The 72,089-nt window shown below is 34.2% G+C and overlaps 1 long non-coding RNA gene across 1 annotated transcript; it reads right to left on the reverse strand.

Annotated features, from left to right (window-relative positions):
- Positions 1-1,744: 1,744 nt before the first annotated feature.
- Positions 1,745-29,060, reverse strand: LOC139364104 (uncharacterized). The gene is made up of 6 exons (XR_011625381.1): positions 28,971-29,060; positions 28,157-28,232; positions 21,821-21,871; positions 7,243-7,343; positions 2,228-5,192; positions 1,745-1,983 (listed from the first exon to the last, which is right to left on the reverse strand). It is a non-coding gene; the product is annotated as an uncharacterized lncRNA (long non-coding RNA).
- Between the last annotated feature and the right edge of the window lie 43,029 nt (positions 29,061-72,089).

Here is a 72,089-nt window from a genome sequence, read left to right on the forward strand (position 1 = left end):
TGTGAAAAATCACATTTTTTCATATGCTATTTTTTAAAAAAGAGATAATAAAATAAGTGGAAAACATACCAGAAACATTAAAATGTGCACAGTAAAAGGAAGAACACAGTAAGAAAGCATTAGCAAACTAACACAAGAACAGAAAACCAAAACACCACATGTTCTCACTCATAAGTTGGAGTTGAACAATGAGAACACATGGACATAGGGAGGGGAACATCACATACCGAGGCCTGTCAGGTGTGGGGGTCTAGGGGAGGGATAGCATTAGGAGAAATACCTAATGTAGGTGATGGGTTGATGGGTGCAGCAAACCACCATGGCACGTGTATGCCTATGTAGTAGAAATACCTAATGTGTATACTATGTAACAAAACTGCACATTCTGCACATGTACCCCAGAACTTAAAGTATAATAAATAAATAAATAAGATAATTAAAACCAAAGTTAGCCTCATAACGATAAATGTAAATGGTTTAAATTATTTCAAAAGTAAATGACACTCAAAATTTTTGTGTGTGATGTGTTAAATAACCATATGCGATTAAGATGAGGAAAATCTAAACTAAGCACATAAAATGCCTTATTGTCATCTACATCTAGATTTTCCAGATCAATATTCTTTGGTCCTTTGTAAGATATAGTTTCCCTTTTTCGTGTTAAAAACAAAACTATTGGTAGAATAAGCTGTATATTATCTTTTCAGAAAAAAGCCTAAATTTCATATGCTCACCGAATTCAGCCATAATTTTGTGTTAATATAATGAGGCCATTATTATTTTTCCTGTTAATTTTTTATGGTACCACTCTTAAACATTTTTGAAAATTGTTGAAAAATAAAATGAGCACAGCCAACCAAAAGTACAGTATGAAATGTTTTTTAGTTTGCACTCTAAAGCAATTTCAAGTAAATTAAACTGAATTGAAATAGTAAGGAGAAAAATCACATAATGAAAATTCAAAATTTCCATATTTATTCTTGATGGGTGCAAACATATAACTATAGTGTGAAATCAATAAAAGAAAATATAGCAATAACATCACCTTGGTATAATACAATAATAAAGTCTTAACATCTGATATAAAAAGTTAGCTCCTCATGGCAATATCCACAGAGACATTAGGGAGCATAACTTAAAATTATATTTCTTGGGTATCAAATGCTTGAGGTCCCAGAATATGCCAATTTTCTGTCAATATCTGCAACCCAAAGATCTATTACTTACTTGGGAGAGCATCTCATCTTTCTACAGATCTCACTGTCACCCAGGCTGGAGTGCAGTGGCAAGAATTTGGCTCACTGGAGCCTCAACCCATCTGGGCGCAAGTGATGTTCTCTTCTCCATTCAGCCTCTGAGTAGCTGGGACCACAGGCACATGCCACCACATCCAACTAATATTTTTTTTTTTTGTATCTTTTGTAAAGATGAGTTCTATTTTGTCTAGGCTGAGAGAATTGCCTTTTTAAAAATGATAAATATTTTCGTATAGGAGAATTGGAGCAAAATTCACCCCTAGTTATCTAAAAGATTATATCTTATAATCTAGTTATCAACTAGATTATAAAAATAAATTAAACGAATGTGTCTCTTAAGAAAGGTTAAGTATATGGACATCACAGGCAATTGTACTTTTTAGATTGCATAGTGTGTGTATAAAATTAAAATAATGTTTATATAAAATAAAATATAGTAGAGGAAAATGAATTGGCGTTATAGAAAATACAGAAAAAATGTGCCCTTGTTCAACTGTTTATTACTTCGATATTTGTCAAAGTATATCACATATTTTAATTATTTCAAATTAGAAATTAGATTAATCTGAATAGAATACGATGTAGCTTGAGTAAAAAAGTCACCCATCATTCATCCTGAGTGAAAAACAAGACAGTTATATAGGCCAGTCAAGTGAGTTTATTTTATACACAAGCCCACACATGCACACATACCTCAATTGCTTATCACAAAATGTCTGTAAAATGCCTATTATATCGAGACCATCCTGGCTAACACGGTGAAACCCCGTCTCTACTAAAAAATACAAAAAACTAGCCGGGCGCGGTGGCGGGCGCCTGTAGTCCCAGCTACTCGGGAGGCTGAGGCAGGAGAATGGCGTAAACCCGGGAGGCGGAGCTTGCAGTGAGCTGAGATCCGGCCACTGCACTCTAGCCTGGGCGGCAGAGCGAGACTCCGTCTCAAAAAAAAAAAAAAAAAAAAAAAAAAATGCCTATTATACTTCAGTGTTTTGAGAAAATATTTCTCAGAATTGTTAAGTAACCTGCTCCATTTTAAACGACTAACTGATGACAGTCTGAGATCCAAAACTAATTCTGTCTGATTCAGATATCTGTCTTTTGTTTATTTTGTTTTTGCTTGTAATTTTTTGGTTTGTTTTCAAAATACTTGAAGGTATGTACAGTTCCATTACCAGATGGATTTTAGTGGGAAGCAGAGATGGGGAGAGAATGTCAGTTTTGGAATGACCTTAACAGCTGCTACTAGATGCATAACCATAAGTTATAAAGGAATATAAAGGAGAATGCCTACAATCATATCCATGTCCAAATAAGGCCTTCATTCCCAAACTCAGGCCATTTTGAAAATAGTTGGGGGTGGGGATGTGAGACCATATGATATTTTAGAGACCATATGACATTAGAGAGACAATATAACATTTATTTTTGTTTCCTAAAACACAGAAAGCATCTCATGAATAACTCAATTTAAAAACAGGTAAAATGAGGGTTTACATGGGTAGCCTGGGAGACACCTAATAATTCCCACAAAAATTAACTATTTCTTTTAAAAACAGGAAAATGGTTAAGGCTTATTGTTTTGATGTCTGTAACTTGAAAAGAAAGCAGAGGGGAAAAGAGGCACCATCATAAACACTCTCAAATTTATGTCTTGGCATAATGTAGAGAAAAAAGAAAATCCATAAAACTTTGAGTAAATACATTGTTTCAGTACACAAGATAAGACACCATATACTCCTTTACAGCCAAATATTGATTCCACACTCAGTCTTAGAGTGAGGAATAGAGGGAGAAAGTGCCAGGAAAAGACTGGTGAAATGGAGGATGAAGATACATGAGATAGCTCACTGATACCAGCAAAGCCTTGGTGGCTCCGTGCTGAGTTAAGGAAGAGATTTGAAAGCAAGGATATTTCCCTGGAGGCAGTAAAACTGCCTCCTGGAAAGAGAGCAAGCTATGGGGTTAGACGTTTAATAAAATTTTAGGTGAGAGAAAGAGTCCAGGACTTTCACCTAAATTGCACACCAGTTGAGTTCATCTGCTTGTTGTCCACATACTCAGGCTAGGGAAAAAGTGGGCATATTTCAAAACTCAACCCTTAAATTGTAGCTTGATGGGAAAAAGTAGAGACAAATTCGCCCATGCTACATCAAAGTGTAAGAAGTGTCCATCTTAAGCTGGGAAACCTGAAAGTCATGGCAAGTATAAAATCACTTTTTAGTAATAAGACAAGGAAAAAAATAGCATAAAAGAACATGCAAACAAAGTATTAGGAATCCATCCTATGAAATGCAAGTTTTAAAAATGACACAGTGTCCAAGAATAATTATACAGAAGGATGCAATTAAAACAAAAATTCAAAGAATCCATCAAGGACAGATACACAAAATTAACATGAAATGAGAAATTCAGAGCCAAAAAATACATATGTGGCTAAAATAACAGTTTACAAAATAACATAATTAGAAATAGCAAAGAAAAGAAAAGTATCTGTAATGTAAATAATTTTAAACCATTTTATAGAGTCAATGTTTGGCAAGGTTGTCCACAAGTAAATACTTTTTACTTTTGTTTGTGGCAACCCTACATTAAGGAAGTCTGTTAACATCATTTTACCAACAACATGTGCTCACTTTGAGTCTCCTAGTCATATTTTGTTAGTTGTCATTGTATTCAAACTTTTAAAAATTAGTATTATATCTGGCATAGTGCTCTGTGATTACTTATCTTTGTTATTAACATTGTAATTGTTTTAGGGTACCATGAAACACATCTATACAATATGGCATTGTAAATTGGTGTCACTTTTGCACAGGAATGTGGTAATATGGAGCAAAATTTAAAGTGTTTGTATGATTTGACTCCACCATAATCTCAAAATTTAATCTAGAATATACTAACAAAAACACGTCAAGTTATGAATAAGAAGGCTTCTCATAACACTACTTGTTTAGCATCAGATTTCCAATTTATAACAAATTGGAAACAACCAGGATGTCTCTAGCTAGTAACCTAGAAAAATATGTAACCGATTAAAAATTTAGATAAAACTATATCTTTTGTGTGTATTGGGGATATATGAATAATAGTCACACTTCTGAAGAAATAGATACAGATACCATAAATATGAACAGCTTTCTTATTGACAAAGATGACGCTAACAATGTGGCATAATCACTAGTCAGTTTAACTACTTTATTCCCAGAATTAAACATATCCATGTATCATTAAGGATCTCCACAGGGTAATAGTGAACCTGCTTTAGTAAACTCATTAAATTGTGAAACAGAATTAAAATAAATTGAGAACAGAGTGCTCCCAAAAGAGGTAGCGACTTGAGACACAGGTTCAGACCTTTATTTCCTCTCTCTCACCGATCTGATAACTCTCTGCTTCCTGAGGGAGAAGGACACAGATGATAATGAAAAAAAAAGTTATCCTCTTGTTAACTGTACTGTCTGAAGGAATGAGTGGAAGTTTTTTTTCCTTGAGCCATGGCCAGAAACAACTAGAGGAATAAAATATTTCCTCTAATGATGTGAATAAAGCAAAGTGTGGAGCAATGTTATCTTACAAGCATCTTTAGGCAAATTAATGCATTTTTTTGTTGTTATTTGACATCTCACTTCATAAATGAGATTCAACCTGCATGTAGGAAATGAAAAAGATGATCTTGACTTAAAGAAAACTAACATTTCATCCATAAAAGTAATTTTTGATTTATGGGCTGAACTTGCCCATAAAAACATTGTGAAAAAGAAAGTTTATCTTCAACTTTCTTCACCTTCCTGTTTCCTTTTCTATGTTTCCTTTTTGCTTCCAGATCCCACTATTTTTTTCTAACAATATTCTTTAGGCTATATGTGTCCATACATTTCCTGGATCTTCATCTCTTATCACAGAATGTGGAGTTAGTATCTTAAGTCATTACGTATCCTTAAAAAAACCAGGTAGATCCATATTAAACAGGGTTTCATAGAAAGGTATGGATTTGAATTCTGTTTCTTTCCTTAGTGTTCTAGATGTAATTTATTGAGCAAGTTACTTTAGGTCCATTAGCGCCATTGTTTTTGTTTTTTCCCATACTTAAAATACAAATATCTATAATTAACTACAGTTTTTCTTATTAAGAAATTCCTAGATGAGTGGACATTTAATTAGATTTTAATTATTAAGCAAAAGCAGGAAATACCATGACATTTTTCCAATGGTGGCTATCAGGATTTAGAAATAGTCCATTAAAAGGCTTATTTTTAAGTGAATTTTTCTTCCTGGAATCCATGGGCTATGTATCTTGATATATATATATATCACAGTTGTATGACTATAGACCTGACCACGTCATAATCAGGAGACCACAAGGTGAATTGGAGACATACTCAGTTAACATGTGCAGTTCTAAAGTATTTTTAAATATCCGTATGATCATTTGGTTTATTTGCCTAAAAACAACCATTAACACATGAAAGAATTTTGTGAAAAATCCCTTGTCAATGTGAATTAATTATTCTTGACCATTTAAGAGAAATACCTATATAATAGCTACCAAAATTGTTAGACTAAACCAATTAGTTGGAGTAAGGATGCTACATAAAAAGATTAATTCAGTTATAAATTAATTGGCCTAATACCAGTTAATATGGAATTTCCTTTATATAGACACAGCCTAGCATTCCACACGAAAATGCACTATACTGTGCCAGAAAGAAAATAAAATGAATGCATAAAGTATTAGCAAAAATTGTTTTAAAATATGTAGTAACAGTTTATGACAGACTATCAGTAAGAGAATTGTAAATTTGGAAACAAAATCTCATTCTTCTCCACTTAATCTCTTCTTTTTCTTCTATTTTTTATTAAAATATTTCAAACATCTGGAACTTTACCATTTAGGAACTTTGTGGTTAATTTACCTGGTAGAGCATATTGACATGTAACTCTCAAAATTATTTGTTGTGAACTATGTCTGAAACCGTGCATTGCTGTTCTTGTATCTATCTACTTTATAATCCTTTCACTCTCTCTCCCCTAAAATGTGCTGATAAAGCTAGCATTATGTAAATGTTACTAGTTGCTATAATCAAAGAAATGCTTCTACGCAGGCATTTTCCCTTTCCATTCTATGAACACCCACATACAGTATGTGTGTATATGAACACACATATACATATGTGCACACACACATATTATTTATTTTTAGAAATGAGCCTAATCATATATAATATATATATTATATATATGCAAGAGACACAGCTTTAAATTATACAGAATGACTAAGTTGTCATAAAGCCTGCTATCTGAGTGGAAGACTATATATTGGATTCTTTTTATAGCCAACCAAAAAAATAAAAAACAAAAAACAGAAGCCCCTCCCTCCAATGTTTGTCATTTAAGTCCCAACTGTGCTGTAGCCTTTAACTGTGTAAGACAGCAAGACAGCACATTTTGTAGATTAAACCAATAAACTCACAAACATAAAAGAAACAAATCTCATAATTGCGGATTTCAATTAAAGGAAGGGGGATCAAAGCAAACATTCTGCTGGAAATTACACAGCTGCTATCTATACAAAATGAGAAAAACGTCTAGAGCCAGCCATAATTTTACAGAGGCAAAAAAAAAAAAAAAAAAAAAAAAAAAAAACCATGCAGCAAACCCTGCAGTAGGACAGATTGTCTATGCTCCTCACGTCCCAATCAGTAATACAGAAATATTGAGTAATAAATTCCTTGCCTCTCTCCATCTGAAAAGCTCCCACCATCTGTGAAAGACAATTTGTAACAGCCTCAATATTAAGATTCAGTAAACAGACAATCACTCCCCTCGTGCCAAGCCGTGGCTACATTTGGAGAAAAGCATAAAGCAAAACAATTAGTAACACCGAGACCCCTCTATTACAAATTATCCAGCCACCAAAACAACTAGTTTCAATTGCGGTTTCCCTTCAACTGGAGAGGAATGCAGGAGATCCTGCATATTTGGCTACCTCCGTGGCCCATGCGTAGGCCTCATTCTAATGCGTTGAATTATTATTGATGGCTGAGGCAGTTCTGCTCTGCTGGTGAACCAATAATGTCAAGGCACTACCTGCAAGATTAATTATAGGAGAGAATAGGCTGAGGTTTCTTGGGACTGAGACATTAATATAGACTGAGCATCAGTTTCAGGGGATTCAACAGACAGCTGAACTAACGCCTCAAACAACGTGACTCTCACTAAATCCCGGTAGCTGTATCTTAGCAGCATGTGGAAGCTTAGAACAATTGTTTTTAACTATGAGGTACAGCGCATTCTGTATTTAAAACAAAAACAAACAAAAAAAACCCCTAAAATACAAAATCAACGGTTCTACCTGAGTTACAAATTCAACCTGAGCTTTGCAGAGAGCATAGATGATACTATTTATTTCACCACAAAGAAAAGGTGACACCACTTTCCTCATGCGTTTGTCCTTGGAACATGTAAAATATGTTCTTATTTACTGCATTTTCTAGGGTTTTGAGTAGGGTGACAAATCTTCCTGGTTTCCTTGGAAAAAATCTCAATTCCCACTTGGTATCCTGGAGTGATTATTAAAAACACACACATTTTATTCTTAAACTCTCGTGGTTTGGATGATAAGTTATACAGTCACTTTAGTTCTAAGGCATATGGAGCCTGAAGCATTTTCTCACTGTGGCTATAGCCATCTTTTATGTAAATATTTTATTTGCTTGTCATATGCAGGTATTTGTACACTTTCTTGGAAATAAAAATTTTAAAGAAGCTGAAGTGTGAAGTTAAATTGAAGGATATGCTACATTTGTAATCTTAGTGAAATTTAACTTGGGGCTTCTGCTTCATTTTGACAAATTCAAAGTTGTATGATATAAAATTATATTATATATGTGTGTGTGTGTACATAAATGTATATACAAATATTTAAATATATGTATATACCCATATGATATCAGGTAACATTCATTTGATTCTTAATTCTTAATCTGTACTAGACACTCATCAAATGATTTTACATATTCTAATTCTTGCTTTATAGATAAATAGATATGTGTGTGTAAATATTTATGCATATATATATAGATGTATGGAATCTGTACATATCTATATGTATGTGTATATAAATATTCCATAAATCTATATATGTATGTGTATATATGTGTGTATACATATACAACATATATGTGTATATATACACATATACATATACACATATGTGTATATATACACGAACATATATACACGTGTGTGTATACATATATGTATGTATACATATATACACATATAAAATATGTATGGAATCTCTATATACTCTCTATATTCTCTCTATATATTTTATTAATATTTTCAACTGAAAAAAGTGAGGCACGGATGGATGAATGATCATGTTCATGGTTACATAGTGAGCAAATAGTAATGTCCAGATTCAAATTAAAGAACTCTGTCCTTAGTGTACAGTCTGTAACCAGTTAACAAGCTCTTATAATTCGTATGTGTATGCATTTAATACATGCATTGCGGAGGTTTATGTATCAGTCTCACTAAATCATCTGGAGTATACCAGAGAAAACAAACCATGGTGGCAAAACTAGTAAGGCTAAAGAATTACAACCATGCACTGCTGAATTTGTTATTGTAACTAGGAGGCCATTTTGTATTCTAACATGGAATAGTTATCTCGAAATAATTTATTTTACTTTGCAAGTTAATGCTATTCTCGACTATCTCTCTATTTTCCTCCCAGCAGCAATCAAAAGGAAATTGAAAAAAAAAATCCACGATAGATTTGATCTATTGTCTTAAAATGTCATGACTGTGGAGCGTATGATAGTTAGAAATAAGTTATCAGGCATCTCCACACGAGTAAAGACAAATGTCTTTGTCAGTTTTAAATAGACAGTGAGGAACACTCCGCTTGCGAAGGAAACTAAATTCCAAGTAACTGGAAGGACTGCCTTTATATATATGTATACGTCACCTATCACCTGCACTTCTGTTTAGAGTGTTTCAATAGAAAATTTATAATTAAAAAGTCTTGTAATCTGAATATACTATATACAGTTATGCATGTTAAGAGTCTGTCTAGTTTTATTGGTGTTATTATTTCACATGAGGAAAACACAAGAATAGAGACAACACATTTTGCTAACCAGAGAGGATGAGAAGCAAGGGTCAACCTGTCTGTAAGATTCTTTCCATAGTGCCTCAGATCACATTTAAAAGACTAAGTTAAACAAAGTTTAGAAAGATTCTGTAGCTTTTCTAGCATTCCATAGTTGTACCTGCCTCCAGGAGATTTTCATGCTAGTTGATAAAATGGTCCTCTTTCTATGGCTGTCCATCCTAAATATACTCTTTAGTTATTAAATAAACATTATGTTTCAGGCACAGTTCAACACTGGGGTAGATGCTTGAGCAGTGAGGTGAATGAGACACACAAGGAATCTGCCCTCATAATGTGTAAAACCTTGTGGACAAGGTAAGTAATGAATATAGAAATGAAAAGACAACTGGAATATTTGCTCACTCTTCTTTTTGCTGATATAACCTTTAACACTTTTCTTCCTTTAATTCAGTGTCACCTCTGACTTGTCTTATTTCTGTTATCAGTACCTCGCCAAATTCTTGTGATTTGATATTTCAGGGAATTTCCTTCTTGTTCCTCTTTTCCTTTCCATTCTTATGAGATCTTCAACCACAAAAGGCATGTTTAAAATTTATGATAGCAGCTATGAAGTCTTTAGTATTATTTCCTTGGGTTTATTGATTTTCTGTAATTATCTTTCTAAAATGAACTGCATCTTCTTTTCTTATATATTGTTTGGCTTGCTTGTCTTTATGTGTTTATATTTGTGACTGTCATAAATTTATTTAAAGTTTTTAGCTCAGAATTCTCCGTTTGAATTTTATTATTAAAATATGATTTATTATTAATTCATTATTAAAATGTGGAATTTGGGTACCGTGTGTTGAATTCATAAAACTCCGTAGTTAATGGCACATCATCGTCACTGATCTGTGTCACAAAACTCTTGAAAAATGTTATTTACTTTATTCTGTATTCTTTATTCCTATTTTCCTCTCCCTTATACCACATAGAAAGACATTTTATAATATTTAACATGGGAAAAATTTTGGTATACTTTTTTTTAAAGTAGGCATTTATATTCAGTGCTTCAATTTTAAGTTGCATAATAAAACTATTGGATATTTGATTTTAGAGATTCGTCCATGTTGTTGTTTTCATATCTAGTCTTTTAACAGCTGGCCAGGGTTTCATGGTGCATGCTCATCAAAGCAAACTGCACACTTGCCTGCTGATGTACAACTTGCCACAACAAATCTCACTGTAATACCATACTTGAATATATTCCCTTATACTTACCTATGAAATAAGGTCTTTGGTTGTATACCAAGTCGATTTTCTGCGTCATAGCTTATGAAAGGAAAGAGTTAACAGCAGGCCTGTGATCTGTTTTTTCCACCTCTTCTTTAGGAATGGGACAGGATGAAAGACTTTCCCGTCAAACCATCGTTTAAACATATGAATGTCAAGACTTCTACAAAACATATGTTGATATTTTCTAGTGGGTGAGTCCTTATCTTTGAAATATTGTGGCCAACTCTATGAGTTTGCCAGAACCACCACAACAGAATACCATAGACTGAGTGGCTTCAACAATAGAAATTTATTTTTTCACAGTTCTAGGGGGAAGAATTACAATATTGAGGTACCAACAGGTTTGATTTTCTCTGGTGTCTCTCTCCTTGGCTTGTGGATGTCCGCTTTCATGCTGTGTGTTCACATGGTTTTTCCTCTGTGTAGGCACATCACTGGTGTTTCTTTGTATGTCAAAATTTCCTCTTATGAGTACACAAATCCAATTGAATGAAGGTCCACTTTAACAGTCTCTTTTTAACTTAATTATCTCTTTAAAGGCCCTGTCTTCAAATACAGATACATTCTGGGATACTGGGGATTACAGCTTTGACATATGAATTTTGGGAGAACATGATTCAGCCTATGTACCTGGTTGGTCTATGTTGCTTATTGTAAATTCACCTAGAATATCATTCCCTTAGAAAATGTCTTATAGACCAGATAATTTTCAGATCATAACATAAAAATATTTCATGACTTGCATAGCTCCCTTTTGTGTAAGTTATATCCTTCTAGCATAGGTGAGACCTATATGTTAAATCTGTGTCTGACACACTGTAAAATAAAAACTTAGGACTCAAGAACAGTCCTGGATTTCTCCATGCCTCTTCTAGGCTTCGCAATTCCCCAAGAGTTCTGTAAAAGGGCCGTATATGCAAAGTGGCCTCCAAGTGCCAAAGGAGCAAAGAAGCTGCAGAAGGAGGCAGACAAATCCAGTTTGTTGGTTTTGAGTGATTTATTAAGGGAACTTGCAGAAAGAATAGTGGCCTTGGGCAACCACAACACAGGTAGATTTTTACACTGTGAACTCTCAGACCCACGGCTTATACCTTGGGGAAAAAGCCTATGTACGCTGGAGGAATGTGTAAGTCGTTGCAGACATTTCAGCCTATAATTTCCGGGACTATAAGGGTTGTTTTGGAGGAAACTTGCTGTGAATAGGTGTTCTTACATAGGAGCAATAATACATCAACTAGACATTTTGGCGGCATTCCTGAACTGGGGTTAGTCACATGTTATATGGCAGATTAGCATTTAATAAAGTCACTCTTGTCCCTATACCATGGTCCTGAAATTATTAGTACATTTTGATATTTAATAAGATCTCAGATTCATGTGTGTCTTACTGAACAACTAACACTTTTTGTTGTGATATGCAGCTTTAGAAACTGATAGGGTTTTTTGTTCTTATGTCTACACATTATCAGTTCTTCTATCACTCTATTCATAAGGACTTTAGAATCATAACACTTAATTCACATTTTTAATTTTAAAACATATTGAGGATCTATTGACCATATTTTTTCTACCATGTTATTAAATAACTCATTACTATGTATTTTTTTGTATTAAAAAATGTTGAAAGGTATTCAAAAAGAGAAGCCAAAATACCTTGTAGTATAAGAAGGAATAAAAAAAATACAAAAAATGTATGATGACATGTATCTACCATTTTATTATCATCTTGAGTAAATTTATTGCCCCCAAAATTTTGTGTTCTGTTTATCCTTCCCTCTTGCAACTCCTGTCAACCACTGATCTCACTATTTCCACAGTTTTGCCTTTCCTACATGTCATATAGTTGAAATTATACAGTATACAGTCTTTCTAAATTGACCTCTTTCACTTAATAATATATGTTTAAGGCTCCTCCATGTCTTTTTGTAGCTTTATAGCTCTTTCTTTTTAGGAGTGAATGATATTCTATTGTTTTAACACAGTTTATTTATCTATTCATATACTGAAAAACATCTTGATGGCTTCCAAGTTTTTGACAGTTATGAATAAAGTTGCTATAAACATGTGTGTGTAAGTTTTTATAGACATAAGTTTTTAACTCCTTTGGGTGAATACCAAGAAATGTGATTACTGAATAGTATGAAAGGAGTATGTTTAGTTTTGCAAGAAACTGCCAAATTTTGTTCCAAAGAAACTGCACAATTTGCATTTTCAGTAGCAATAAATGAGATTTCCTATTGCTCCACATCCTTGTCAGCATTTGATGTTGTCAATGTTTTAGACTGTGGCCAATTCTAATATGTATGTAGTAGTTTTTTATTATTGTTTTAATTTTCATTTTCCTGATGACATATAATGTGAAACATGTTTTCATGTGCTTATTTGCCATCTGTATGTTTTCTCTGGTGAGGTTCTGTTTAGGTCTTTCACTGATTTAAAACTCTAGTGTCTTTTTATTGTTGAGTTTTAAGGGTTCTTTGAATATTTTACCTAATAGGTTTTTTTTTTTTTTTTAATCAAATGTGTGTCCTGAAAATATCTTCTCTCATGCTTGTGTTTTCATTCTCTTGACAGTGTCTTTTTCAGGACAGACATTTTTAATTTGAATAACATCTATTTTATTAATTTTTTCTTTCATCAATCATGCCTTTGGTGTTGTATCTAAAATGTCATCACCAAATCAAAGGTCATCTATTTTTCCTTATGTAATCTCTAAGTGTTTTATGGTTTTTCAATTTAACATTTAGGTCTGTAATTCATTTTCAGTTAATTTTTGTGAATGGAATGATCTGTGTCTAGAGTCATCTTTTTGAATGTGGATGTCCAAGTGTACAAGGACTGTTTGCTGAAAAGACTACAAAGGATCTTCAAACAGTTCACAAAAATTTTCTAAATTTTCCATGAATTTCAACTTTTCTCACAAAAATAAACTTGCATTGTCTTGTTGTAACATGTCTAAACAGGACCTAGTTTGAGGTACTAAGAAGAATATCACACCAGTTTGAAAATAACACCTATCAGAGCAACATGAATTCTGATAAAATGAAGCAAGAACAAGCATCAAATTTATGGTAAGGCTTGAGCAGAAACATAGAGAAATAATTGACCAAAAGCCTATGGGGACAATATCCAAAATAAATCGGCAGTTTACAAATTATAACTGATGTTAAGAAGGGATGAGATAATGTTGAAGCTGAAAGCTCAAAAGAGCAGACCATCCACATCAGTTTATGAGAAAAGAAAACAACAATAACAACAACAACAAAAAACTTATTTGTGCCCTAATTGAAGAGCACCAAAAATTAACAGCACAAATAGGTAACAACCTGGATACGTCAATTGGTCCAGTCTACAAAATTCTGATTGTAAAATCAAAGGTGAGCAAACTTTCAACTTTATGGGTGCCAAAACCATTGCACAGAGATGAGCTACAGATAAGAGTAGAGCTTTCAATTGAAATTTTAAACAAGTGGAGTCAATATCATGAAACATTTCTTTGAAGAATTGTAACAAAAGATGGAACACGGCTTTAACAGCATGATCTTGAAGACAAAGAAGAATCAAAGCAATGGTACCAATATGTGGAAGTGGACTAGTCAAAGTAAAAGCAGATCAGTCAAGAGCAAATATTATAGCAACAGTTTTTTAAGGATGCTCAAAGGAATTTCGATTGTTGACTTTCTGGAGGGCCAAATAATGATAACATCTGCTTATTATAAGAGTGTTTTGAGAAAGTTAGCCACAGCTTTAGCGGAAAACACCTGAGAAAGCTTCACTAGAGTCTTTTCTCCACCATGACAAGGTTCCTGCTCATGCCTCTCAAACAAGAGCAATTTTGCAAGAGTTTCAATGGGAAATCATTAGGCATCCCCCTTGCAGTTTTAGTTTGGTTTCTTTTGATTTCTTTTTCTTCCTGATGTTAAAAAAATCTAAAAAGGGTGGCCAATTTTCTTCAGTTGATTATGTAAAAAAGCATTGACATCATTAAATTCCCAAGACTCTCAGTTCTTTAGGGATTGACTCAATAATTGGCACCATCTCTTACATAATTGTGTTGAACTTGGTGGAGTTAATGTTAAAAGTTTTTATCTTTAATTTTTATCTTTAAATTCCAGTTTTCTACATATTTTAAAAATTTCCCTCATATCTTTCCTACATCGTGTTGCCTTTGTCCTTTGTGAAAGATCAATTGGCTATATTTATATGGGTTTATTCCTTCACTCTCTATTATTTTCCATTGACCTATTTGTGTATTTCTTTGTCAATACAACCCTGAATTGATTACCCTAGCTTTATAGAAAGTCTCAAAACGGGGTAGTGTCAGTCCTCCAACGTTATTCTTTTTCTTTAATATTGTGTTTGCTATTCTGCATCTTTTGCCTATTCATATCAATATTAAAATCAATTTGTCATTATCCATAAGATAACTTGTTGGGATTTTATATTGGAGATTATATTGAACCTGTAGATTAAGTTGGAAAGAATAATATCTTTACAGTATTGAATCTTCCTGTTTATGAACATGAAATGTCTCTCCAAGTTTTTAGCTCTTCTTTAATTTCTTTCATCAGAGTTTTGTACTTCATATAAATCTTGAACACAGTTTGTTAGATTTATACATGAATATTTCTTTTCTGGGTGCTAATTAATGTAAAGGTTATTGCATTTTTTAATATGCAAAAGTTACCAATGTAAAACACAACAAAAAAGTGCTTGCATCATAAATACATTAGTTGCAAATAACAAAAAGCCTAAATATCAATGGCTTTAACATAAAATAGATTTACTGTTTCCTTATACTTACAAGATGCTCCTTCATGTAACAGACTGTATTCCAGGTACACAGAAGAAGGAATAAAAACCAAAGAAATTTATGAGACTTTTTTTTAAATCAGGAAGATACTAAAACTCTCACTGAAGCCTTTTATCAAATTCCTCTTACATATTATTGGCTAGAATTTTATCTCGTGATCAAACTTTGCTGCAAGAGAATATAAAAAGGTGTGTATTTTGAGCATTACATGTTGAAACTTCAATATGGATATTTTTACAGTGGGGAAAAAAGAGTACAACAGATATTGAATAGACAACTAAGAGTTAGGGCTAAATTAATACTTCAGAAACGTACGTGTAGAACAGCTGAATATTTGAAAGAACAGGCCAGCAAACATATTAGACTTGAGTTCTCTAATTTATGTATTTATTTTAAATTAATATAAAAATAACCATCTGTTTCTGTAAAGCATATGGTTGCTAAATAGATATTCAATAATAAAGTTTGCTTTGTTTATGAAAGAAATAGTTGCTTGGAATTTTTTACAAGAGACATTAGCAAATGATGCTAGGAATAAAAATTTATTCATAATGTATCTATTTTGCAATACTATGAACAAATAATCACCATTAGAAAATGTAAAAGGGACCTGGGGTTTTAGTAAATCTCTGACATATCCCTTGCCATGATCACAGAATCTGTATGTATATCATCTTGTATAATCTGGCCAATCACTACTCTTTGAAGTAATCATTCCTTTGATTGAAATTGTAGCTTCTTTTGTTGCATGAAACTATTTTTAACAGATTGTATATTTACTTGAGAAGTTGTATTTTTTATATGACTACACTATACATATCAGAAATATGACTTATTCATTTGTATATCCTTGTATTATCTAACCAATTTTTAGCAAAGTGGGTTCCTCACTCACACTTGTAGAACAAACATTAATAAATCGAACGAATACTGATGGCCTCATGATTCCACAAATTTGTTGTGTTTAGCAAATTTGTCTGAAACATAATTTCAACCCTAAACAACATACGAACTAAACTTTATGCTCCTGAGGGGTGTGTGTGTGTGTGTGTGTGTGATTTTCACATTTTAGTAACAATCTATAAGCTAGGGATGCTGTGCAAAGTTCAGTAGATGTTTTTATGGGTTTCTGTTGTTGCTATTGCTGTATTTTATACCTTCATAATGTCATGAGAAAATTTATGAATTCACACATGTTGGTTGATATGATTTGGATGTGTCCCCACCCAAGTCTCACCTTGAATTGTAGCTCCCATAATTCCCATGTGTCATAGGAGAAACCTGCTGGGATGGAATTGAATCATGGGAATGGGTCTTTCATGTGCTATTGTCATGATAGTGAGTTAATTTTCACAAGATCTGATGGTTTTATAAGTGGCTTTTCCCCCTTTTGCACTGGAATTCTCTATTGCATGCTGTCATTTAAGACACGACTCTGCTCCTCATTTGCCTATTGCCATAATTGTGAGGCCTCCCCAGCCATGTGGAACTGTGAGTGAATTAAACCTCTTTCCTTTGTAAATTATGCTGTCTTGGGTATGTCTTTATTAGCAGTGTGAGAATTAATAATACAATAAATTGTTACTGGGAGTGGGGTGCTGTTGTATAGATACCCAAAAATGTGAAAATGACTTTGGAACTGTGTCACAGTCAGAGGTTGGAAGAGTTTGGAGGACTCAGAAGAAGATAGGGAAATGTGGGAAAGTTTGGAACTTCTGAGAGACTTCTTGATTGGCTTTGACCAAAAGGCTGATAGTGATATGGACAATAAAATCCAGGCTGAAATGGTCTCAGATGGAGATGAAGAACTTGTTGAGAACTAGAGTAAAGGTCACTGTTGCTATACAAAGAAACTGGTGGCATTTTGCCCCTGCCCTGGAGATCTGTGGAACTTTGAACTTGAGAGAGATGATTTGGGGTATCTTGTAGAAGAAATTTATAAGCAGCAAAGCATTCAAGAGGTGACAGAGCATAAAAGTTTGAAAAATTTGCAGCGTGATTCAGTAGAAAATAAAAAACTATTTTTCTGCAAAGATATGCAAGCCAGCTGCAGAAATTCATGTAAGTAACAAGGAGCCAGATGCTAATTTCCAAAGCAATGGGGAAAATGTCTCCAGGGCATGTCAGAGACCTTCATGGCAGCCCCTGACATCACAGGCCTGAGGCCTAAGAGGAAAAAATGGTTTTGTGGGCCGGGCCCAGAGTCCCCTTCACTGCTCTGTGTAGTCTCCAAACATGGTGTTCTGCATCCCAGCTGTTTCAGCTCCAGTTGTGACTAAAAGGGGCCATCACACAGCTCAGTTTGTTCCTTCAGAGGATGCAAACTCCAAGCCTTGACAGCTTACATGTGATGTCGGGCCTGTGGGTGCACAGAAGTCAAGAATTGAGGTTTTGGAACCTGCATCTAGATTTCAGAGGATGTATGGAAATGCCTGGGTGTCCAAGCAGAAGTTTACTGCAGGGGTGGGGCCCTCATAAACAACCTCTGCTAGGGCAGTTCAGAAGGGAAATGTGGAGTTTGAGCCACCACACAGAGTCCCCACTGGAGCACTGCCTAGTAGAGCTGTGAGAAGAGGGCCACTGTCCCCTAGACCCCAGATGGTAGATCCATTCACAGCTTGCTCCACGTGCCTGGAAAAGCCACAGGACCGGAACTTCCCATGCTGTGGGAGCACACCTTTTGCTTTAGCATGAACCGAATGTGAGACATGGAGTAAAAAGGAGATTATTTTGGAACTTTAAAGTTTAATGACTGCCCTATTGAATTTCAGACTTGCATGGGGCCTATAGCCCCTTTGTTTCTTTCATCGGATATTTACCCAATGCCTGTACCCCCATCGTATCTGGGAAATAACTTGCTTTTGATTTTATATGCTCATAGGTGGAAGGGATTTGCTTTGTCTCAGATGAGAATTTTGACTGTGGACTTTTGAGTTAATACTGAAGTAAGTTAAGACTTTGGACTGTTTAGAAGGCTTATTTGGTTTTGAAATGTGAGGAAATGAGATTTGGGAGAGGCCAGGGGTAGAATGATATGGTTTGGCTCTGTCCCCACCCAAAAGTCTCATCTTGAATTGGGAGGAATCTGGTTGGAGGGAATTGAGTCATGGGGGTAGGTCTTTCCTGTGCTGTTCTCATGATAGTGAGTTAGTTCTCATGAGATCTGATAGTTTTATAAGGGGAATTTTCCCTCTTTTGCACTGCACTTCTCTTCTGCCTGTTGCCATGTAAGACATTACTGCTCCTCATTTGCTTCTTTCATAATTGTGAGGCCTCCCCAGTCATATGGTACTGTGAGTCCATTAAGCATCTTTTTCTTTATAAATTACCCAGTCTTGGGTACATCTTTATTAGGAGCATGAGAATAGACCAACATGTAGTTTCTCTATTTTATAAGATTTGTCTCATTTTTGCCTATTTTTAATAAGAAATTGTATTTTGTATATATTTAATTTGTTCCAACTTCAACACTTGTGGGAACCATTATAAGGTTCTTCCCTCAAAGTTGCTCATGTTTCATGCTGAGAACCTGTGAATATGTCAAGAGGGACTTTACAGATGCAGGTATGATTAAATTAAACATCTTGAGATGGAGGGATTATCCTGTATTATTTAATGGAACTAATGTAATCACAAGGATGCTTATAAGACAGAGGCAGGACAGCCAACCTCTGAGAGAGAGAGAGAGAGAGAGACTTCAAGATGTTACACTGTTGGCTTTGAAAATGGAACAAAGAGCCAGGAGCAAAGAAATGAAGGTGGCATCAGGAAGCTTGAAACACAGAGAGAGATTCTCCTCTAGAGCCTTCAGACTCTTTAGCCCAGTCAGACTCATCCTGGACTTCTCTCCTCCCCAAATTATGCTATTTTAAGCTACTATATTTTAGGTAACTGTAACAGCAGTAATAGGACACTAATACAACTCCCTACCACAATTAATGAAAACAGTCTCTTTTGGATGACACTTAAGAGTCTCTTTAAGTAAAATGTTCAATCCCTACGAGTCCTGCTTAATCCCTCTTACGTACTCAAAATATAGGCAGTGACTTACAGTGTTTTTATATTACAGAGTTAAAGAGGACCCCAAAACTATGCAGAGACCATGGCTCCTATGTCTTCAGTCAACTTTGTTCTTTTCTGATTATGCTGCAAGTATTGACTTATCGGTCAGTCTTTTACCATTAAGTATAATGTTAGATGTAGGGTTTTTTGTAGATTATCTTTACCAAGCTGAAGGAGGATACCTCTCTATTCCTGTTTTCCTGAGAGATTTTATAATAAATGATGTTGATATGTTTCACATTTTTTTCTGCATAGATTGTAATAATCAAGTGATTTTCATCTTCTAGGCTAAAATAATGTGTAGTGGAATTAATTAATTTGTGACCCTTGAACTAGTCGTATGTTCCTAGTGTAACCTTTATTGGTCATGGTGTATGACTGCTGTTACTAAATTAGACTTGCTAACATTTAAAAAATGATTTTGTGTTTATATTCACAAGTGATAGACTCCATAATTTTTGTGCTTTCTTTTTTTGATATCAGATATCAGCACAATAGTAGTCTTATAAAATAAATTAAAGATTGTTGCTTCCTCTTTACTTATCTGAAAGAGTTTGTAAACTCATATTAATACTTCAAAAGTTTGATATAATTCTTGATGAAAACCATTTGGGCATATAACTTTCTTTTTCAGGAGGTTTATAATTTAAAAATCCACTTGCTTAATAGCTATAAGATTATTCGAATTACCTATTTCATCTTGGATGAGTTGTGAAAATATTTTCAAGACTTGGTCCAGGTTGTCTAAGTTGTCAAATTTATGTGTTTTAGAGTTGTATATAGTATTCTTTTTTGCCTTTTTTAATCTATAGGATTTATAATTGTATCCTATTTTTATTCCTGATATTTATACTAATAATTTGGTTATTCTTTTTTCCTTACTCTTACTAGATACATGTTAATATTATTGATTTTGCCAAAGAATAAACTCGGTTGTTTTCCAATATTTATGTTTTTATTTTTTATTTTATTCACTTATAGTCTTATTATTTTCTTTCTTATGCTTACTTTGCATTCATTTTACAGCTTTTTATATATGTTCTTTAAGTGGGAGAGTAGATGATTTATTTGATTCTTTTAATTTTTTTGAAAGTCTTTATTTATAGCTTTACATTTCTTTCTAAAAACCGATTTAGCTGTCTCCTACAAATTTTGGTAGGTTGTCTATTCCATTTTTTTATTTCAATATATTTTCACAAATTCCTTTGAGACTCTTTTGACCCATAGATTATTCACAAGTGTCTAGATAATTTTCAAGGGTTTGAATATTTTTCTGTTATCTTTTTGTTATTGATTTTTAGTTTGATACCTTTGTGATTAGAGAACATACTCTGTATGGTTTCTAGGGTTTTACATTTTTGAATTTTTTTTTAATGTTCCAGAACATTATCTTTCTTTGGTTATGTTCTGTGGGCATTTAAAATTAATGTGTATTCTCCTGTTGTTGCTTGGCATGTTCTAGAAATGTTGATTATATCTTGGTGGTTGATGGTGTTGCTGAGTTTTACTGAAATTCTGTTTAGTTGCTCTACTAATTCTTCAGAGAAGGGTGTTGAAGTCTCTGATCTTTATTGTGGACTTGTCTATTTCTTCTTCAGTTTTTTCAGTTTTCACTTCACATATTTTATGGCTCTGGTGTTCAGTGCATGAGCTTTAAAATTGCTATGTCTTTTTGGTAGATTGCACTTTCTATAATTATATAATGTCCCTCTCTGTCTCTAGTAATTGTCTTTGCTCTGAAGTCTACTTTATCTAATCTTTTATTCAGGCTGTTTTCAAGTTAATATGATTCACATTTTCATGATTTGTCTTTATCCATCCTTTTACTGTCAACTTGCCTATAACATTATACTTGAAGTGAATTTCTTGTTGACCAAAAATAATAGTCATGTTATTTAATCCACTCTGCCAGTATTTTTATTGGACAATTCAGATTATTTCCATTTAATATAAATATTGATGTTAGGTTTAAAGCCTATCATTTTATTTTTATTTTAGTTTATCTCTTTTTTATTTTTTTATTTTTTCTGCTTTTATAATGAGTAGTTTGTTTTTTGACTTGCATTTCTCTCTGTGTGTGTTTTTATATATGTATCTATTTCCTTTTTTTAATAAGCTTTGTTGGTGGTTGTGCCAAGTATTTTTATATATATATATATATATATATATATATATATACACACACACACACACACACACATACATACATACACACATACACACACACATAATTTATCATGGTATACTAGTGTTATCATTTTTATCAGTTCAAGTGAAATATAGAAATCTTACCTCTGTTTACATTGTTACTGCTCCCTGCTATAACTGTCTTAAATACTTCCTCTACATATAATAAGAACAAAATAAATCAGTGATATAATTTTTGACTCAATGTCAATAATAATTTAGATAACTCAAGAGAAGAAGAGTGTTTCATATTAGCTGATTTTTTTTTCATTTATTTCTTCATTTTTTGCTTTATTTTTAAAGAATTTTTTCCCTTTTATTTATTTTTTAATTTTCAATTTTTATAGATACATAACAGCTGTACATATTTATGGGGTAAAAGTGAAATTTTGATCCAAGCATACAATGTGTAATAATCAAATCATGGTAATTGGGATATCCATTACTTAAAGGACTTTTTTTTTGTTGTTAGAAACATTCCAGTTTCTTACTCTTACTAGATATATGTTAATATTAACAGTTTCACTTGTTTAGTTATTTTGAAATATACTGTAAGTTCTTATTAACTATAGTCATTCTGTTGTGCTACTAAACACTAGATCTTATTCCTTCTAACTATATTTTTTATACCAATTAAGAATTCCCACTTATTCTGCCCCTACTCACCCTTACGATAGATTTACTGGCAACAAATTATCTTAATTCTCACTCCTGTGAGATCATCTTGATTTTCCTTTATTCTTGAAGGCTATTTTCACTGTTTATAGGATTCTGAGCTTTCCTGGCCTCCATTGTTTGTGAAGAAAAATTTCTGTCATTATAATAGTTTTTTTTTTTTTCCTATACTTTCAAAAGTATAATGAAGATATATCTTAGTGACATCGATTTATTTAGTCTTATTTTGTTTGGTGTTCATTCAACTTCTTGAATTTGTATCTTTTATGTTTTTTGCCAAATTTGGGAAAGCATTCCCCTATTATTACTTCAGGTAATTTTTTACCCCAGTCTTTTGTCTTATTCCAGTGCTTTGATGACAGAAAATGTAGATATTTCACTATATGATAGTTTGCTACGTAATGATATTTTGGTCAATGATGGGTCATATACGTTATGGCAGTCCCATAAGATCATAATAGCATGATTTAACTGTACCATTTCTATGTTTAGATAAGTTTAGATAAACAAAGACTTACCGTTTTGTTACAGTTGCCTACAGTATTACGTGTTGTACCAGTTTAGCCCAGGAGCAATAGGCTTTGTAGTATAGTAGGTTATACCACTGAGATGTGTGTAAATATACTCTATGATGTTTGCACAATGACAAAATCACCCGAGGATGTATTTCTCAGAATATATCCTCTTTGTTAAGTGATACATGGCTATATTTTCACACGTTGCTGGAGAATTTGTGTGTAATTTTCTCAGTTTTGCAGATTGTTTAATTTCTGCCTGCAGCCTCTCATTCGTTTTTTGGTTTTTTTTGTTTTTTTTTTTCTCCCCTCTATTCTACCCATTCACTGAACTTTATATTTTGGTAATTGAATGTTTTAATTCTAAAATTTAATTTGGCTCCTGTTGATATGTTCTATTTCTCTGCTAAGATGTTTCAACTCTTTGTTGACATATCCTTTTGTTTTTTAAGGACATTTGTTTGTAATTGCTTACTGAAGCATAATTATTATAACTGTTTAAAATATTTTTAGATGATATGAACATCTCTGTCATCTCATTGTTGGCATCTATTGCTCACCTTTTTAATCAAGTCTGGTATCTTCCTACTTCTTGGTATGATAAGTGATTTATTATTGAAGACTAGACATTTTTGTGTTATTTTGTGAGACACTAAATTTTCTTTAAACTTTCTGTTTTAACTGGCTTTCTGTGACACTGCTCCAGCCGAAGAAGAAAAGCAGCTGGTTATAAATACAAGTCCGGGTTCCTTACTCATCCTTCATTGAAACCCAAGGGGAGTGGTCTTTTGATGCACTAGGTGAGTGCTGATGTGTTGGTGTCTCACATGAAATCTACTGACATTATGGTGAGAGTGGGTTTGTTATCACTGGGTAATGGTGAAATCCCTGATTCTCCAGTAAGCTTTCTCTGATGCCACCTAGGCATCGAGGAGGACGGGCACTACATTGCTGATGAGTGGGGTGAAAGTCCATGTTCTTCATGTGGTTTTCACTGACATTGCTGGACAGAGGACTTGTTACAGGCTGATGGTGATGTATTGGTTTCCTATTTGACTTTCTCTACCATCAAGACAGCAGTTATTTTTTAACAGACTTGTGATTGTGAAAATCAAGATTTCTAATTCAGTCTTTGCTGACTCAATTTGGAATGGGGCCACCATTTTTGTTGATGTTGTTTTCTTGATTTGTTTCTTGGTGTTTGCCTGGAGTAGAGTGGTTATTAGGTAAAAGTTTTCTCTCTAGCTAGGCTGCTTTTCTCCTAATCCTTTGACTAGAGAAAACAGTCATTTTCTGGAGATTTTTTTGTCTGTGCCCATTGGCATTTTCAAGCAGACAGCTTTTTCAGCTCCAAGTCTAGTATACATGAAACAAAAACCAAACCCAGGAAACTATCATTGTGTTGTTTTTTATTCCTGAGGTCCCTTGCTGGTCTGCTGTCTTCTTTATACCTATATAGATCTTTTTACACTTATTTTATATATAATGTACAAGGTTTTAGCTATGATTAGTGAGAGGAATAGGAAAAAGTATTTCTCCTCCATCTTCCCAAAAGTGGAAGTCACTCCTAAAAATGTGGTTTCAAGTTTCTAATGTTAGGAATTTTATAGATGTCTGTTTTTCTTATTTCTGACTATATTCCATAGCCAGATTATTTTATTCCTTTTAAACCAATTAAATCATACACACATCTTAATGAATATTCCATTTTCATCTGGAAAGAATGCATGCTCTTCTGTTTTGAAGTAGAATGTTCTATAAATGTAATTTAGAAAAAACTGGTTAACAATGTAAACCTTCTATATTCATATTTGTTTTCCCTATAAATGTTATATAAATGAATAGCATATGTGTGTTGAAATCTCAATCTTATAGTGTAACTTTATCTATTTCTGCTTTCAATTATTTTGATTTTTACTTCATATATTTCAAAGTTCTGTTATTAAGCATGTATACATTTGAGATTATTATGTCATCTTGGTGAACTAGTCTCTTTATCATTAAAAAACATCCCTCTTTGTCCCAGGGAATATAAATTGTTTTGAAGTCTCTTTTTAACATTAATATAGGCACATAATATTTTTATAGATAACAATGTCAAGGTATGGTCTTTTCTACTTCTTAACTTGAAAAACAAAACACAATGAAACTATCTTTTAACTTTTGACCTGTTTACAAGTAAAATTGCTTTCTTGAAGTCAGCACATAGATTGACTTTGGTTCTGTATTAATTCTATCAATGGCTCTCTTTTATTTGGAGCTTGTAGCACATTTACAATTAACTTACTTTTCTATAATGTTGAGGTTGAATCTATCATTTTGCTCTTCATTTTCTTTTGTTCTCAAGGTTCTTTTCTTCTTTTTTTGTCTTTTCTTGGCTTCGAAGATATTAATTATTTTTTAAAATTATTTTATTTTCCATATTAGCACATTATACCCACTGGTCCTTTATTGCATAGAAGAATGAGCACCAGACAAATAGAAAAATGAGTTGAGTTGTGCTGTGTGCTTTGTTTTGTTTGTCATTAATTGATATTAAATTGACCAAGCTAGATGGGCATAGTGGCTCACATCTCTAATTCCAGCACTTTGGGAGGCCAAGGCTGAAGGATCACTTAAGCCTAGGAGTTCAAGACCAGCCCTGACAAGAAAGCAAGACACCATCTATACAAAAAAATTAAAAATTAGCAGGCATGGTGACATGTACTTATAGTCCCAGCCACTCAGAAGACTGAGGTGGGAGAATCAGTTGAGCCCAGAAGTTCTAGATTGCAGTGAGCTATGTTCACACTCCTGCAGTCTAGCCTAGGTGACAGAGTGGGACCTTATCTCAAATAAATAAATGAATTTTTTAAAAAAGCACATTTATCTTTTTTGACCTCTTTAACCAACTGTAGTATTAGACGGTTTTAGCGGCTTAATTCTGTTTTATTACCTGTATGTAAACCATCTTAATATACTTGCACAGCAAGCTTATAAATAGAGCTTCTAAATTTTTAATTAAATGATTAATTAATCTTAACCAAATAAATCAGATAAAACATCAAATATGCTTTGAGGCATAAACCAACATTATCTGCTCCAAATAATATTATTACATATATAGAAATATTTTACATGGAATCTTCACTACTTAAAAAATTTAAAAGCAGATTTTAGCAACATTTTTCTTATTTCGATTAGTGTGTTAATCATGTACAAGCTATTGCAATTCATGTTTACAATTCTACAAAAACTTAAGTAGTTACAAATTCGTATAAAATGATATAGTCATAAATAAAATTCTGAAGTTGAAAATATTTGTTTTTATTGTCTTCTAATTTTTATTCTCTTCCTTATGAAGTGTAATAACCCGTGAAGGTGAGACAAGCACTTAAATTGCAAAAAAAAAAAAAAAAAAAAAAAAAAAAAAAGAAGAAGAAGAAGAAAAACAATTAACTAATTCAATCAACTGGATGAGTTCTTGAATACACTAGGGAAGAATATCAAGCTTTAAGTAGTAAAATATTTTAAGTAGTAAAAGTTTCAAATAAGGAGTGCAATAGAAAATTTTGTTGCAACAAGATAACTTCAAAGAAACCTTAATTACATATTGGTTATACTTTTCAAAACTTTTTTATAAGCTATAAAGGAATGCCTTCATATCATAATATCTGATATAGTAGTCAATTTTTTATAAAAGGACCCTGAAAATTTTATTTTTATTATTATTATTACTCCCTGTACTTAGTAAAGGTAATGGTAAGTGTTTATGCCTCATTATGAAATATTAAACACAGTATTACAACAAGCAGATATTATTTTAAGGTTCTCTTTTTTCCCAACATAACATGTTTCTCAAATATTTTTGAGATACAATTACCAATATCCTTTAAAATTCTGTTTATTCTTGTTTAAGCATTTGGATTTCAGAAAAACATTATGTCACTTGAATTTTTTTTTAAAATTTTTATTCAAACTGTGAACCCAAAAGTATTTGAGGCAGGTATCAATCAATTTAGAAAGTTTCTTTTGCCAAGGATAAGGATTCACATGTAATAAAGCCATTCATATGGTTGGGGGACCTTAGAATTTTATTTTGGTTTACATTCTCCCCCTTCTGGCCAAGGTTTGCCGGAGATAGCATCAATGTCCATCAAATGTTTATTTTGTTTCATAGCATTGCCAGGGCTACAGGATTGTCTGCCCCAGGTCCATCCTGTCCCTTAGTGGGACACTCTGTGGCAAAGGGACTTAGAGTCAAGAGACTTATAGTCAATTAAATATTCTAGGCCAGATAGGAATGAACATGAACAAGGCATTCATTATCTCTTAATTTTTTTGTTGTTTTAAAGAACCAACAATCAAAAAGCCAAAGGCTTATATTTAACTTCTGTGTGTTGAGCTACTGCAATCTTGTTTTTAGTTACAGACATATAACAATTCACTATATAAAGCATAACATTGTTCTGAAAAATAAATTTTAGATATATATATTTATCTGCACAACTCATAACTGGGAGTATTATACTAAGGAGGCTTGGTCACAAAGTATCATCATCCTCCTAGTAATTATTTTCTCTTAATTCTGTGGGAAGCAGGAGATTCCTTATGGTTGAGGTGGATGAAAAGGTGCCACGTAATAGCTCAGAAAACAAAGTCCTTTGTTTTACTAGCCATTTAGGCGTATTTGTACCCATCTTTGATTTGGAGTGTCTGACCTTGATCTACTTCTATACCTCAAAACCAGCCCTTACAATCTTATGTGACAACCTCTTCCATGATAGTCTCTGGGCCTAGAGGGAGGGGGCTTCTGTAGCCTTAAACAGCAGGGCATTTGCAGTGAAAAACAGATCAGGCCCAGTGGAATGCCAAATGAGGCAAATTTACATCTTTCATGATTCAATCTGCACTCAAAAACAAAAGTCAGGGCTGAAATATAGTAAAAAGTGTTATAGTTTTACTTTGAAACAATTTCTTCCTCTCTCTAGCCCTCCTTTCCCATTGAAGAGATATTATAGTAAGACTAATTTATGTGCAAAATAAGTTTTAGGCTTATTGTACTTTGCGTGATTATTTGCATAGATTGCAGCAAGAATTGATTGCCATATAGGCTCCTTTTAAGTTGGCTTTCTGAAACTTTACGTAAAAATATGTTATTCTAGTCAAACTTTGGTAAAATAACCAGTGTCTCAAATTGTCCTGTTTTAAAAGAAAAGACTTTACTAAACTTATGGAAATAACTATATTTTCATAAAATCAGAATACTCACAGTTTCTGAATTTTGGAGAATTCAGAGAGAAAGGTAAATTTGCTCACAAAAACATACTTCATCCAATTGCTCTAAACTGTACAAAAACAGAAAAGAAAAAGATTTTCTAGAATTTTCCTTGGAGCAGCACAGTTCCAAACAAGATGTTGTTTGTTCACCTTGGAACTGCTATTCACATGCTAAGTAGCTCTTCTTAGATGAGAGCTGTTTATTAGGTACTGTAGAATCTAGCAGCTCCTTACATAAAGTTACTTCTAGGGAAAATGGAGGCTCTCTGCTCATGAGAATTTCCTTCTGCCATCTCTAGGTAGTAAGATTCTATTTAAACCATTTTTATTTTATTATAGAACTCTTTGGGGCACCATTACTTCCATTAGCATAGGGGTAGCTTCAGTTAACATTTCATAGCAAGGTGGTAAATGCCCCTCAGGTGGAAATTCTCTAGTCCAGTAGTTGTCATTGGGAAGTGCTTACAGTCTTTTGTCATAAGCTCCAGTAAATGTTCCACAAAGGACTATGAAGTGGAGGATTTTTCCTGACTAGCACTCCAGCTTTTGCCCTATATTCTGTGGGCTCAGGCAATCTTATTAGTTCCTATGTGTTTAGCATGTCCATGTTCTGTGCGGGAAACGCATGAGGGGAGAAGAAAAGACACACACACAATACCTTTAAGAGTAAACAAACTTTATCTCATGTAAATGGCAATGCAGATGTAATAAGCAAATGATATAATAAGCAAATAATATAATAAGCAGACTGACATAATAAGCAAATTGAATAGGAAGGGGAGAAGGGAAAAGATTTTTACACTCACTAGACTATGGAGGATTCACCACCAGACTGGATAGCAACAGCCTGGGCTCCAGAGTCAGCTACTTGTCCATCCACAGAGGAGGAGAAGTCTCATGACTTCAGCGCAGTCCGGGACCCTAGCTCTTTTTGTAACAAGTTATTTGGCATGAGGCCCGGTCACGAGGGCCCTTATGACTGGGCTCAACAAACACAAAAATGTCAATTTGTTTTCCCGATTGTCTATTGTTTTTCAATAACTAACATATAGGAATAGATCGAAATAGAGATTTCTCTGAGATAGCACTGGAGAAACACCTCAAGGGGTTCACACAACCTGTTCCGGGACTTGGTGACCATTGTTTGTGTCTATGTTCAATTGAGTTCAAATTCAATATTTAACTTTTTCTCCACAGTCCAATGAACACGTCTCATAGAATAGACTTACATGCCTTCGGTTTTATGGTACTAGATAGGGAAACCTTCCCCCGTCAGATACAATATCTATTTTCATAGCCGTTTATGTAAAGGAGTCACAACTACCTTTTATGAAATCTGTTTAAACATCTCAAATTTTATAACTCTAGTAATTTATACATTTTTATGCTTTGGTCCCAGAACCTTTTTTTTTTTTTTTTCCTACCCACAGTCTATTTTACCTTTTCCCTTGAAAGAGGATCTGGGTCCCCAGCCATGGGTTGAGCCAAGGAACTCAGTCTCTTTTGTCAATCTTTATCATAATTTGCCTTAGCCTTGCTTCACGAAATATTAGCTTCTTATTATAACCTTTGCCTTTTGATATTTCTTAAATTTCCCCAATTTGGGGTAAATGCAGAAAATGGATGCGGGGCCTTTTAATGTTAGAGAATGAACAGGATGGGTCATCATAAAGCCAGTCCCACCGGGCTTTCAAATATGAAGCATATTAACTGCTTCATCTGGGGTGCTCTACTTGACATTTTTAGGGAGAGTTAGGCAATTTCCTTCTTAGGGTAAACAGACCTTACAGTGGCATTTATCTGGTCACTGGGCAGGTTGTTTTCTCAGGAATAACCTCCTGTGCATTTGTTTTACATGTACTCATCAGCAAATGTTTAATAGTAAGCTATGGGCCTTGCGTAAACTTAAACAAGCCCTTTCATTCTGTAGCATTTAAATTAAAGATTCTGTCCTTAAAGTAGTTATTTGTACAATTCACTATAGCAAAGATTTCTCAGGAAACTGATGATACCAATCTACAAAATGGAACAATTCCTTTACATTATACACTCTTTTTAATGGTTGCTTGGTCTTGCCATTCTCCTGCATTGACTAACTTCTTGGTAACCACAGGTCTAAGAGGTAAGTTTTATTGCCCTGGCTTAATTTTTCATTTTGTGTGTAGCTTTCAGGCTGGTGGCCTGACCTGAGACAGACCCACATCTAAGCTTGGCCCATCCTTAAGGCCAAACCCGGCACTCTTTTACTTTCAGTTAGCTGTTACAGATAACAATAACCAAGAGATTGAATATTTTGCTTTTTTCTTATTAATTTGCATTTCTGTAATTAATTAGTTCGGTGAACTAATTCCGTGAGACTGAGTATGATCCATCTCTAAATTCCACTGTAGCTTTTACCTTTAGTAATTGAATGCAGCCCAGCTGCAGCTCTTTAAGATGGGTAACCACGTGGCCACTCAATAATCAAGTTTTCCTGTCACCTGCCTTTTCATTTTTGTCTTTACTCATTTAGTTTTATTTATACGATCTTTTTCTTTATTTTAAAGCAACTCTGAAACAGTCTCCAAACTAGGAAAAAGAATTACATTTTCCTTAGCAAAAACCACATCATTGTGTTTTTACAAACTTCACCAAAAACACCTTTTATTGGCTATTATTTTAACTCTTAATAATCCAAAGTGCCAGTGAAAAAAACTGAAGTTATGTAATGTAGCATAATATAACTTTAAATTTTAAACTACTAGAGATAATTTTGAGATTAAATTTACCAAATTAAGCTTACCAAAGATTACCAAGGTCATGTGAACTAAAAAGGATCTGAACTAGCTTCTATCAGTCTGATAGGCACTTTCTTTTCTTTAAACGAATTGATTAGAGCACTTTCATATAGTTTCGTAGTGAAATATCACTTCCACATGACACATACAAACATATAGATATAGCAGACATGCCACAAGAGAAGATCCAAAAGATTTTTCTTTTGCTTATTTTCAAAAATTCTCTCCCTTACTTTAGATAATTAATTTAAAAAGTTACAGGAACCAACAAAAGGTGAAAGAGAGAGTTACCATCCCAGGCCTTGCAAAAGAGAGAAAGAACTGAAGCAACAGGTTGCAGTTTCTGAGATATTAATCTGAATAATTTCAAAAAGAAACATTATAGAATTTAAAAATTAAAAACTTCTCACCATAAGAGTAACTCAATATTTTTAATAAAATCTTCTAATCGGTTTTTTAGTTTTATATTTAACCGTTTTATATCAAATTTCAATTTTTGGAAAAACAATTATAATTTTAATTATAGTCAACTTAATCATATAACATTTTTATAATTTCCTTTTTTATTAGTATCATTATGACTTACACAGACCATTCACAACATTTTTGGACTTTCTGGTTTGTCTCAAATAGCCCTCTTTTTCAGACAATGAATCATTTCATTTTAGGACAAAAATTCGTCATGCAAGATTTTTTCTCATATGATATTGCTTTCAAGATTTCATAGCAAAAATATCTCTTCATATCTGTAACTTTCTTTACATCTCTCTTATTTCTTGGTTTATTTCATCTTGTTTTATATATAACCTTTAACCTTTGGATTAGACAAAATTTTACCTTTTAATAAAAATATATTTTAAATATGTTTTTTTCTATAATTTTTAATTTGGTAATTGCCCACTTAACTAATTAAAAATATTAATTAAAAGTAACATCAGATATAAACCTGGCAGAAAAATATCTATTATTTAATATAAACTTAGATTCTAAATTATATGACAAGTTTGTTAACAAGCATTTTTTCTAGTACAAGCATTTTTCCGGTTATTTAATAGTTTACCTAGATTATTTATAAAACTCTGAATACTATCATTTGAAATTATTTTTCTGTTAACCATGTTTAAACCTACGAATTTCAGTTGTTCACCTAAGTAAAACCTTAAGGTTAAAAATACAGGTATTTTACCCATAACTCAGAATTTATCTGTTTTCATTAAACCAAAAAATAAATGTTTTATTTATTAAACATTACACAAGGAAAGACCATTCTGTTTTGGGATGGGATTATAATTTTATAAGTGTTTTGGCAAATTTTGAAACCTTATAATAGTATTCTGCACCCGTAAGTATAAAATAACTTGATTAATTAATGAAAATAAAAATGCTAACAATTCTTAAGACATTTCTAATACTACTTAACCAATATTTTTAAAGTCACCTTATTTATTAAAGATTTTACTTAAGTCACATGAACTTGAAAAGCATTTGGGGTTCTTATTTATGTGTACTCTTTAACTTTAAGCCAATTTGGTATCTAGTGGCCAAAAACACATAATAAAATATGTGTATGTACACATAAAACACACATACACACTTATACAAACAGAGATCCTATAGCTTTTGCTTCAGAACCATAGCTATGAGATATTCATAGAAACACACCAGTTTGGGGGTGGGGGGGAAAAGGTTGTATCTAAACTGGTTTTTATCTCAATAGAAAAGTAACATCAGATGTAAAGCAGGCAGAAAAGAAATAAATAGAGAACTTAAGAACTTTATAGTTGCAGGTAGACTTTGGGGCTCTGAATTTTTTCTTGATGTAATTTGTCCATCAGTTTTAAATGTGCACAAAGATTATAATATATAGACCAGCTGGAGTACTAGAAAAACATGACATGCCTTTGAAATTTCTCATTTTACACAAACACTTGCAAGTATAGGTGCCGTAAAACTAACGGGGTACCCAAAAGGAAGCCATTCTCTTTTGACTTTTCTCATTCTTAGACTATTTGTCTCTTCCTCTTCCTCTTCCTCTTCCTCCTCCTCCTCCTCCTCCTCCTCCTCCTCCTCCTCCTCCTCCTCCTCCTCCTCCTCCCCTTCTTCTTCTTCTTCTTCTTCTTCTTCTTCTTCTTCTTCTTCTTCTTCTTCTTCTTCTTCTTCTTCTTCTTCTTCTTCTTCTTCTTTCTTCTTCTTCTTCTTCTTCTTCTTCTTCTTCTTCTTCTTCTCTGCTTCTTCTCCTGTGTCTGCTTCTGCTTCTGCTTCTGCTTCATTTTTCCAGCTGGGACCTAGGGTTTAGTATAGTAGATTGAAATGTGCTGGTTGTAGGTGGGACTCCACATTGTGTCACCATTGAGTTGCTTCTGTCCTCTTACACGTCTCAGTTATTCTCTATAGAGGTATTGCACTTTCAAAAAACCTCAAAATATTGAGCACCCAGCTCCTATATGCATTACTTGACTGATTCCTTTTAAACTAATGTTGTTTAGGGCTCCCTGTAGGACTGCTGTATATCATGGGGTGTCAAACCCCCAGACATTTCCAGTTGGCCTTTGATCACCCAGGGACACCTTTTGGCTGAGAAGTGCAAAATGCCTTGCCTCTTTGGAGCTGAGGAAACTCAGTCTCTCATTTAACTATAAAAATGACAGTTCAGTTTCTCACGCAAATGCAAATACAAGCCAAACAAGATTAATTTGGAGAGAAAAAGTGATGGAGAAAATCCTATAGAATGCACCTCCAAATTGGAATTAAGATCCTAAATGACAACTTCTTAGTGGGGAGGGGGGAACCCACAGCTAAGACCACTTTATCTAGACTGTCCTCAGCCACCCCTAACTATCTTTTGCCAAAGTCAAATCTTACATTACAAGGTGATCTCTGGTACCCAAAAACCAAAGAGGTCAGGTAATGTGATACAAGAAAGCAGGGCTGTAGACCCAAGAGGAATCTGTCCATGACTCTTGAAACTTAACAAACTAAAAAGAACACCCCCAAAAGGAGTGAGCAGTGCCTTTGTTCTGTGTTCTTTAAGGGGTTTGAGTCATTAGAAGCCTTCTCTAGATTTTCCTTGGTACCAAAGATGGCAAAAGGGGAAGGCGGAATAAAGTGGAGGAAAAGGAAACAGAACAATGTTTTTAAGACAAGAAGCAAACACAAAAACCAAATGCATGTCTTCGTTGTTGTCACTGCTGTTGTTGTTGCAGCTGTGAGGAATTTTAGCCAATTCAGAGGTCTTGTTCCCTACAATTCGAAATTCTTACTCGGATTAGATCAAGTCAGGTAACGTTGGTCAAATTTGATGAGAGAAAGACTGGAACAACAACAAAAAACCCAACAATATGATTAATGAGCACTCTAAATTAAGACCCGTTGGTTGTCAATTTTAACTTTTAGTCATTGAGGACAATTTCTAAGACAAAAATCCCCAATTCAGCTACTTACCTAGGAATGGGGCCCCGGCTCAAGACTGCTCTTTACCATCTTAGAAGCAAGAAGTAGAAAACCTCTCAAAATCACCTTCCCTATTGGAAATTAGCTGAAACTCCAGAAAGGAGTTATTTGCTTTCCATTGTCATTTAAGCAGAAAAACTCGCCGTCCTTGTTGGTAGCAAGTAAAACTTCAGAAAAGGAGTTGTACAGCAAAATAAACCACTCATCTCAACCAAATTTGGAAAGACCACGAATTCTCTGGAGGTGGGGGAGCTCCCAGACCTCAGCAAATTGTCCTATTGGTTTGAGCTGTAAGGATAACTCAAGCTGGTACCAAGTACCAGTAGGAAATTTGTTAAAAGTCAGGGACACCTCTACTCAGAATTCTGTGGTTACCAATTTGGAAACCCAAAATTACCTGAGACAGGTCTCAATCAATTTAAAAAGTTTATTTTTCCAAGGTTAAGGGTGTGCCCATCACACAGCTTCAGGAGGTCTTGATGGTATGTGTCCAAGGTGGTCAGAGAACAGCTTGCTTTTATGCATTTTAGGGAGACACAATGCATCAATTAATACATGTAAGATTTACATTGGTTGTATCTGAAAGGGTGGAACAAATAGAAAGGGAGGGGGCTTCCACGTCATAGGTGGATTTAAAAATTGTCTGATTGGCAATTGGTTAAAAGAGTTATTATCAATAGAAATAAATGTCTGGGTAATAATAAGGGGTAGTGGAGGCCAAGGTTTCATCATGCAGATGAGACCTCCAGGTAGCAAGCTTCAGAGAGAACAGATTGCAAATATTTCTTATCAGATTTAAAGTCTATGTTGATACTAATGCTGGTTGGCTTTTCCTGAATTCCAAAAGGGAGAAGGGGTCCATTCATATATTTGGGGAAACCTAACTTTTATTTTGGTTTAAAAACTGACATTCCATTTTGTATATTTATGATGTTTTAAGAAAGTAATTTTAAAATTTGAATGGGTTAAGACTAATAGGGAGTCAAAACACAATAAGTAATTTGAACATCACAGAGAAACTAATATATGAATTCATAGCTATAATTTGAGATTAGAGTAATGAAGAATTAGCAAAGGTAACACAAAAAGAATAGACAAAAGAGGCAGTAGATGAAGCACGTAAATAAGACTCCTCTTGGGGCTGAGTTCCAGACCCTGTTGCAGATGGCTTGACTGTTGATCAATAAGTGGCAAGGAAATTGCTGTAATCTTGTGCCAGTGGAATTTATTTTTGTTCCAATGCTGCATATCATTTATTAGCATCTATGATAATAGATAAGTACTTGGGTATTATCTTGCACCTACTCCAACTAACATACAAATAATAATTTTCCTCCCCATTGTTCAAATATAGTTATAAATAAATTTTTGATTCTCATAATTTGATGTTTATATTATACATCGACATAAAAGTTAGGCCAAGCCTTGTAGTACACGATTAATATTTCTTATTTCTTTGGAAAATTTTACTTTTTTAAGAGTTAATCATTAATGTTTTCATTTGCTTTGTTTTCTATAAGCTCAATGGATCAATTTTCTAAAACATCTTTTAACTGTTTTCATACAACATAATTTTTTTATATTAATTATTTGTTCCTGGAAGATATCAGTGCTGGATCATTATGAACTTGGCATCACCACCAACCCTTCAACATTTTCTTCTGCAGTTTAGAAGAGAATGTAGCACCTACAATTCTCAACATATATTTACTGTTATAGTTTTAAATTAGAGTTAACTGGTGAGAGACACTGCTGAAGATTTAAAAGGCAGATGAAAAGGTGAAGATTTTAACTGGAGAAGGTTGTTGTAGCCAGATGCTTGGGTCTGTTTGAAAAAAACAGTAGTGTCCATAAAACCAGCATTCCTGCAGCTGTAGCTGAAACTGGAAAGAACTTCCTTGAGTTTCTAGAAAATTTCAGTTGTTTCCTGTTTAGGCAGTATTTCAAAACCACTTGCTCTGGTGCCTCAGGCTAACACTTTAAGTGGTAATTTCCCTGACTGGAATTCCTTCCTTCTCGTCTTGGGAAATCCCCTTTCCATCTCTAAATATTTGAGTCCCCTTTTCCTTGCTTTACACATTTAAGTACTTTCCTGTATACTCAATCTGTTTTATTGCAGTACATTCACCAGTATCGTTCTGGAAATTAGTGAACGGGAACTTTTTTTGGTCTTTGTTGTTGTTGTTGTTTGTTTTTGCCCTTTGCAAGCCAGGAAGCACATATAGTTTGTATTTATATTGATAAATCATTCAGTTACTAAATTCAATGTAGAAAACGTATTGCTGCACAGCATTCTAAATTTTTGTTTATGCAATGCCTTGTATGGCTCCCTTTTACTTTGTTTTTCGTTCCGGAAGTTTTTTGGCATTTTCTCTTTGTTCCTAGAATTCTAAGATTGCACAGTGACATGTCTTGGTGCATATTCACTTTTTTGAGGTGAAATGTATATTTAGTAAAATTCTCTACTTTTAATTAAATAATTGATGACATTAGGGAAATGTGTAAATTAATGTAACTACCCCTGCAATCAACAGCTAGAATATTTCAATCATCCTGTTACATAGTTTAGACTTCTCTAGAATTTCATATAAGCACACAGTCTTTAGTGTCTTTTTTCTTTAACTTAGCATACTACTTTTGAGATTCATCCGTACTGTTGTTTTGTCAGTACTTTATTTCTTGTTGTTGATGAGTAGTATTACATTTTATGAAGATACCATGATTTGCTTATATATTTTAGTTGATGTATCTTTGGGTGTGTTTGGAGAAAACACTTAGACTATGTTTTTTCTCTGCTCTCACACCACCACAACAATAATCAACACAGAAGACTTCTGTGACCAGATGTGGGTGGTGGTTCTCTCCACCACTAAGCAAGCAGTCTGTGCTGCAATGGACACGAACAGGTGTCCTTCAATACAATTGTGACATTGTCTACCCAGAGATAGTGTCAGATCCTGCACATTTGTTAGAGGCGTTAGAACCAGAGCAACTCCATTTTGAATAGGAGCTGGGTGAAATGAGGCTGAGACCTACAGGGCTGCATTCACAGGCGGTTAAGGCATTCTAAGTCACAACATGAGATAGGAGGTTGGCACAAGACACAGGTCCTAAAGACCTTGCTGATAAAAACAGGTTGCAGTAAAGAAGCCAGCCAAAACCAAGATGGCAATGAGACTGACCTCTGGTCGTCCTCACTGCTACACTCCCACCAGTGCAATGGTAGTTTACAAATGCCATGGCAATGTCAGGAAGTTGATGTTTAGCTCTATCTGGTAAAAAAAAATGAGAGGCATGAATAATCCACCTCTTGTTTAGCATAGTATCAAGAAATAACCATAAAAATGGGCAACCAGCAGTCCTTGGTTCATCTCTGTCTATGGAGTAGCCATTCTTTTATTCCTTTACTTTCCTAATAAACTTGCCTTCACTTTATGGACTCACCCTGAATTGTTTCTTGTCCAAGATCCAAGAATTCTCTTGGGGTCTGGACTCCAGACACAACACATTGAGGGCTCAGTCTTACCAAATTGTTCCTCTTTTCCACCAGTTGCAAATCCAGGTCCCTGGAACTTCTCACTACTAACTTCAAGTTCAGATTCCCATGATCCTCTCTTCAGGTTTGACTAATTTGCTGGAGTGGTTCACAGAACTTGGGGTTGCACTTAACATTTACTGATTTATTACAAAAGATAACAGATGAAGCGATGCATAGGGAAAGTCATCCGAGAAGGGGAATAGAGCTTCCATCTTCCCCTCTCCCCACCACCAGGCTCATCACTCTCCAGGAACTCCCACTGACTCAACTATTCTGAGCTTCTCAGAACCCTGCTCTCTTGGGTTTTTATGGAGACTTCATTAAGTAGACATGATTAACTAAACTACTTGCCATTGGTGAACAACTTGGCTTTAGGCCCCATCTGAGAGTTGTAACCCTCTAATCCTACCTTTGTCTTTCTCCTGAGAAGCTCCATTCTGAATCTATCAGTCAACATTTGGATACGAAAAGACAGCACTTTGGAGATTCCAAGGATTTTAGGAATTGTATGCCAGGAAACAGGAAAGAACACTAAATATATATTTCACAATATCACATGGTGGTTTGGGATATTTGTCATTTTGAATACAGTTGCCATGAACATTTACAAACATGTCTCTGTGCAGACATATATTTCCCTTTCTATTGCATAGTTACCCAGGAGTGGATGGATTACCTAGGAGTGGACTTAATAAGATTCTGCCATTCAGTTTTCTAATGTTGTGGTATAATTTTTATTCCCACCATTGTGCTGGTAACCGATGGTGGAAACCCATGCCATTTTAGTTTTGGGAGTTTTGTTATAGCATGTCTTTGATAATTTCTTTCTCTTTTTGCCAAAATCATTAATTACGTTTAAGATATTCTGTGTAGAGATTTTAATTTTATAAATTTTATGATAAAGCAGAAATCCATAATATTTTTCCTGCTTTGGGGCCAAAAAGAGTGAGACTAACGTGTGTCAAATCTAAATTTTTCCTTTTTTGGAAAGACGACATTAAGTCTCCAGAGCACAAAAATTCTACAAAAGGAAAGAAAACAAAATATACTATTTTGATATTTGTAGTGACATGAATATGTTAGTATTGAGCGATACACAAACATACATTTGCAAGTAACATCTTTATTATATATTATTGGATCTTCAACATTCTAATTGTTATTCTATAATGGTATTTGCTTTTCTGGATGTTTTTCTTTAAAGACATTTGCTTAAAATGTGAATAGAATGGCTATGCTCTGCTTCTTCAGAATGAATAAAAACAACTTAGTAGCAAAGTCATTTTCAAAGAAGAAATATCAAACTTCAAAAACAATTAAATAGATTAAAGCATTTTCTTAAAAGATGTACTTATTGAGAGCTTGGGGAGTTAAACACAGAATTTTCATTAGAATGACTGAGAAATTGTGCATGAATTTTCTTACTTGCTTTGATGAGCATTCTGCTTTACCTATTGAATTTGAAGAAAGCAAGTAATTCCATAGTTTAAAGGGTACCTGGCAATCTTCTCAACACAGACATTCTCTCATTTTAAGTGTAAAGTATTTATGAGTGTTTTTGAAGTTCAAGCTGAATAACAGGTATACCTGTTTTACATTTCACTCCTATATGCCTTCTTACTCTAGTGCAAAATATTACATCTATTTCTATTTTTTAAATATAATTCTGACCATTCTATTATAATAAAACTTAACCCTAAGAATTTTTAAATTAAATTAAAAAAAATTCAGTTGAGATATTCAACATTGAGTTTTTGACTTCCTTCGTGAAAAGAGTCAAGGTTTTCTAACACAAAGATGATTTCTGGCAAATGATGTGCTAGACACTTATAACACAAAAAGAATTAGGGACAAACATTTACTTGTATTCAACTTTTTCTTTAGCTTTTTTGTAAGAACATTTACAAGTTTCTGGCACCCCAGTCTCACAGAGCAGCATTTACTGGATCCACAAATTTATCCAAGACTACTCTGTATACCTTGCATTTCCAGGTCTGTTGTAATATCTGGTCAGATTATTTTTGACTTTTTGCCCACACAGTGATGAAAAAAAAATCCATACACTTAGTCAATTTATCACAGGTTTTATAGATGACATAATTAAATTAAACTATTTACATGAAGAAGCAAGATAGAGTATTTCTGACACTTGGTGACACTACATAGATCTAAAAGGCAAATTCAAAATCATCAATTGCAGCAGATCCTGTTGATGCCCTGTCTGATATTCCTTTGGTCCATTTGCATAACCTGAAGTTGTTACAGATCATTTCAGTATATTGGTGGCTTCCTATTCAAATGCTCGAATGGCTCAGCTTCTCTGCTAGAAATCTGGGCAGGGGCTTTCTCAGGTACTGCGTGAGATTATTGAAGCCTAGAAGAATGAAGAAGTAACTGTCCCTGGAGCAAACCTCACCACATACTCATCCATCCTTTTGTAGGACAATTCAGAGGTATGTTACAGATAGTCACTTAGGCTCCCAGTGTGTTTCTTCCCTGTTTCTCACAAGGACGTTCCACTCATTAATACATGTTCCTGGCTTTTCTACATTACCTGTCTCATATTTACTACTCTTTAACTGTACACCCTTAAATTACATTATAGATAAACTTCTTGTACCCAGTCCTTGTTTCAGTATTTGCTTTAGGAGTAACCAAATTTAGAGCAACAGATAATTATTTCACGTTATTATCCCCAACTACTAAAACAGAAAAAAATCTTCCTAATAGAAATAATGTGATTTTTTTGAGTAGAGGAAATTTGAAATATCTGGATAGTCATTTCAATCTTTTAGTTATTTTTACATGATAATATCATAGATTATTAATTTTAATGACATTATCCATACATTTCGTGTTTTGTGGAAGACAGTATCGAAGAATCTGTGTAAAAATGTCCTAAACATCATTTTTTTCTAGATCCACACATTTATCCAAGGCTATTCTGTATATCTTGCATTTCCAGGTCTGTTGTTATTTTCTTCTTCTTAATTATGTTCAATCCATATGTTCTAAATTAATTTTCTCAGCTGTTTTACATTTAATTCTACTACCAAACCTTACATTTTCGTATATAAAACTTCTTAAGGCTAGATTGCATTCTATAAACTGGTTTTTAGTATGTGTCTGATATATCACTGTTTCCAGTAAATAGATGAAGCAACATGTATTCTCAATTGAAATCCAGGCCTTCAAAAGCATATTGTTAAATTTGCATGCAATAAAATGTTTATGAATGTATTTCCTTTTATTTATTTATTTATTTATTTATTTATTTATTTATTTTTTGAGAGGGAATCTCACTCTGTTGCCTAGGCTGGAGTGCAGTGGCCAGATCTTGGCTCACTGCCACCTCCATCCTCCCAGTTCAAGTGATTCTCTTGCCTCAGCCTCCCAAGTAGCTGGGACTATAGGCACCTGCCACTGTGCCCGGCTAATTTTTGTATTTTTAATAGAGACAGGGTTTCACAATCTTGGCCAGGCTGGGCTTGAACTCCTGACCTCGTAATCCACCCACCTTGGCTTCCCAAAGTGCTGGGATTACAGGCGTGAGCCACTGCACCTGGACATGAATGTATTTCTTTTGGTAACATTCTAAACTTGTTTGTAAATGTTACATTGGTAACCAATATCTTATAACTACTCCCTCCCACAAAGTTCATTTATTTAATAATAAACATCATGATGGAAAATATTGTAAAGTTTAACTTGGTCTGTGTAGGGTCCTGTAGTGCATTACCAATTAGACAATAAAAACAAGCAGAAGAGAAGTTGACAACTTTTAAAGGGTTTCAGTTTCCACGTAGATGGCATTTATATCTTTTATTCTTTAGGTATTAAAAAAAGTAATATCACAGTTTTGGTGGAAGTAATCATGAGATACGTGACATCTTGGTGCGTAGGTGCTGCTGTAAGAAAATACCACAGACTGGAAAATTTGTAAACAATAGAATTGACTTCTCACACTTCTGGATGTGGGAAAGTCTAGTACACCAATCACAGGTTAATTGTGAATTTACATGTTAAAGGCAAGTTATATAGACATTTAAGAGTTTAAGATCAATACTTAGTAGAGAGTATATTGGGGAACATCAAGAACCTACACTATGTTTTAAGTATAATATTTTAGAAAAATTTTAGCATTCTTTGTAAAATAAATTTTTGTTATAAGGAAATATCTTTAGCTATGTTCTCAAGTTTTAAAAAAAATACAATTTTCTATAGCAATTGAGCTTACTAAAGTTACAGCAACCAAAGCCTTGAAGTTATTTTCCTTATAGAATCAAAGAGAAGAAAGTCAAAGTTCTTGTAAGTATAGATTACATCGTTGAGTCCAAATAATGTCTGTAACACCCTCATTAATTAGTCTGTATAAAAATGTTTAATATCTGAGTCATAAGTTCAAAATCCTTGTATATATTAGGGTTTGTTGTTTCAAATCAACTGTGCAATGTGCCAAAAATATCCTTTGTTTATAGGGATCTTCTTTATCAAATGGAAGCTGTTATTTATAGCCTAAAACCTCTATTACCTTTCTATTCAGTGCCAAATAGATGTGCAATTTATAATTTTATGTTTCTATAAGTATAAATTCCAGATATATTGACAATAAATAATACATAAATACAATGTCTAAATGCAAACTATTAATAAGTGAATCTTAACTTCATTTTACATATTCAATGTTTTAAAAATTTTTGGTGAAATTTATAAGTATTATTACACTGTATATCTATTACAATATGTGAAGAGAAAAGAATAGTAGCTCAATTTTATGGAAACGTTAATTTATTTATCATGTTAGATTGCAAACTAGCTTTATCTTTATATGGCTTAACATCTTGCATTGTTTCTTAGAATTTTTCTTCCACTGTCACATAGCAATAAGTTATTATTTGGGAAATAAAACAAATTTCATTAGATCTCATAATTTAGTTTTCATAAGATACACCTAATGAACTATTAAAATATAGAATTTGAGTTCTGGGTACCAGAAATAAAAGTTTTAATAGAGACCTAAATTGATATTAATATAAGTTATTTATTAGTTCTTGCTCTCTTTTTGTTTCTCTTGTCAAACCTCTAGAGACACATTTCACAAACTGTAGTACAGTACAGTTGTGTACAGTTTTTACTATTGTTTGTGAAATGTGTTCCTAGAGGGTTGAGGTGAGAAAATAAAAAGAGAGCAGGGACTCCTACAGATCAGAAAAATACACAAACTGGCAAAGTGGAATGGAATATGTCAATAAATATGCACAGGCATAAACCTAAAAGCAGAAGAAAATGTAAAGAGAAAGTCAAATTCATTATGGGATAGAGACATAATAAATCAAGTAACAATGAGTTATCACATTATAGCAGACATAAAAAGGAAATGCTGCACTTTAGGAGGCCGAGGCGGGAGGATCACGAGGTCAGGAGATAGAGACCATCCTGGCTAATAGGGTGAAACCCTATCTCTACTAAAAATACAAAAACTTGGCTAGGCATGGTGGTGGGCACCTGTAGTCCCAGCTACTTGGGAGGATGAGGCAGGAGAATGGCATGAACCCGGGCAGTGGAGCTTGCAGTGAGCTGAGATAGTGCCACTGCACTCCAGCCTAAGCAACAGAGCGAGACTCCACCTCAAATAAATAAATAAATAAATAAATAAATGGTGGATAATGTCCATATTAAAAGAGATATGTGGATGTACAACACAGTGTCCTGATAGTTGCATGGTAGACTGGTATACTTGCTTCGAAGAGGAACTGGAAGCTCTTAGTTAAATTACATATACACATGACTTGACCTAGCAATTATTTTTGAGGTGCAGGTATAGGCTTACAAGGAAACATGTGTAAGCATGTTCATTAATCTGTCAGTACCAGGGAAAGGGATCCTCTTTTTCTTCCCTTTCTAGGGTGGTGGACAGACAAACTGTGGTAGTGTGGTAGGGAATAAAAAGAAATAATTTAAAAAGAGGAAAAACGTATGCACTGAACGTGATGATATCTCATAAACTAGGGAATAACTATAATTGTATTTGTGACTTTTCTGAGGCATAGTTGTTTACCTGTAGCTTTAATGTATGAGAACTGGCCAACTTTTCATGGAAAAAATATGGCAGACTTTTATCTACATACTTCATATACAGTATTGATTCCATGAAAGCATTTTTATTTATTTTAACTGTACTTTAAGTTGGGGCAAAGGATTATGTTTTTCTTTGATTTTTGCAATTACTTTTCAAGTAGTTGCTTTAAGAAATAGTGTATAGATTTTAATCAGTGGTCTGCAAAAGCCTGTGTGTAGACCCTAAAGTTTTGGGAAAATTAATGGATTATTCTAAAAATAATAAAGGTGAAATATATATATATATATATAACATAGTGATTATATCCAATATTGATCCATGATAAGAAGAAGAAATAAATGGTCGGGGTGTGAGTATGGGCCTTGTATACGAGCTACGGGGAAAAGTTTTAATATAATGTTCTTCAAAACTGTTTACTAGCCATATTTTACATAGCATTTGAAAGTAATCTGCTTTACCTGAAGAGCTTTAAATAAATAAGGCATACAAATTTGCTTCTCAAAACTGCCTTACTCTTTTCCCTCCATCCTCAACAAAGGAACATAATGGACTTCTAGAATGCACCGTTTTGCTGTTTTTGTTTGTTTGTTTGTTTTGTTTTGTTTTGTCTGAGATGGAGTCTTGCTCTGTTGTCCAGGCTAGAGGGCAGTGGCTGATCTTAGCTCACTGCAACCTCCGCCTCCTGTGTTAAAGCGATTCTCCTACCTCAGCATCCCGAGTAGCTGGGATTACAGACACACCCCACCACACCCAGCTAATTTTTGTATTTTCAGTAGAGATAGGGTTTCACTTTTTGGCCAGGATGGTCTCAAACTCCTGACCTGCCTTAGCCTCTCAAAGTGCTGGAATTACAGGCGTGAGCTGTCATGCTGGGCCATTTTGCTGATATTAAAACTGATTTCAAAGACAGTCAAATTAATACTTAAACATCATATATATATAAAAAATATATGTTAAATCTTCAGAAAATTAACAAAGAAATGTTAATACACTTTCTAATAGAATACAGTTGTATATAAGGTGAGTAAATAGACACTCTTCTGTGACATAGTCACGGACCATAGGCTAAAAGAAATATACTTATTTTTTATTTCCCTTTTTGTCTTTTTTTACATAAAAAGATGGTACTTTGTTTCCTTCAAGATCATAATGATTTCTATCTACATATGTTGGTTCGGTAAATGCCCACCCCTAGAAAAAGTAAAATAATATGGACCTGGCAAAACTCTTTCTAGGAAAGCAAATGCAAACTGTATTTTTAGTGCTAAGAAGCTTTTGGGCTCATCAATAGCTTCATCTGCTTATAGACACATCTTGAGAATCACAAATTTAATCTCTTTTTAATGTGCCCTATAACCAATCAATTCTTATACATGATAGATTTCATTTTCATCAAAATTTCTGTGATTCAGTATAATATCATTATTTCTCATCTATGCTGTTGAAATAGGCTTTACACAATTCTATGTTTACTTCATCTTGAGTGAATTCATCACAGCTTCAATCATTTCCCTTACCATCTCACAAACTTTCCATCACTATCACCTGCGTACTTATTAATATCAGACTCCTACTTACTGATATCAGCAATCTACAATGTCTAAGTCTGACCTAAGTTCCAAACTTATGTCTTGCTACTTCATTAACCTTAAACTGGTTCCAACAGAATTGCTCTATGTAACCTCTGTATTTTAAACACTTGTATCTACATGCATTCTTTATGTTCCTTCTATCTTGAACATAGAGCCCTCTAAACAAGTTGTACAAGCCAAACTTTCTTGTTCTTAAAGTCTCTTTCCTTTTTGTTTCCATGAATTTACCTCACTTTCCTCACTTTGAGTAACCATATAGTTAATTGATTAGTTCCTTTACTTTTGAAATAGTTAGAGGTTCTCGGGAACTAACAAAAAACAAAAACAAACCTGTAGAGGACAGTTCCAGTTTTCTGACATCCAATTTTCCCCATTGCTATTCAGCGATAACATCTTGGAAAACTATAGTACAATATTAAAACTAGGAAGTTTTCTTAGATTCCACCAGTTTTATACTCACTCATTTCTTTGGTTGTTTATGTGTATACGCATGGGTATGTTTTAAGTTCTGTGCAATTTTATCACATGTGCTAGTGTATATAACTATAACCACAAAGAAGATACAGAACTGTTTCATACTAACCATAAGGTTTCCTCATGCAACCTTGTTATATCTACACACCCAGTTTGACCAACCAATGCCTAACTTCAGACAACCACTAATCTGTTCACCATCTCTATAATTTTATTTAGTGAATTTACATAGATAGAAACATCCTTTGGCAACATTACTTCTCACCCTCTGCCCCTAGTAACCAATATTCTACTCTTAGCATCTATGAGTTTGACTTTTTAAGATTCTACATATAAGTAAGATCATGTGTTATTTATCTTTCTATGTTGACACAAACAACAGGATTTCTTTGTTTTTAAGACTGAAAAGTACTCAGGTGCGGTGGCTGAAGCCTGTAATCCCAGCACTTTGGGAGGCCGAGACGGGCGGATCAAGAGGTCAGGAGATCGAGACCATCCTGGCGAACACCCTGGCGAACACGGTGAAACCCCGTCTATACTAAAAAATACAAAAAAATAGCCGGGCGAGGTGGCGGGCGCCTGTAGTCCCAGCTACTCGGGAGGCTGAGGCAGGAGAATGGCGTAAACCCGGGAGGCGGAGCTTGCAGTGAGCTGAGATCTGGCCACTGCTCTCCAGCCTGGGCGACAGAGTGAGACTCCGTCTCGGAGAAAAAAAAAAAAAAAAAGACTGAAAAGTATTCCATTGTGTATTTGTACCACATTTGCTTTATTCATTCATCCATTGATGAACACTTAGATTCCACATCTTGGCTGTTGTGAACAATGCTACAATATACATAGGAGTACAGATATCTCTTCCACATACTGATTTGATCTCCTTTCGCTTTACACCCAATGCTGGATTTACATGGTAGCTCTATTTTTAACATTTTGTGGAGCCTCCATCCAATTTTCCATAATAGGTTTACTAATTTACATTCCCACCTTCAGGGTACAAGGGTTCCCTTTTCTCCACATCCTTACCAACACTTGTTATCTGTCATTTTCTTTTTATAATCACCATTCTAACAGGTATGAGATAATATCCATTGTGGCTTTAATTAGCATTTCTCTGGTGATTAATGATGTTGAGCATTTTTTAATAAGCTTGTTAGCTATATGTATGTCTTCTCATGAGAGATGTCTATTTAGGCTCTTTGTCATTTTTTAAAATGGATTATTTGTTTTCTTACCATTTTGTTTGAGTTACTTATATATTTTGGATTAGCCATGCTGGTAGGTATGTAGTGTTCCCATGTAGTGGTTTTAATTTGCATTTCCATAAGTATATCTTCTTCATTGAAATATCTGTTCATGACTTCTGCTTGTTCTCTAATTTGAGTGTTTGAATTTTACTGCTGAGTCTGAGAATTCTGTATATACTCTAGATATGAATTATTTGCCAGGTATATGGTTTGAAAATATTATCTTTCACCCATATAATTTTAATGAGCTATTTGTGTGTTGTACAGCACTTACTATCTGTATTTTAATATTATGTATATATTTTTTTCTTTGAACTTCTTGAAAAGTATAACTTTGAGTTATGCCTTTGAGTTTCTTGAAAGTTAGAACTAGAGTTAATTTACACTCACATAGCACACAAAAAAGTATTTATTGCTAAATACACCTGCTAACACATTATTGATGGAGTGGTGAACAAAGAAATAACCCTATTAGAATATTCATTCCAATAATAAACTACCTCGTAAGATTATTATATATTAAATTGATGTAAAATTAAATCATATCTTTTAAAGTCTCTAAATACATTTGCTACTTTTATAACTCATTTGCAGATTTCCTGTCCTGTATGCAACCAGACTTTCTTTAAACTGAAGCTTTTTTCATCAGCCTATAAAAGTGTGATATGTTTTCCCGTATAAGCCATGATGCAATTCTTTGGTTTAACCTGGTATGAGTTCTTCTAAGTTCAGTTCAAGATTTAAGTTCAGTTTGGAAGGTCAAGGCATGAGAATCTAGATGCATGCTCCAAAAAGCCTATGCAGTTGCGTGGCCTTCTCTTCCATGGTATCTAATATTTAAGTGACAATGCAAGCCCCTACTTTACTGCCTTTAAACTGTTAGCCATTTATTGATTCACTTGGGATGTAATTGCTTGCTCTCAGTAAGTGTTCTAATCAGAACCGCCAAAATCACTTCACTACTTCTAATTCCAGTGGAGTCAAAGAAATTAGAGTTGCAAATAACTTGTTAAGTCACCCTTTTAATCTTTTCTCTAGGCAGGGCTATTCCCCATGGTGTATTTTTCTTTTTTGTCAATCTAAACTTTAGAGAGATTCAGTAAGTGTGTCTCCTGGTGCTTCCGTTCCAAGGCTGAAGCTGGCAAAATGTCTCTGTAAGGAATGAAAATTATATACTTTTATCAGTATCCAGTCTGAACTTCTAGACGTGAACCATGATGGTTCCTTTTACCATTATCCCATACAATTTTATGAGTTCCTGGTTGCAAGTTCAACAACCAAAGAGGGATGTAGGCTCCTGCCAAGACTGTCTTTCCTTTCTACTGCCAGTTTAATCAGAAACATGATTAACAGAACATTTGTAACATTGATAGTGATTACAAAGTTACACGACTGGGAAGGACAGAAAACTCAAACAATTTTATGTCATTTGTATTCATCCTAAATTTTTGTTTCCTGAGTCACTTTTCTTAAATGTAGGCCATTTTCTTCCTATGAAAGTTAAAGATGTAGGAAGTCAGGCAAGGAATATAACTTAACTTTAAACATCTCACTTCGGAATGGTATGAAATTATTTTTGTAAGGTACTGCCACATATTTCATTATACTTATAGTGATGAAGTGAAATGGAATGGATTATTATCTATATTTTATAGTTGGTGATATTGATATTGAGGTTCTGATCTAGTAAGTTGCTTTAGGTTACTCAAATAAACACATTCTCAAACCCAGTTATTCTGAATACATATGAAATCCAGAAATGCTATACAGGCATTTAGTTTTTAGGGCCTATAACGTACATAAATTGTTCATAACATTATACTCTTCTTGATTTTCTCCTATCACACTTCCTATTTCTTCTCAGTCTCCTTTGTGAACATACCTTCTTATGTTTTCCTTAAATTTAATATTTTTATAGAAGCAGTTATCAAATTTTGTTGCATGATTGAATCACCTGTGTAGTTTTTAGATATCATGATGCTGAGGTCCTACCCTATAGAAATTCAATCAAAATATAGACCCAGGTGGATTCAATATAGATTCTTAAACTCCTCAGTTGAATCCAAAGTGCAGCCAAATTTGAGAAGCACAATTTTAGATTTGCATTATAAGCATTCTTATCACTTTACCTTCAGTCACACAAATCAGCAAGAATTCAGTGCTTTATTAAAATACAAAGTTTTCCTCAGATGACAGTCTTAAGATAAGCAGTGCAAGCTAGTAGAGTAGTTCCCTTCTCAACCTCCTGTTCTCATCATTTCACAATCAGTAAACTGGGGAAAGGGGCCAGGAAGTCCAGGTACATCCTTTTAAGGGTAAGAGCCCAGCAGTGCACATATTACTTCTGCTTTCATCCTATTGAAAAGCTATAAGGGCAGATGGATGTCAATAGTCTTTAGCTATTGAGATTAAAACTAGGAGGAATGAACTTCTGACTATGAAAGAGAGAGAGTCACAGGGACATAAATTACACTGCTGCCCAGAATAACAACAAAGACAAAATATATGAGAAAACAGTTTGTGAGACACTGAATATGGGCAAGAAGGACCTAAGAGATGTGAATCAAACAAAATCAGCCATACAACTTCCCTCCTTATTATTGTTTTAAATCAGCCATACAACTTCCCTCTTTACTATCTTTTTTTTTTTCTTCTTCTTATTTTTAAGTTCCAGGGTGCATGTGCAGGATGTGCAGGTTTGTTACATAGGTAAGTGTGTGCCATGGTGGACGGTGGTTTGCTGCACCTATCAACCCCTCACCTAGGTATTAAGCCCAGCATGGATCAGCTATTTTTCCTGATGCTCTCCCCTCTATCCCCCGCCCTACCCTGATAGACCCCAGCGTGTGATGTTCCCCTCCCCGCGTCCATGTGTTCTCATTGTTCAGTTCCCACTTATAAGTGAAAACATGTGGTGTTTGATTCCAGTCCATGGTGCAGGGAGGAGTACTTTATCTTGATCCAGGATGGAAAGATGGACCTGAGAGTCAAGGGAAATTGGAATTTTCTGGGCAGTTATAATTTAAAGGTCAGAACATCAAAGAAGTTAGAGTGGTACAGACAGAGAACACCAGAGGTCCACAGAAGTGACACTTTGAGTATTCAACACACAATTAATCAGTGCATGCCTGTGAGGAAACCAAGGCTGACCCCATGCGAAAGGATTAAAGGGAAGAGTGCTTGGTGCTCACAAGGTGCCAAAAATTGTACCTTTTCCCACTAGACCTAGAAAACCTCATGAGTCATTGGGCATTTGGTAGAGTACACAGAAGAATCTTGCCTCAAATATGTAGTATCTTAGCACTGCTCCAGTCATTCCTTAGAAAGTGTTAAAAACATTATCTCAAAAGCTAGCTGCATCCCAGAACAAAGCTCAGAAATATATTTATCATAAAAAAACTCAATGCTCACCTAGGTAAAACTCACAACATTTTATATTCAATCAAAGATTATAAGGCATAAGGAAGAAAATTACCCACAATGAGGACAAAATTTTATCACTCAAAAGTGATCCTAACATAAAACATATATTAGAATTAGCATACAAGCACATGGAAACAGTTATTTTAACATCATTCTATGTGTTCAAAAAGTTAAGTAGAGTCATGAAATATATATATATATATATATATATATATATATAAAAGAACCAAATTAAACTTTTAGAGATGAAAACAACATGTGAGATAAATAGTACATGTGATGGGATTAATAGCAGATGAGATACAACAGAAAAAGATTATTGAACCAGTGTACAAAATAAAACACACAAATTAAATATAATGAAGGCAGTATGAGTGGGTTGTGGGACAACTTCAAGTGGCCTCAGATAGATGCAATTGGAGTCTCCAAAAGATAGGAATTATCAGATGTGGGGAAAGAGGAACAACAACAACAAAAATTAATAAAGTGAGAGCTGACATTTTTTCAAAGTTTATTAAAATTACAAACCCATAGTCCAAGAATCTCAGTAAGACTCAAGCAGAAGAGGCACCAAGGAAACTACTTCAAGGCACAAAGTAATAAAATTTCAGGAAGACAGTGATAGAAAATCTTTAAAGCAGCCAGAGGAAAAATACATCTTTGGTGTAATTAAGTATTTAAAATAATACATGCTATGCACAAGGAAACAAATATAAAGATTACTTTTTTTCTCATAGAAAATATCCAAGAGGGAAGATAGTGGAATATCATCTTCAAAATATGGAAAGAATGAGTGGTCAACACAGAATTGTATGCATGGTAAAAATTTGTCTCAAAAACAAATATGATCTAAATAGTTTTTCGGACATCACTAGCAGTCCTGCAATACAATAAGAGTACTTTCTTTGGGCAAGAGAAAAACAAAACAAAACAAAACAGCAACAACAACAAAATCAAAAGCAAAGAAAGACAGAATAATCAAAGAGAAATATGGAATGAAGATGACTACAAATGGAAGTTACATGGGTAAATACATAGCTATATTATATATTATATATATTATAAAAATATATATAAAAATATATATTGAAACGGAGTCTCAGTCTGTTACCCAGGCTGGAGTGCTTTGGCACGATTTCAGCTCATTGCAACCTCCGCCTCCCGGGTTCAAGTGATTCTCCTGCCTCAGCCTCCCAAGTAGCTTGGACTACAGGCATGCACCACCACACCTGGCTAAATAAAATATGTATTTTTTTAATGATCTTTTTTTAAAAAAGATAAATGAGTATTTAAACAAAAATGATATTAATATATTGTGGAATTTAGAACATAAATATAGTTATAAAGCATGACAGCAATAGCATAACTACAGAAGGAGGGAAATGCAAAAGTGCCACAATAAGACCTGAAAGTAGGTCATCATAAGCTAAAGATGTATACTATAAATTTAAAGCAAACAGAAAATTACCAAACAATAAATTATAGCAAATTAAACAATAATGGAGATAAAAAAGATTCATGAAATTATTAAATTAATCTAAAATAAAAAAGAAAGATACAAGGAGCAGAGATTAAGAAAATAGAAAACAAACAGTATATGATATATTTAAACCTAACAATATCATAACTCACATTAAATTAAACTATCTAAATATCTCAAATATGAAGATCATTCTTAAGACAATAAAATATTTTACAGCATTTAACAAATACTTCCTTGTTTAAAACTTTTTTAGTGACTCTCCGTCACTTGGGATAATTTTGGAAATCCTGATTGTCTCCCACAAGATTCTGTATAATCCAGTCCAATCTCCCTTATTTTGAATGTATCTCATATTATATTCTTTTCCATCAAACTGAAATTTAGGTTACTAAGATGCTTTGTGTTCTCTCCCAGTTTAACCAAAGTAGTTTTTTCTTTCCTAAAGAATCTTTGTCCTGAACTCTTTGTCACAGTTAAATCTTACACAGGTTCGGAGTGTCATTCTAGATTCTCTGTCTAGTATCTGACCCTAAAATTTTGAGTTAACTGTCCCTCCCTCTAATTTCTATATCGGCCTCTCCTACTGCCAATTATCTGGAAAGAAAGTAGGCTGATTAAAGTATTTTTGTACCCTGGAAGGTGTATTGATTTTTTACTTAATCTAGGATTTTAGCAATAGGGAAGACAAAGGATAGAGTTAATATATTAGGAAGTCGAGCCAAATAAAATTAATGATGTTTACATATGGGTGTGAGGAAACTAGCACTATCAAGAATGCCTTATAATATTTTGTCCCAATTACCCATTTACCCATTATTATTGTTCAGAATTTCATAATGATAAGGAATACTAGGCTGAGCATGGTGGCTCACACTTGTAATCCCAGCATTTTGGAAGACTGAGGCAGGCCGATCACCTGAGGTCAGGAGTTCAAGACCAGCCTGACCAACATGGAGAAATCTCATCTCTACAAAAAAAATACAAAATTAGCCGGGCGTGGTGGTGCATACCTGTAATCCCAGCTACTTGGGAGGCTGAGGCGGGAGAATCGCTTGAATAAGGAGGCGGAGGTTGCAGCGAGTCCAGATGGCGCCATTGCACTTTAGCCTGAGCAACAAGAGTGAAATTGTCTCAAAAAAAAAAAAAAAAAAAAAAGAGAGACTTAGTATATTGCTCAATGCATAGCGAGCATTCTTTAAATATTTTTAATCGAAAAGTTGAATCCTCACAGCAGTCCTACAAGTTTTAATTTATAACTTCCATTTATAAATGAAGAAACTTACCCCTGGAGAAGTTACATGACTGGGGCGTAGCCTAACCTGGAAGTTACCAGTACAGTTCCCATGGCCGTACAATCTAAATCTAAAGTCTAATTCCACCATTTTAAAGCTGTATGAATTTGGAAAAGTCACTTTCACTTTCTATAACTTGATTGCCTCTTCTATAAAATTGTGATAACATTATAAATAGGCTGTAGGAAGTATTAAGAGATGCATTAAGAGATACATGGACATCATTTACGTAATATCTGACCAGTAGAAATCTCTATTAACTATTTTAATTATATTAATTATTACTATTATCATCAGACCAGTATTATAATTTTTATTATCCAAGGTTACCTAGCTAATTAGAAGCCGATCTCACATTTGAACTGAAGCTTTTCTGCTTCTTTCGAATGTACAAATTAATACATTACTGTATAGCACACGAAAATAATCAGATTTTAAATGTATCATTTTTCTTATTTTTTCCCTACTTATGTTCTTCTTTGGGCTAAGTACCTTGATTCTAACCTCACTGATAATTTCAGCAACTTAGAATTTAATCACTTCTTTATCACATATGGGTTTTTACTCTCTAGATTTATAATATAGATATTCAAGCAAATCTGAGCCTATGATGATTATTTTGGGGAATGTTTCATTAATATTAATAAATGACAGTTGCATTATCATTTCTATGACCTTCATCTTGTTTTTAATCTGTTTAATCTTTTCTCACTTCAAAATCAATTTGAATTGATTTAACAAGTAACAACCTTGACATATATTTTGAAAGAGTTTAGGTACTATTATATAATGTAGATATTAAATTTGGGAAATTGCTTTTAAAGAGATTAACGTAAGTATAAAATTTTAGAGAAAAGAATATTAAAAGCATTAGTAAATATGTATTATTTCACCTAAGTTTGCTTCACTTTTTTGTATCTATTGAATTCGCTTTTCTCAATCCGGTACCTACCTACATTATTCACTTGAACTTCAGGAATCTGCATTAATCTGCATTAGCATTCCTAGGCCGCTAGGGTATTATTCAGAAATTACTACTTTAACCCACTAGATAATATTTTAATGGCCTTAAAAGACCATAAATAGAACAAGGCAAACTTTTAGCCCCTAAGTCTGAGGGGGATTATACGTATGACAAAATCTATTAACACTTAACTATATCAGTAGCATTAACAGTGGTGTTTCACAAACTTTAAAGAATGTTTTACTTAAATGGTACAATTATCATTTTTAACAAGTAGTTTAAATTTTACTTTAAGGATATTCCAAAGTAATGATTAACCCATTTCCTCAAATACCCTTAATTTGACTAGAGAAATAAGCAAGAGATCCTAATTGCATGTCTCAAATCAAGAAAGGGAAAATATTGTTCAGATAGAGCCTTACCAGAGATGTCACCAAGAAAAATTCGAAAGTTACAATATACATGAACAATTCTGGAAAATCAATGCAATAAGTAATACATTGTAAAAAGAAATTCTTACAAAACATTGCCAACATGTATTATTATTTTAATTAAAACAAAAAACAATTCAAGGAGGATTCAGTTGACTATTTCAAAGGGAACCTAGATCATAGACAACATTTCACATTACCAGGAAAGGGGAAAAAGATGTTAGCAATGTAAAAAAAAAAAAAAAAAAAAAAAAAAAAAAAATTAAAAAAGGGAAATTGGAAAGGTATATTTTAAAAAACGTATGGAACTTTTTGGAGTGCTTCTTGAGAAGGTTAATGAAATATAACTGTTCTGGAAAAGTGAACATTTGTTGAAAGGATGATTGTAAAGATAACATTTTTTGATATCAAAGAAGTAGAAAATATAGGTTTAATCACATAATATTTGGAATAATTACTACTTAAAATTAAAAGTTAGGCCAGGTTATCAGGAGAATTAATGAAGTATCAGCAAGATACATTTAATTCAGAACATATTAATCAGAAGTGAATCAGCAAGAACATTTTCTTAGTTTAGCCTTGAGATGTATTTATAGGGCTCTGGGGCATATTTAATACCTTATATTACCAAAAATATCAGCCTATCATATTCTAACTCACAATATGGCCCCTGAAAACAAGTCTATGCCAGGTATTGAGCTAGATAGGCTAAAAGCTTTACACATGTTATCTCTATTAATCATCATGACAATTATGTAGAGTAGTCTGTTTCCCAAATACATATGATATGTATAATATGCCTGTATGTGTGTGTATATATATACCTGTATGTAAATGTACACTTTTTTTATTTCACAATTGGAAGCATTTTGTTTAAAGGGATTTTCACTGCCCTTTTTATCAAGTTATCACAATTTGACTTTTAAAAAATATGAATTACAATAGCTAATTAATACCTACATTTTATGAGCATGAAGCAGTTTTCTTTAAGATGGTAATACTAAACTATCTTTTTATAAGTAGCTAGTATATAAATCCTAGTATAGTTATAGTGGTTACCTCTGGGGGAGGTTATGAAAATGTTAATTTTTTTGTATAATTATATAATACATAGTATTACTTTTATAATCATAGGCAAAATTACTAGTACTAAAAAATAGCTTACATAAATACATGCTGGATAATAATGCTTTCCCAGCATGGACATAATAGTCTAACAAAATATCAACTTAAGTGGAACGATCATTTTGAGACAAAGGGGCCTGGTCATATATATTTAAATGGCATTCCTTAGCTTGTGCACTAAGCAGCTACAGTCACTAATACATGTCTTTGAGACCACTGGAGACTTGGTTTTTATTATTAACCTAATACATAAAGGCAATTATCATCTTCCTCACTAAATATTAAAAATAACATTTCTCTGTGACACAAATGCTAAAAAAACCCTTTAGTGGAAAAGCTACTGGGATCACGTCAGTGCACTTCCACCACAGCGAAGCTCTATTTAAAGTTTCTTCTTTTTAGAATTATCTCTTGAGATAAAATTTAGTTCTTCTCCCCTGTTAATCATTTTTCCTCTATAGTCATTTGCCCAGGTCTAACTAAAATGACTATTGGTTCATGAAGTTCAAATAGTTTACTACACTAAGGGGACTTTTTAGCATGGAATCCAGAAGAACTGGACTTCTTAAATGGATTGATATGGCTTACCACTTAAATGTTGTGATTTTCAGTTTTTACATATTTTGCCTCCAAGGTGAATATTTGAAGCAACCCTTTTGTTGTTTTTATTGTGTAAAAGAGATACTTTTAAATGAACTTCAGAAGTATTATTAAGTTCTAAATTACAACTGTAGCTTAATGTTCGCACATCTATTTGAATTATGTTATGTAGTCTACTCTCATGGCTTGTTTGAGCCTCTGTAGGTGAATCAACTTCGATTGTTGAGTCTTCTTTTTATTCTGTAAGGATTTGTTTTTGTTCCACCGTTTCCATCATCCATTATTAACTTCATTCTTCCAGCATTGGCTCTGAGCTCCTTATGTTTCTTTCCCCTATACCAATTACTTTGGTTATTTTAAAATAAAATAATACTTTATAAGTACTAAGAAATAGTTTATTATTATATAAATAAGTAAGTTATTTATATAAATAAATCATTATAAACTAATAATTCATAAAGATTAAAATTGTGTCATGTTAGCTTTTCTCATTAGAGATATGGAAAAGGGAATATATTTATTTCAGTGTTTAAAGTGAAAAAAGGTGTTTGGTACGATCATAGGTAAAATAGAGTAAAATGTTAGAGGACGCTTTACATAGCCTGATCAAGCGATTCCAAATTCAGTTTAGTTTTAATTGAAAATATTAAATAATAATTTAAATAATAATAAATAGTAAGGAAAGGAACCTTAACATCTACCAGATTATACAATATTTTCTGCTAAAATAATTGTTAAAACAGTATTGTAGGTTATATTTAGATAGAAACTGAAAAATTATCCGTATTCTAGAAACACAAAATTACTTTTAGTACTTTAAATAAGTAAAAAAGAAAATAAAAATGTATAAACCACATATTTGAGGAAAATAAATCTATTGATTTAGAGTTAAAAGGAAACAAATGGCATATATGACTTCATAAATATTTACAATTAACATGGTATGCCTTATTATTTTAATTCTCACTATCTCAATATTCACTAAAATGACTCATAAGTTTTTACTCAAAACCTGCCATCTGAATATAAACTGACTATAATAAATCAGCTTTCAAGTGTCAGTGAAAAGTACTTAAGTGGTGTCTTTTTGGTAAGAAAACGTGTAGTTAGGTAGATGTATTTCAGCATAGGATCATGTTCTCCTGAGCAAATCTTGGGCATTTCGTCTTTCAATTATCTTTCTTGTTGTCACACATCACCAAACAGCAGCAGTAACTCCAGCCTCCTTTTCTTCCACTGCCACATGACCTAACTCAAGTTACTCTTTATTTGGCCAATAAAAAATATATGTTTTCTTATTTGATGTTTACTTGTTATATTTGCTAAGTGCTCTTTGCATTCAGCAAGTACCTTTAACATATTTTTTTCTATCTGTATTGCAGGATATGTTCATTGTAGAATCAAGGAAATCTAGTTCATATATACACATATGTTTCCACAAATCTGTTTAGCAATTGATGTTTTAATCACCTACATGATACTTTTTGATTTTCAAAAATAAGTAACAAAATTTAAGACGTTTAATTTATTTACCACCTTCTCTATGCCAAATATTTCACAACTATGTTCATATTAGTATTACTCTTATTTAGCTTTTTCTTGCTTTTTTCTTTTTTCTTTTTTATTATTATTATTATACTTTAAGTTCTAGGGTACATGTGCATAACGTGCAGGTTTATTACATATGTATACTTGTGCCATGTTGCTGTGCTGCACCCATCAACTCGTCAGCACCCATCAACTCGTCATCTACATCAGGTATAACTCCCAATGCAATCCCTCACCCCTCCCCCCTCCCCATGATAGGCCCCTGTGTGTGATGTTCCCCTTCCTGAGTCCAAGTGATCTCATTGTTCAGTTCCCACTTATGAGTGAGAACATGCGGTGTTTGGTTTTCTGTTCTTGTGATAGTTTGCTAAGAATGATAGTTTCCAGCTGCATCCATGTCCCTACAAAGGACACAAACTCATCCTTTTTTATGGCTGCATAGTATTCCATGGTGTATATGTGCCACATTTTCTTAATCCAGTCTGTCACTGATGGACATTTGGGTTGATTCCAAGTCTTTACTATTGTGAATAGTGCCACAATAAACATATGTGTGCATGTGTCTTTATAGCAGCATGATTTATAATCCTTTGGGTATACATCAACTTTTTCAATAATAAATTTGTATATTGTAAAATAAGGCAATTATGACTCTAAACTTTTCCTACATCTTTCCAATCTCTCAAACTTTTATATTTTCCAATCTAGTCCCTACATTTTTGAAAATAGATTTCCCAAAGTTGAGAGTCAGTTTGTCTGGCTTCACATGAATCTCTTTCTTTTCCTACTCTTTGTGACGTTCGTCATAGTGGAAATTTTCTTCATTGCTTGTCAGAATTGAAATCATTGCCACCTTACAGACATGGCTTGCTGTTCTTGGTATATGTCTCCTTTTGTTAGAGTAATTCTTTTCACTACTTATGCCAAAGTGTGTAAAAGGCAAACTTCCCAAATCACAGCATTGCTAAATATAGATGTTTATATAATGCTGTAACATATGAATAATAAAACTCTGGATTTAAAATGACTTTTCTCTTGCAATATTGATAAAATTGCTGTATTGTTGTTAGTACACTGCAGCTGCTAAAACCAAAAGGATATAAATCTGCTTTGTTCCTTTCTTTTTCTCGTTAGAAAGTTTTACATCTCCTTATTTTTGGTCCTTTGGTGTTTCATAATAAAGAATCCAAGTACGACACTATTTTTAGTCATTTTTCTGGGCCCTTAGTGGAATCCTTGAATTTGAAGATTTACATCTTCAGCTCTGGGAAAATCTCTATTAATATTTCTTTGGTTTTTCATAGTCCACTTTTATTATGTTCTTTTCAAGGACATTTATTTATCAGCTATGGAACCTCCATGCTTTGGTCATGTACCCTGTATTTTTCTTTGTGTTTTTGAATTGTTTTTCAGAGATATCTTCCATTTCCTTCCAGACCTTTTATTTAAATAGTATTTTAGCAATTTTATTCATAATGTCTAAGATTTTTTACTCCTTTTCTTTTTCTAATTTTTCATTTTAGGTTCAGGAGGTACATGCACAGATTTGTTACATGGCTAAACTGTATCCCTGTGGTTTGGTGTGCAAATGATTTCATCACTAGGTATTGAGCATAATATCTGGTAGGTCATTTTTGACCTTCACCCTCTTCCCATTCTCCACCTGCAGGTAGTGTCCAGTGTCTACTCTTCTTTTCTTTGTGTCATGTTTACTCAGTGTTTAGCTCCCACTTATAAGTGAAATCATGCAATATTTGTTTTTCTCTTCCTGCATTAATTTGTTTAGGATATTGACCTCCAGTTAAATTCATATTGCTTCAAAGGATATGATTTCATTCTTTTTTCATGGCTGTGTAGTATTCTATGGTATATATGTACCACATTTTCTTTATTCAATCCACACTTGATTGGGATCTAGGCTGATCCCATGTTTTTGCTATTGTGAACAGTGCTGCAATGAACATGCAAATGCATGCATCTTTTTGGTAGAACAAATTATATTCCTTTGAGTATATACTCTTTGATGGGATTGCTGGATCACATGGTAAGTTCTGATTTAAGTTCTTTGAGAAACCTCCAAACTGTTTTCCACACTGCCTGAACTAATTTGCATTCCTCCCAACAGTGTACATGTGTTCCCTTTTCTCTTCAATCTCATCAACAACTGCTATTTTCAAACTTAAAAAAAAAATAGCCATTCCATCTTGTGTGAGATGGTATCTCACTACAGTTTTTGTGTGAATTTCTCTAATGATTAAGGATGATGAGCATTTTTACATGTGCTTGTTGACTGTGTATATATTTTCTTTTGACAAGAGTATGTTCATGTCCTTTGCTCATTTTTTAAAATGTGGTTGACTATTATTTGCTTATTAATTTAAATTGCTTATAGAATCCAGATATTAGATCTTTGTCATATGCATAGTTTGCAAATATTTTCTTTCATTCCGTAGGTTGTCTGTTTACTCTGTTGATAATTTCTTTTTCTATGCAGATGCTCTTTAGTTTACTTATGTCCCATTTGTCTATTTTTTGTTGCATTTCCTTTTGGAGACTTCCAAAATGAAATATTTGCCAAGGCCTGTGTTCACAATGGCATTTCCTAGGTTTTCTTCTAGGGTTTTTATACTTTTAGGTCTCACATTTAAGTCTTTAATCCATTTTGAATTGATTTTATTATATGGTGAAAGGAAGGAGTCTAGTTTCAATCTCATGTATATGGCTAGCCCATTATCCTCGTACCATTTATTGAATAGGGAGTTCTTTCTCCATTGCTTGTTATTGTCGACTTTGTTGAAGATCTGATGGTTGTAGGTATGCAGCTTTATTTATGGGATTTCTAACCTGCTCAATTGGTCTTTTTGTCTGTTTTTGTACCAGAACCATGTTGATGTGGTTACTATAACCCTGTAGCATAGTTCGAAGTCAGGTAGCATGACACCTATGACTTTGGTCTTTTGCTAATGATTTCTTGGTGATTTGGGCTCTTTTGGGTTCCATATGAATTATTTTATTTATTTTCAACTTTGTTTTGTTTTGTTTTGTTTGTTTTGTTTTTAGATTCAGGGGATACGTGTACAAGTTTGTTTCCTGAGTATATTTTGTGATGTTGAGGTTTGGGATATAAGTGATTCTGTCATTCAGGTACTGAGAATAGTACCCCAAAATTAGCTTTTCAACCCTTGCCCATCTCTCTCTTACCCGTTTCTAATAGTTCCCAGGAGCTATTGTTGCCATCTTTATGTCCATGAGTATCCATATTTAGATTCCATTTATAAGTGAGAATGTGCAGTATTTGACTTTCCATTCCTGCATTAATTTGTTTATGATAATTACCTCCAGTAGAATCCATATTGCTGCAAAGGACATGATTTCATTTTTTATGGCTGTGTAGTATTCCATGGTGTATATGTACCACTTATTTCTTTATTCAGTCCGTCACTGATAGGCACCTAGGTTGATTCTATGTCTTTGCTATTGTTTTGGTGGAACAATTTGTTTTCTTTTGAAAATATATCCAGTAATGGGATTGCTGGCTCTAATGATAGTTCTGTTTTAAGTACTTTGAGGAATCTCCAAACTGCTTTCCACTGTGTCTGAACTAATTTACATTCCCACCAAGAGTGTACAACTGTTCCCTTTCTCTGTGCAGCTTTACAACATCTGATGTTTTATGACTTTTTAATAATAGCTCTTCTGACTGATGTGAGATGGTATCTCACTGTGGTTTTGATTTGCCTTTCTCTGATGATTACCAATCATGAACATATTTTCATATGTTTCTCAGCTGCTTGTATGCCTTCTTTAGAAAAATGTCTGGTCGTATCCTTTACCCACTTTTTAATTGGACTGTTTGTTTTCTGCTTGTTCATTTGTTCAAGTTTCTTGTAGATTCTGGATATTAGGCCTTTATTGGATTCATAGTATGTGAATGTTTTCTCCTATTAAGTCTGTTTACTCTGCTGTGCAGAAGCTCTTTCATTTAATTAGGTTCTCTTTGTCAATTTTTATTTTTACTTCAATTGCTACTGAGGACTTAGTCATAAATTATTTCCCAAGGCCAATGTCCTGGATAGTATTTTTGAGTTTTTCTTCTAGGATTCTCATAGTTCCAGGCTTCACATTTAAATCTTTAAGTCATTTCAAGTGTATTTTTGTATATGTTGAAAGATAGGGCTCCAGTTTTATTCTTCTGTGTGCAGCCAATCACCTATCCTGGCATCATTTATTAGGGAGTCCTTTTCCCTTTGTTTATTTTTGTCAACTTTTTCAAAGATTAGTTGTATGTAGGTGTGTGGCATTATTTCTTTGTTCTCTATTGTGTTGCTTTCAGCTTTGTTGTTTTTGCTTAGGATTGTTTTGGCTGTACAGGCTCTCTTTTGATTCCATATGAATTGTAGAAGAGATTTTTCCAATTCGATGAAAAATGACGTTGGTAATCTGAGAGGAACAGCATTGAATCTTTACATTGCTTTGGGCATTATGTTCATTTTAATGATAATGATTCTTCCAATCCACAAAAATGCAATGTTTTCTTTTTGTTTATGTCATCTATGAGTTCTTATAGCAGTGTTTTGCAGTTCTTCTTGTAGAGATTTCTCTTCTCCTTGGCTAGTTATATTCCTAGTCACTTCATTGTTTTTTGGTTGTTGTAAATGATATTACATTCTGGATTGCAAATTACTGGTGTATAAAAATGCTACTGATTTTTGTACATTGCTTTTCTATCCTGAAACTTTGCTGAAGTCATTTACCAATTCCAGAGGCCTTTTGATGGAGTCTTTAGGGTTTTCTATATATAGAATTATATTATCAGTGAAGACAGATGATTGACTTCTTTTGCTGTTTGGATGACTTTTATTTCTTTCTCTTGCCTGAGTGCTTTTGTGAGGACTTCTATAACCATATTACATAGCAGTGGTGAGAATGGGCATTCTTATCTTGTTCTAGTTCTCAAGGTGAATGTTTTCGGTTTTTGCCCACTCAGTAAGATGTTACCTGCAGATTTGTCATAGGTAGCTGTTATTATTTTGAGATAGTTTCTGTCAATGCCTAGTTTCGTAAGGGTTTTCATCATAAAGGAATGTTGGGTTTTATTGAAAGATTTTTCCACATGTATTAAAATGATGAATGATTTTTGTTTTAAGCTCTGTTTATATGTTGAATCAAATTTATTGATTTGCATATGTTGAACCAAACTTGCATCCCAGGTATGAAGCCTACTTCATCACGGTGAATTAACTTTTTGATGTGCTATTGAATTCAGTTTGCTAGTATTTTATTGAGGAATTTTGCATCTATATTCGTCAGGGATATTGGTGGCTACTTTTTTTATTATTATTTGTTGTATCTTTGTCAGCCTTTGGTATTAGGGTGATGCTTGCTTCATCATGATTTGAAGAGAAATCACTCCTTGGATTTATTGAAATAATTTCAGTAGAATTGGTGCTAGCTCTTCTTTGTAGTGTGATAAATTTCAGCTGTGAATCCATCTTTATCAGATGCATAGTATGTGAATGTTTTCTCCTATCATGTCTGTTTACTCTGCTGCTGGTTTTATTTGCTGTGCAGAAGCTCTTTCATTTAATTAGGTCCTCCTTGTCAATTTTTATTTTTACTTCAATTACTTTTGAGGACATAGTCATAAATTATTTCCCAAGGTCAGTTTTATTTTTTAAATTTTTGTTATTACTGATTCAGTTTCGAAACTAGGTATTTGTTGGTTCAGAACTTCAATTTCTTCTTGATTCATTCTTAGGAAATTGTGCCTTCCCAGGAATTTATCAATGTCCTCTAGATTTTCTAATTTGTGTGCATAGAGGTGGTCTTAATAGTCTCTGAGGATCTTTTGCATTTCTGTGTGATCAGTTGTAATGTCACCTTTGTCATTTCTGATTGTGCTTATTTGATTCTTCTCTTTTTTTTTCTTTGTTAATCTAGCTAGCTGTCCATTATTCTTGTTTATCTATTCAAAGAACAACCTTTGGTTTTGGTTGATTCTTTGTATAGGTTATTGGGTCTCAATTTTGTTTGGTTCTGCTGTGATTTTAGTTATTTATTTTCTTCTGCTAGCTTTGGCATTGTTTGCCTTATTTTTCTAGTTCCTCTAGTTTTCATGTTAGATCATTACTTGTAGTTCTTTCTAACTTTACGAGGTATACATTTAGCTCTATAAACTTCCCTCTTAACACGGTTGTTGCTGTGTCCCAGAGATTTTAGTGTGCTGTATCTCCGGTTTCATTAATTTCAAAGATTTTTTAAAGTGTCCTGCCTTGATTTAATTGTTTAAACAAAAGGCATTCCAAATCAAGCTGTTTTACATCTATGAAGTTGTGTGGTTTTGAGAGATCTTCTTAGTATTGATTTCTACTTTTACTTCACTGTTGTCCAAGAGTGTGAATGCTATGATTTTGATTGTTTTGAATTTACTAAGATTTGTTTTATGGCCAAGCATATATTAAATCTTGAAGTATGCTCTGTGTGCAGATGAGAAGAATGTATTTTCTATGGTTGATGGGTAGAGTAATCTGTAGATGTCTATTAGGTCCAATTGGTCAAGTGTTGAGTTAAAGTTCAGAATTTCTTTGTTAGTTTTCTGCCTCAAAGATCTGTCTAATACTGTCAGTGGGGTGTTGAACTTCCCTACTATTATTATGTGGCCATATAAGTCTTTTCATAGGTCTAGAAGTACTTAGTTTATGAATTAGGGTCATGGGGCATATATATTTAATATATTTAAATCTTCTTGTTAAATTGAATACTTTATAAACATGTAATGCCATTTTCTGTCTTTTGGCCAATTTCTTTCATTTGGCCAGGTGTGGTGACTTGTGCCCTGGCTTATGTAATCCCAGCATTTTGGGCGACTGAAGTGGGTAGATCACTTGAGGTCAGGAATTCAAGACCAGTTTGGCCAACATGGTGAAACCCTATCTCTACCAAAAAATAGTCGGGTGTGGTGGCGCACACCTGTAGTCCCAGCTACTCAGGAGTCTGAAGTGGGAGAATTACTTAAACTGGCAGTGGGGGTAGAGGTTGGAGTGAGCTGAGATCATGCCACTGCCCTCCAGCCTGGGTGACAGAGTGGGACCCTATCTCAAAATACAATAAGATAAAATAAAATAAAATAAAATAAAATAAAATAAATTCCATTTCATCTAACAGAAGTAACGTGAACCCTGTTTTTTTGTTGTCTTTATTGGCATGATAGCTCTTTCTTCCATCCTTTACTTTGAGCTTATGGATGTTGTTAATGTAAGACAGTTCTCTTGAAGGCAGAAGATGGATGGATTTTTTTCTTTCTAATCTGACTTGCCACTCTGTGCCTTTTAAGTGGGATGCTTAGGTCACTTGCCAACAAGGTTAATATTGACATGTGAGGATTTGGTCCTATCATGTTGTCGGGTGGTTACTTTGTAGGTTCTATGGTATTTTTGCTTTATAGGGTCTGCAGGCAATGGACTTAAGTGTGTATTTGTGGTATCAGGTTTCATTCTTTTGTTTCCATGTTTAGAACTGACTTAAGGATCTTTTGTGAGGCTGTACTGATGGTGATTCATTCCTTTAGCACTTGATTGTCTGGAAAATATTTTATTTCTCCTTTGCTTATGAAGTTTAGTTTTGAGGGATATAAAATTCTTGCTTGAAATTCTTTTCTTTAAAAATGTTGAAAATAGGCCCCAATGTCTCCTGGTTTGTAATGTTTCTGCTGAGAAGACCACTGTTAGACTGATAGGGATCACTTTGTATGTGATCGCTCATTTTTCTCCAGCTGACTACAGATTTTGTCTTTAGGGTTGACCTTGGACAGTCTGGTGAAAATATGCCTTGGTGGTTTTTTTGTGTAATATTTTATAGCTGTTCTCCAGATGCCTCATATTTAGATATCCATCTCTCTAGCAAGATTAGAAAAGTGTTCTTGAATACTTCCCTCAAATATATTTACAGGTGGTTTGCTTTTTATCCTTCTGCCTCAGGAATGGCAATAATTCATGGGTTTAGTCACTTTGCATAATCTCATAGTTTTGAAAACTTTGCTCATTTTAAAATTCTTTTTTTTCCTTTATTTCTTGTCAGATGGGCTTAGTTTAAAAGACTTGTCTTCAAGCTCTGAAATTCTTTCTTCTGCTTTGCCTACTCTAATGATAAAACTTTCAATTGTGTGTTAAAATTCCTTTAGTGATTTTCTCAATTCCAGAAACTCTGTTTGATTCCTTTTAAAGATACATATCTCTTCCTTCATTTGTTGGATTTCATTAGGTGTTTCTTTGCGTTGCTGTTCAATCTTGTCTTGGGTTTCGTTAAGCTTCCTCGTAATCCTTGCTTTGAATTCTTTGTCTGTCATTTGTGAGCTTTCATTGTGGTTAGGGACCATTGCTGGAGAGCTAACACAATCCTTTGGTAGTGTCACAACGTTCAGATTTTTCATGGCGCCAGAATTCTTTTAGTGGTTCTTTCTCATCTGGAGATGGTGATACTTAAAGTTTTGTAATTATTTTCATGTGGGTAGAAGGTTTTCTGTTTGTTCTTTTCTCTATAATGTTGTTTTGTTTTTCTCTCTTTTTCTTTTCCCTTTCCCTAGGGGGTGTGACAGTAGAGAATGATGGAAACGGTCTTCTGGCTTTGCTTCTATAGCCTTATGCATTTATTTTAGCAGGTTTTATATTGGGCTGTGCAGTTTATCCTACAAGCCAGTACATGGCACTTATAGATAAGAGCCAGCTGTGGTCAGTGTGGCTGGGTATATACTTAATCCTTGCCTACTGTAAGAAGCCCTCTAGTGCCTTAGGCAATGGGCTGACTTGTAGAATGCACACTGATCTTAACTACCTGCTTAGCCCCAGGTGAGGGGGTAGCAGGAGCCATGAAAGGTGTGTTGGGACTGGGTAAGTCTGCCTGCAGGACCCCTGATGGCAGGAACAAGCCTAGTGCCAAGGAAAAATACACTGGGTGGCCAACAGGTACCCAGAGGTATGCCTAGGTATGTAGCTTGGAAACCTCTTTAATTTCAAATTCTCTGCATGGTGGTTGGGGTAGCCCAAACTGCTAATACAGCAGAGCAGGTGCTCCATATGCCTGGAGATCTGCCTGGGCATTTAGCAGAGAGGCTCTCACTATACCACAGTCTATGTCCAGAAAGGTTTTGGTGGCTTACACTGCTGAACCAGATGGACAGGTTCTCCAAATTCCTATTGATCTGCCTCAGCATGAAATGGAGAAGGACACTCTGCACCAAGATCTCTGCATAGGAGGATCTCTGCATAGGAGGGGTGGGGTGAGGTTCTGTGTATACCTGGAGATCTGCCTGGGCATGTAGCAGAGAGGGTACCTCTGCACCAGCATCTTTGCACAGTAAGGGTGTTATTGATCAGTTTGCTTTTTCAGGTAAGTGAGTGCTCCACATGCCTGGAGATCTGTCTGAGTGTGGAGCAGAGAGAGCCCTGCTGCACCAAAGTCTATGTCTTGGAAGGGTGGGGTGTCTCAGGTGGCTGAACCAGGTGAACAGGTACTCTGAATGCCTGGAGATCTACCTGGGTGTGGAGCAGAGGGAGACTCACTGCATCATAATATATGTTCAGGAAGGGTGGAGAGGCCCAGGCTGCTGGTCCAGGCAAGCGGGTGCTGAGATTGTCTGAATTTCTGCCTAAGGGTGGAGCTAAGAAGCTCTTCTGCACCACAATCTCAGTGGAACAAGTGGGGCCTATGCAAATGGGAGACATAAATGGCATATGCAAATCATTTCCAGGTCACCAAGCTGTCCCTAGTTGCAAGTCTGTTCCTTTAATCTTTGAAGTTGTCTTTCAGATGGGGCTTTTTGCTATTATATTCTTTGATGCCCTTGAGAATTTTACTGTGGTAAAAGTTGGGTTTAGTAAATTGGCTTTGTTTCTGGATACTTTCAGGGGCCAGTGTTAAGCTCACCACACCTGACTTTGTATGTTCTAACTCTAGGGTACTAGGACGAGGCTCATGGCTTTGTTCTCTGGCCCCTTAAGGGCAAGCACCAACTGTGCTGAAGGGGCCAATGAGTTTCCAGTCCTCTGGTAGCAGCATTTCAATGGAGGCTGCTGGCAAAAATGTTCTGGCAGGATGTCAGGGGTCCTTGCATGCATTTGTGCAGATGATGAGTCTGCATATGCATACACACTGGCCAGACAACTGAGGTCCCTGCTTGCTTGTGCACCAGGCAGTTTGTTCCTGCATGTATATGCACTGGTGGGGCAGTGGCTGGTCCCCAATCATATGAGCACTGGTGGGGCAGCAGGGGTCCCTGCTTGCTTGCATGAAAGCAGGTTGGCAGTGAGTCCACACATGCATACATGCTAGTGGCGTGGTGATGGCTCCCCGCTCCTGTGTGCAGCAGTGGGATACCAGCAGGTGAGTGTATGCTGGTGGAGGATGCTTCCAGGTGAGTACGTGCTGACTGGGATCCATCTGCAAATGTATCTCAATGGGTAGGCAGTGTCTGCCAGCTAAAGAGCTATGATGATAGCCATTGGCAAGCTGAGGCAGTGTTACAAGCCAGTATGACCAGTCCAGGACCCTGGGTGATACTGGTAGACAGGGCTGTGCTCAGATCAGATGGCCCCCTCCCACAGATAAGAGAGCCCCACTCTGTCCATGTCCAGCAGCTCACAAAGACAAAAGCCATCTAGAGGAGTATGGTGAGTTTTGAGGGATGAGTCCCCATGGCCATGCTCCACTGAAGCTGTATCTATGCCAAACCTTCTGGACCCTGTGCAAGCTGGAGTTCTGTCTCTACCAACTCTCCAAGCAGTTCTCTTTGCCAGCTTAGATATCTGTGGGAGTGAGTGTTTCCTGCACCTAGAATCCTAGAGGTCCATGGTGAGAGTGGGCCACCGCACACTTATTTCACTCACTTCATTGCTAGGAGCCACTTGGGGCCAGGAACGAGTCCTGGTGCTTGTCAACCTCCTGTACAGCTCCCAATTTCCTTCCACTTCAGCACAATGTTTGCATCCTCCCTCTGCCCACACTGAATACCCTCTTTCTGAAGACCTGTTCAGAGTGTGCCAGTCTACTTGATGGTCTGGTCTTTCTCAGTAGGAGGAGCTTTTCCTGGCAGCATCTAGTTGCTATCTTTGCTCTTTCTACTCTTCATTGTTTTCTAACTTCTTGTACTTTTACACTCAATGTGATCTTTTTATGGATTTAAGTACTATATTGTTAGAGTATTTTTAAAGACTTTATTGTTTTGATTATTTTTCACTTTTATTATTCAAGATGATAAATGTCATCAAGCTGGACAAAAATGTTTTTAAAAGAAAGTGAGCCAAAAATTGGAATTAAAATTACAATTTTATAGAATATATTGGTTTGCCTTAAAACATCTCTATGTAGTACCTCTTCAGTATGCCTTTTAACAGATTTCTTCCAAGTAGCTCTAGTGGTAAAAATGTAATGAGGAGTGGTAAAAATCAGATAAATTCATTACTCTCAGTGTCATAAATTTTAAGGAAGGAATGTAAAAATATCTTGTTTTGATGGTCATAGAAAAATTGATAAAGATGAACTGCTTCTTAGAAAGAAAAAAGTGAGTAAATTAGCTAAGACATTCATTCTTTGACATTTTGCAGCAGATCTGTAGGATGTATTCATCTTGCATAACTGAAAGTTTGTACAGTTAAACAGCAACTCCCCATTGTTAACTACAGCATGCCTATAGTTAACAATATTGTATTGTACACTTAAAAATTTATTAAAATGGTAGATCTCATGTCAGATGTTCTTATTAAAAAAAAAAGAAAGAAGAAGAGAAAGAAATAAAACAAACATCTTAGAAGAGAAAATATCTTTTATTCCAGAGAAGAAAGTTTTTCTGGAACAACACTTTGACATGACTTTAAAATGGTAAAATCTTAAGAGCAATTCGACAGCGTCATCCCAAAACCTTGAAAGATGCACATATTTGTTCTCCTAAATCCACTTGTACTGATCTATTGTAAGAAGATAATAAGATGTAATCTCAGATCTGTATACTAAGATGTTTATCAAGCACCATTCATAATAGTGAAATATGGGAATAATTCAAATCCTTAAAAATAGCTGAATGATTACATTAATCACAGTATCATGGAATAGAATGAAGCTATTCAAAACCATATTTTTATTTAAAGATATTAAAATGTTTCTCATTTAAAGCTTAAAATGTTAAGAAATTATATACCCATAATAGAATTTTAAAATAATTATGTAAAACAGAATTTGTATTTTTGTGTTTGAATAGGAAACAAAATTTTCAGTAAGCAAGCCAATGTGTTCACTGAAGTTATCTCAGAGGATAGGATACAAGATATTTTTTCCCCTTCTTTATGCCTTCTTTTGTTGTTCAGATTTCCTTCTTTAAACATGTACTGCATTTGTAATGGAAATAAACACAAAATCATTGATAAAAAGTAAATTAGTTTTTTAGAAGAAGAAGGCACATGAGATATCACAGGGGATATATCCTGTGCTCCTTTCTTTTCCCTTCAAACTCTCCATTCTCCTGAGTTTCAGATGGTTATAACCACCAGAGGTATTAAAGTGATTATTCATGTCTTGGAACTGATTTACTCAGCTACACTTGTGAGCATAGGTAACGGGACCATGAATGTCAAAGGGAAGAACAAAAGGCATGAACACATTATCACCATTTCAATGTATTTTGGATTATGTCAGACAGTATGTTTTCTATAAACAAGCAAGTGATCTGATAAGGCCCTAAATAAGTCTGCTTACTGAAACATGTGAATATCATTTTTAGAGTGCTTTCTATTAACTGTTGAAAGTAAGATAATTTCCAAAATATTTTGAACAAACTTGTATAGGAATTCAAGTTACATCTTTTGTTCACCAGGTAGCTAATATGGAACATTTAACTTTAGAAGTAAAGACATACTGAAATTTCCAAGATAAAGATATAATGGGAAAAACTTTTCTTTGTCTTAAGGAGGAAAAGAAAGAAAAGAGAAGATGACGAAGCATAAGACAAAGAATAAGAGAATAGTCTGTTGTTTAAAATAGTTGAAAATCATTAGGTTAGGACTTTGAAGAATATTTGTTATTGTTTATACTTTTATATTTGAGTTTGTAAGCAGGCAACTTCATTGCTAACATAACTGTCTTATTTTATCACTGCCAACTAATATGGTTTGGCTGTGTCCCCACCCAAATCTCACCTTGAATTGTAATAATCCCTATGTGTCAAGGGCAGGGGTAGGTGGATATAATTGAATAATGGGGGTAGTTTCCCCCATACTGTTCTCATGATAGTGAATAAGTCTCATGAGATCCAATAGTTTTATAAAGGGGAGTTCCCCTGCACATGTTCTCTTTTGCCTGCCACCATGTAAGATGTGACTTTACTCCTCATTTATCTTCCACCATGATTGTGAGGCCTCCCCAGCCATGTGGAACTGTGAGTCCATTAAACTTCTTTCCTTTATAAAATACCCAGTCTTGGGTATGTCTTTATTAGCAGCATGAGAACAGACTAATACACAGACATTTTTCTTTTAGTTAAGGATACAGTTTTAAAACTGAATTATGCAAAATGCTATTGTTTTGCACATTGCCTGGTCAGACCCTATAGTTAAGAATAAAGGTATTGATGGTTAATGGATATGTAGAACTTGGTTTCCTTCCTTTATATGTGTTCTGATCTTATTAGCTTTGTTTCTTTTTCATAGTCTATATAGTAAAGTTTTACATAAGCCTCTATTTATCCACTTGTCAAAAAAGTGTATGAGAAGGAGGAAAAGAAAGAATAGAGAAGATGAAGAAGCATAAGACAAAGAATAAGAGAATAAGTCTGTTGTTCAAAATAGTAGTTGAAAATCATTAGGTTAGGACTTTGAAGAATATTTATTATTGTTTATACTTTTCCTGAGAATGCATTATTTA

The sequence above is a fragment of the Macaca nemestrina genome, chromosome 7 (assembly GCF_043159975.1).
Source record: "Macaca nemestrina isolate mMacNem1 chromosome 7, mMacNem.hap1, whole genome shotgun sequence".
Lineage (NCBI taxonomy): Eukaryota > Metazoa > Chordata > Mammalia > Primates > Cercopithecidae > Macaca > Macaca nemestrina.